Consider the following 57,935-nt stretch of genomic DNA (forward strand, 5'->3'; position numbering starts at 1 on the left):
CTTTGGTAGTAGCTCTAGCGAGAGTCAGTGAGACTACAGCAAGATAGGGTAAATTATTCACGGAAATTTGGAAGTGACAAGCACGTGGAGACATAGTAAACAGAAAAGTTATGGTGTGTTTCAATTTTTATCGCCCTATAATATTTGTAGAAATATACTTCAATTTCATCTAAATTCATTCAATAAGTATAAATTATATTCTCGATGATTTTGTTTTTCTGCATTCAGGCATTAATTTCTTTTTGGACAATTTCATGTATTTGAAACCGGGACTATATTTTTTGACGTCAGCTTATTAAATGAGGCTCAAACATGGCTTTCACTGACAAATCAGATGAATGAGAATTGCATCATGGTTTACTACGGGTTATACAGGAATTTTACACTTGAAAAATAAAAAACAAAAGGAACATTTTTCCATCCATTTCGTAAAGCAATTCCAATTGTTTCTTTTGTCCTATTTTTTCCTTGCTAACAATGACATGCAATTCATTTATTGAATAAACGCTAAATTCAAGGTCATACTACAAGGCGATTTGAGTTTGCATTGATTCTTTGTTGTACTATCGGTGAAGGTGGATTTCCTGTCCAAAACACGTGTGATCACGGGTATTGTCCGTTTAAATGCTCAAAAGATGCTGCTCGGTTTCCTTACCCTTGAAGCTCTGGTGTTCTGAACTTGAATCAAACTACATGTACATATTAATATTTATTTTCATATCTATTATTATTTAAGAAATAAATAACAAGTTTATAAACTTCAATGAGAATTGAAGTGGGTCGGTCACGTGATCAAATCCTGTGAAGGCCGAAGGCCTTCTCAGAAGATTTGATCACGTACGACCCACTTCAATTCCCATTGAAGTTTATAAACTTGTTATTTATTACTTATATATACATTGGAGACAGAGAATTGAATATTTTCGAATTTAATTATTGCACTAACCGTCCGTCGTACATTTTGAAAAATGACGCAAGGTGTAAATCTGCTCGCATTGCTACGGAAGCGTATTAGTGCCACTTGGACACTTCACTTTTTTTTTAATTTCTACACTTTAATCTGTAAATTTTACACTTTAAAGTGTAAATTTTATACTTTAATCTGTAAATTTTACACTTTAAAGTGTAAATTTTACACATTAATCTGTAAATTTTACACTTTAAAGTGTAAATTTTACACTTAAATCTGTAAATTCTACACTTTAAAGTGTAAACTTTACACTTTAAAGTGTACAATTTACAGATTAATGTGTAAAATTTACACTTAAAGTGTAAAATTTACAGATTAAAGTGTAAATTTTACACTTTAAAGTGTAGAAATTAAAAAAAAAAGTGAAGTGTCCAAGTGGCACTAATACGCTTCCGTACATTATGGTTACACTTCGAATTTATTAGGCTAAGGAATTTTGAAGGGAATACTTTGTGAAAGGCTACTTGTGATCAGTAAAAGTGAACAGATTGTTGTTTGGGAATATAATTATTCGTGAAAATTGATAATCGATGCTGAAAATTCACAAGAAACACGTCCGAGGTTTGATGATAAAAAGTTGGAGGAATTTCGGTCGCCGAAAAGGGATGGATGGATCCGATGGATTGAGACACTTGTCTGAGCCACTTAATTTTCAATTTGATCCAAAACATTCTACGATTTCAGTAACTAAAGACATACTTATCGTAAAACACTTATAAACATGGACACTAGCGACAACTTAAAATTGAACTACGAAAACGCCGAGGTGTTTGGCAGCTGTTCATGGCATGATTGCAATGATATTTTCCAACAGATTTACACTTTTATCGTGAGTAGAATTTAAAGATAAAATAATAGTTTATCAAGAAAATTTAACGAAAGGTCTACCCAAAAAATAAGGATGAACGTTAGAGACTGTGCAGCTGACAAAAGTGACGAAAAACGTAAACAAACGCTAGGCTTCTATTTTTCTCTTTGTACACAGGTTGAATCGTTAGCCAACAAACTGTATGAAATACTAGTTTACATTGTAAATTAAATAATTATCATTTTACTTGCTTATTTTGTTTATTTTTATACATGAAAAGCAAGTAGAGCAGGTCTATTTATAATTTTTGTACCGGTAGATATTATTAGGCCGTGTGATTAGGTCACGTATTGACCTCTGACCTCTGACAAACTTCATACAGAATTGAAGATATTTTCTCTCTGTATGTTTATATAATGGAGAAGATACCACAAATGTATATATTTTAAAGTTAACAACAAATTAAAAGCGTCGGTGACATCTTTTATAGTTTCTAATCTTTGTATTTTTTCATATGAACATTTTTGCTGCCCATTTAATATCGATCAGAGACTGACCTGAACCACGTGTTCGAAGTAAAATAAAAACAGCGTAAACTTTGCTATGCATTTATTGATTGGTCAGTTGGTGCGTGGTAAGATCTGCGGTGCGCATTGATAACAATAGCCATATAAGGCATACAAAGGTTTGTCAGTGTAAATGATATTGTAAACACATTTTTTTAACTACCATGGTATCGGACTATTTTGAAGAGACTGTCTCTAGTGAGCTCTAATTTATGCCATAAATTATCACAAAAGCAAAAATAAAGTACATTGTATTGACCCATTAGCTCCTTTATCTACCAAAACATGAAAGTCTCTCAGAAAGATCTGGAAACACATTTTTGCAAGACATGTTTTCAAAAGAGACAGAATATAGCAGTTTCCAGTTTATTGCCAATTCTATTTATAAAACCGGTTCTACCCTGTAACCTTTGAATGAGTCAACCTAAACCACTAGGCTTGAATTTAATTAAATTATAAGAACATAAGAAGGGGTGATTTGACTCAATGATAAATTATACTTGCTGACAAGGTCATTGTATCGACTATAGAATTTACGAAATGAAGACTTGATGACTTTAAACGAGACTGCTGATATCCTTGTTTCATCAAATTATTTATCATAATTATTCACAGTTCCCTCTATACATACTCTAAAAATGACGTCATGTTTACGGAGAGCCCTGTCAAGTCGCCATGCTGTATTTAACCATTGAAGAAGATACAAGTCAAAGGTAAGTAACTTAGCCAAACGTACTTAATTTAGTATTAGATACGATAGTTTACTTATATTATAAACATTTTTTTTGTTTTAACTCTAGGAAATATACATATCTACCAGAAATGACGAGGACAGGTTTGTCGTGCTAGAATGAATGGCCAATTTATTACCTAAACAAATCTGCATGGAGTTTGGGACTAGCACCTGATGAGAGTTCCCTCTCAAAATTACTGGCATTTAAGCCGACATCTTTTGACCTATTGGCATCTTTTAAAATTATTAGTATGCTATAGCACAAACAAAAAATTTTAAATTTAATTTAGCTTAACTCCTTTCTGGTCATTTTCTTTATTAATTTTTTTCATTATTGTTCACATATACCCACACACAAATGCATAAAATCTGTTGATATTCAAACAATGTATGTACTCATCTGTCTGCTAATTATTATGTCTAATGCTTAGGTTAGTATTCCTATATGCTCATACCTTTGTACAGTATTATTGCTAATTTTAAAACATTATCTAAAATTCAATTTTAATCGGCGTAAGCAGAAAATTGTTTTACGATATTTCAAACTAAATAAAAACAATAAAGCAAAACTAAATTATTTCACTCACACCCCTTTTTTCAATTTAAAACTAAATTTTAATACACATACACACCTTCCAAATATGTGTTTAAACCCCTTTTCTCATTTTAATTTATATTAAATCTATAATTCATATTCAGCAATTATTGAACAAAATAACCCTCCTTTTTTTTTTTTACTTTTTGCAATTTTCCAAACCTCATCTTTATTTTCTCTTCATATTATGTTGACATTTAACTCCATGTATGGTCGGCAACCAAAAAATGATTGTAGTAACACGGTGGTTATTCATTTATTTATTCATTATTTATTTATTTTTAGAAAATAATTAGTAGATGTACTACATATCTCTACACAGAGGCCTGTTCTTTTATTAGAGCAGAGATTTTGAGGCTGGAAGTCAGAAATGAGAACGTTTGTATCCCGTTTCAATGGCAACCAAGGTTATATTTCAAAAATACTTATAGATTTCACAATCAATCACACATTTGTTTAGAATTATGATAGAAAAAATCCAAATCTGTAACTATGCGTTGCCAACCAATTTTGATAATTACGGAGAACTGGTTTTAAAATGCTTATGTACTGAGACTTTAGAGAATTAATTAAGCTCTTTGTAATGTATAACTTTATTAACGTTCTAAGCTCAGTAATATTGCTATGCATTAATTAAGAACAAAAATTACAATTGTTAAAGTTCACCACTATTTTTTATATTTACTAAGTCATCATTTCTAGACAAAAATAATTCAATCTGTAAATGAGTGCATGTCAGAAGGGGATTCATTTCCTTTGTTGCTATGGGGAATTTTTCTGTTGCTATGTCGATTAGTTTTTGTAAAATATTCCTGGAATCATAAAGAAGTCTCAAAAATATGTTTTACTTTAAAATTTGATTTTGGTATTAACCGATAAGATTTAATTCCATAAATAACTCCCACATTAGTCAATATGTCTCTTTCTCTTAATCAAATCATCCATTTTTGTTGCTTGCTAATATTAAAAAACACACGTTTTTTAATTCAAATTCCACCTATGACGTTATGTAAAATATACCATACTCCTGTTTTATGCCAGAAGTTTGAGATATTTGCCCAAATTAACAAAAATGCAAAATGTGCATATCTTCCATTGCCCGTTAAATAAATATCTTAAAATAAAAATTATATTTATTACATGGTTTTATCACTTGAAATGTTTATCTTTATGATAACATTGTTCAAGAACCCCTCTGGTAATATTAACATTTTCAAGCCTCTAAGTTTAGTGATATATTTGTCCATCCACATGGAAAATTGACTGGCTGCTAGGGAAAAAATATTGGATCATGTTTCCATAGTAGCCAGGACCCAAAATGTTTTCATTTTACAGACGTTGTTAATAGTGCAAGAGAAGCCTATGTGTGAAAAATCGTCGAATTCTGAGAACCGTCATGATTCACCTTTTGCCTGATTCTTCCAGAGACCTGTACTTAAATATTGGGCGGTTAAGCGCTTTTTAGATGATTTTTCAGGTGTTTGTCTTTTTCATTCTAAGACAAATACACACTTAAACGTGACATTTAGCTGTGTCGCGGCGACACCCCCTGTGTCCTAGGTTTTAAACATCTTTAAAATAAATTCAATTAAACATTAGCAAATAAAAAAAATTAATGTTCAATAGATTTACATATGTGTATCTTTTGGTATATTATATATGAAAATTTGACACCAAATATAAAAGATATGGACACTGTGACATTACTTTTGGATCAAACCTCGTACATGCAACATATGAAGATAAACTTATGGCATATAGTGTTATTTAGCCTGCAACGAAAGAAAGCAGGAATACTTTCTTAAATCGTGGCCATAATGCATCAGATATTGAAATAGAATGTGGCCACAAATAAAACATGATTATCCACAGAAATATAGGAAAATGACAAAACTTTAAGCATACAAAAAATAAAGACATAACGATACATTATATCAATGATGAAGCTTATAATTACTTGTTTTGTATTAAAAGTCACGATAATTCGAAGCATTAATATTACTCCACAGGAATTGCTTGCTCCTCTATGGCAGCTGATCCCACCTCTGATGTTTCAGAGGTCCATGTTTGTTCTGCTAAAAAGTGCTTCGACAGAAAAGAATTTTATAAACATAAAATATTTTAAACTTAGTTTAAGAAGTATTTTATTCATTATATACAAAGAGTACAATATGAATATGGATTGAACAGCAGGCCAAGGGCCTATTTTAGTTCTTTCCATTTGAGATCAAGGTACACATGGTACAATTAAATTACTGTACATATTTTAAGTTCCACAAAACATGTATTATAAATTAATATTAAGAGAATTATAAAGAATACATGGTTGAAGAAAAATTGAGTAGAAAATATGCATAAAGAAAACAATAACATAATTTTAAAAGAAAATAAAAAAATGATGGAAAAAACAAACAAACAAAAAATTAAGTAATAAGAATATGGAGAGGAGGCTCAGACTAAAATCTTTTAGTGTTTTTTATAAAATTATGAACTTGGTCAAAGAATAACATATTTTCTCTAAGAGATAGACAATCATAACCTGATAATACAATATTGATATCTCTTGGTATGTCATGGTCACTCATGTATGTAATTAAAATGTTCCTGGCAAAATCATAACATTGGCATTGAAAGAAAAAATGAACAGAGTCTTCAAAACAATATCCACATTTTAAGCATTTAGGTGAATCAACTAAATTATGATTTTAAACTTAATACCTATTCATTTTCTTACTTTAAATGTAAATATTTTCATTTGGTACAATCAACAATGTAAGAAGAAAAGCCTTGTTTGTAGATAAAATTATATCAAACCGATAATACATATGTAATTTATTCTGATTTTAATTTGCACGAAATATACGTCATTTCATACGGCTCAAATTTATTCATTCGTTATTCATTTATTTCTTAAAGTGAAAAATATCTCAATGGCACCCAACGCCGGAAACCCACAGGTGATCTTGTCTTCACTTATTACCCGTGGACAAACTCGTCGAAAAATCGTCAATGTAAGTAAATATGCGTGGATCATTTGATTGGCTGCTGCAAAGAGTCGCGATGGCAAAGAAGGAATCACAGTTCACGTTACGTATGTGTATTCAACAATGTCAAAAATGCATTTTGTAGTTATCACAGCTAATAATCCCACTCACCGGCGCATTCCGCAGTTAGAAAGAGGTACTCATATATAATAGCAGACTGATATTTACGTCAGTGAACTGTATGAATTGACTTTAATTGTTCTAAATCTAGCTTCGCAAGTTTTAAAGAGTGTCAAAATATGTACCAAAAATAGTAAACTATAATAAACGGCTTATCAAAATTGAAAAGTTCCATTGCCCTGATCGGTTGACTATAAACAACAAATTAGCATAATTTACGGCAATATCTTAGCTAGTTTGCCCATGGGTGATAAGTAAAGACGAGATCAATCGTGGGTTTCCGACGATGAATGGCATCTACTTCCACCTCAGATTTTTGGTGGTCTGTGTTTGCCCTGCTCCAATTTTTTTATTACTATTTGAGCTTGAATGCTGTTCGTTATCTCCATTTATTTCATAATAACAAACATAAAAGGCCATTAAAATACAAATCAGTAGCGGAGCAAATGCAGGCCTCTCAAAAATCAGAGGTGGGATCAGGTGTCATAGAACAGTGAGCATCCCCAGTCGACTGCTCACATCCGCAGCGTGCTCTTTGTCACAGCCAATCACAATCGACAATTCAATGTTTAGATAATTGGCTAACAATTAGTTTGAAAAACGTCACTCAGCAATTGACTTAATGATAAACACATTGTATGACATTGTATTCACTGTTAAAATGAATCGTTAATGCTTAAAATGAAAAAATCTAAAACTTATAAGCTTTTTAAACAAACAAAAAAAATTGCACAATTTTTTCAACAAATATCTTTCTTAATTAATGAATGCATTTAACATCTTATTTTCGGGCCCTAAATTTTCTTTTTTAAGGTTTAGGTCCATACATAATATGCCTACATAACAAAGGGAGATCACTGCAGATTATTATTGACAAAACAGAAGTAATCAATCCCACTCCTAATGCCATCCCGACTCCCTGCGCTGACCTCCTTTCATCCGCGGCTGATGTTTTCTTCCGAATTGTTGATGAAAGTTCATTTTTTTCACTTCCAGCATTTTCTTTCTTTTTTCAATCACTTTGCCAAGAACGTTATGGTCTTTGATGTAGTTGTGAGATTTAATCATCTTGCAGGGGCACTGGCATTCTGTAAGAAATGTCACATTCTTCAGAAATTTAATTTAATAAAGCCTCCCATATTGCTTATTACAGGAATAGGAAAACACCAATTCTTGCAACAATGATATTGTTTTAAACAAGCTTGAAATAAGAAAGATTTTTTTTTTTAAATAAAATACATTTAAAAATTTTATAAAAACAAAATGACATTGCTTACTCCAACAAATTGGTTGAGAACCTGTCCATGTACTGTCATTCAAACATAGACGTGTCAGATCGCCACTCACCAGCCGATGGTTTGTCTTACACTTGTAGGTAATGTTCTGGTCCACAAGAACATCAGGATTTTGTTGAATAACCAGTGTTGTGCTGTCATTGAATGTTGCATTCGGGCAAAATCCTCCAACAAAATAAGGATATTAAAGAAAAAGTCTCGTACAAAATGTTCTAATCTAAACGACACACATGTACCCACTGTTGTTTTACCTTTAAAAATTTGTTCCATACAAATCTATACGGAAAAAAAGTCTAACATTTTTAATGATTTGCTGAGCGGGCACAAAAAAATCGAAGTTGGACCGCTGAGTGAGATGTTGGACCGCTCGGAGAGATGTTGGACCGCTTACGTCACAGAATGGGCAGAGCTAAATCATATTTTCATTTGTTGGTATTGAAAAGTGACAGACCTGATGTTACATCACTGAATATAGTACAAAATACATGTATGTCAAAAAAAAATGAAATGAAAGGTATAACAAAACATTTATTAACAGAGTTCTCGGGTAAAATGCGTTTTGTCGGACCCTCGAACCAAACTATCTGCCTTCGGCCTAACGGCCTCAGGCAGACAGTTTGGTTCTTGGGTACGACAAAACACGTTGCCCTCGAAATCAGTCTATAGATGTATATTACTTACATGTTATACCTGCAGACAATACATAACACAAATTCCGTATTTATATTAAGACAGCTTTGGTCAGTAATTTAATTTGAGCGGTGTCAGTTTAGTCATTTTAGGCGGCATGTATTATTTTAATTGAGTGTGGACAAGATTTCAGAAATTTTTCATTGAGTATGTTCATGATGTTTATAAACTTACGCTAATGGGTGTAAATCATGTTTAATTCATAACAAAAATTAAAAAAAATTCTGAAATATTCAAACAAGTGCTATGAAAATAACATTTATTTTGTTAGTCTGAACCACACATGAAAAAAGAAGCCTTTGACACGTTGTCATAACGGATGAAATTTATCAGATGTATGTTAAAATCTCAAATTAAAACGATTGAGAGGTTGAATGAAAACCAACTATCTCTCTTTGTTCAATCATTCAGGAGTGAAAAACGAATAGATGGATTACACGGTCAGTACGCACTGGTAACAACATCGTCTTTGTACGGCTCATTGTTTAAAATGTATTTGAGAGGAACCGGAATGCTACATCTGGTAATCTAACTTATACTCAGATTTTCCCTTCTAAGGAGGATTTCTTCCAATTTATGTAAGTTTTTATTACTTTTTTATATTTCATCACCCAATATGAATTTAAATGACCATATTTTGTATAAACATGTACTTTGATGTTGATAGGAAAAAGATGCTTACGTTTCTGATTGACAATATCAAATTAATTACAAAATCACTTATTATTCATATACGCCCCGTACATTCCGCCCCTTAAATTCGTATTCTATGCATGAACAGGTACATGTTATATCAAATGTTGTCTTATTGTGATTGTTTTCGAAAATAATTCGCTATTTCTTGTCTTCGAGAAGAATTCGCTTTTCTTTATCTTCACCTTTTTAAATGAGAATAAAAAATCTACGAAAGAAATCCGTTCGAAGGGATTCATATATATGTACAGTATATGTATGTATGTTCATGAATTAAATATTACTCTGATGCTTTATAACTGATCAAGTATTCCCGCATCTGAAAGTAATAACTTAGAATCAAACATAAAGAAACGGTGATTTTTACTACAGATCTTTAAAAAAAAAAAAAAAAAAAAAACTTACTTTTGCAAACAGTCTTTTCACCATTCCATGACTCATTACCTTTACACATCCTCTTCGGATCACCACTAATGAGCGTATGGTTTTCTTTACATCGGAGTGTGATAATTTCATCCTCTAGGTAGTACCCTTTTGAATTGTGTTCAATTTCAGTTGTCAACTCATCATATGTGATATTAAGGCAGAATTCTGTAAAGACAAAAACTATAATTATGATCACCAGTTTACCATGTTTTCAGAATATCATCAGTATCGTGAGATCTATATATTTTTTAGATAGACGGGTTATTAGTATCATATTTAAACTACTACCTAAGAATTGGGAAAGGATATGTCAATCAAAATATAAACCAGTCATAGGGTACAATTTGAAATTCATGCTGATTTTTAGGTCACTTGAGTAAACTCAGGTGACCTATTGCTATTTGTTTTCGTACCCGTTCGTCGTAAACCTTTGAATAATTTCAGCTTCTTCTCTGGAACCTCTGAGCCAATTTCAACCAATTTTGGCATATAGCATCTATGGGTGAAGGGGAACAAAAATTGTGAATTTCATGGTCCCTGCCCCCCTGGGACCTGGGGGGTGGGGCCAAAACAACTAAAATTAGTGCAATCTTTGAAAATCTTCTTCTTTACTCCTGGACATCAAGCAGTCAAACTGTTTGCATGATTGTAATCAGCATTGAGTCCTCTTCCAAAATTGTGAAATTCATGGCCCCAGGCTGAGGAAGTCTAGTGCTAGGGCGGGGCTATAAAGATTATATAGTGAAAATGCATTATTTCTTTAAAAATCTTCTTCTCTGCTCCTGAGTATTAAATAAACTAACGAAGTACATAGTTTTGATAAGCAAGAGTGCTTCTTTAAAAATTGTGAATTTTTTTCCCCAGGGTCAGGGGTTCTGGTGTTAGGGCGGGGCTCTATAATGATTATATAGTGAAAATATATTACATCTATGAAAATCTTTTTCTTTACTCCTGGGTAATAAGCAGATGAACTACCTATATAGTTATGATGTGCAAAGGGTTTTTCTTCCAGAATTGTGAACTTCTAGGCTCCTGGGTCAGGGATACCATTGGGGGGGGGGTGTAGGGCTCTACTTAATACTGAAAATGAATTGTTTGAAATCTGCTCCATGGTATTAATCAAACATTTTTAATAAGCAAGTGTGCCTTTTCAAAAATTGTGCGATGTGTTGACCTAGGGTCAGGGGTTCATGTGTGCTTTTTGTTCCCCTATATCCAGTCCATGGGTATTAAGGATGCTTGGGGTCAACAAATTAACAACAAATTAACCACCAGATATAACTTAAATGATATGATATCTTTAGCTGTCAACTATCATTTGACAAAGAAAAATTTCATACATATATAGCCTACATATTAGTTTTTAAATTTGATTATTTTTGTCTATCTTTATATGGAGCTCTTCTTCTAAAGGAGATAAAAATAGTCTAAAAATGGCCACGACCACCCAGCCCCTTTAAGTAACCAAACTAAGCAGTTGCAAAGTTCATAGTTATGATTAGCAATGGTGCCAGACTGCCAGCCTCTTTCAAAATTGTAAATGCCATAACATCTACCTTACAACTTGAGCCAAATTCTATCATTAGACAGTTGTTGCATGATTCTCAGGTGACCTATAAGGCCCATGGGCCTCTTGTTAACTTCCTTGTCGAAATTCGTGTAATCTCTTCTCATTTTACAGTAGTCTGCCTCCGTTGTAAACTTCACCTGACTCGAGTGTTGAGTATCGAATAATTTTTGAGCGATAAACAATACATGTATGTGAATGTGGAATATTATTTTAAAAATCAACATGTTAATAAGAGCAAAGATTGCATGTGATATAAAATTTGAGTTTTCTTTGTTCAACCGGTAGATTTCTATACGTAGTTTTCTTATATTTTTGAAAACTTAGTTTGTTCTTTAATAATCGGTTACAGTAGCTCAGTGTGTAGAGCTCTACGTTTGTTATCATATAAACCAGGTTCAAACATCGGTCGCGACTGCCCTAAGTGAACGAAATAGACAGCAGCTGTAACTTCAATAAAAACCCAGCTGTATGAGTGAATGATGTGAGTTTCTTTTTTCGTATAAGACATTAAAACCGAGGCCCACTTCCTCAACAAAACGAGTTACCCCGATCAAGATCCCCTATTTCTCAAGTGTCTTAGTGTCAAATATCGAGTAAAAGTCTAAATTTAAAACCCTTTACCAGTATACGATGACTATAATATAGGAGTAACATTTCTAAATCAGCATATAATACAGAATATACTATAAAAGAGGAAATATTGATTCTAGTTTAAAATTCTTTCCCGATTTATGGGCATTTAAAAGCGCAAGAATTGAAATATACGGGAATAACAAACAGTTTTCAGAAGTTCAGTTAATGAAGATCAGAAGCAGAACAAACACAGACCTCAAAACATCAGAAATACCGTGGAGGAATGAGCATCCCCTGCCGACTCGTCATATCTGCAGTGTGTTCTCTGTTATGCTCGGGAAATAACGGAACAATTCGTCGACGTGCAATTCATTCAGTTTGTAAATAGTTGCTTAACAATGACTATCAAAAATAGACAGTCAGCATTTGACTCATGAATTCATAATTGTAGAACATCACCTCCGATAAAGATGACCATACGTTATTTCTATCAATTAATTTCTTAAATATGAAGTTAACCATTCTTAATAGTCCCGACATACTCACCAGAACATTGGAAAAATATAGTATGGTCGATATCTATAGTATTTTTTGTGCATTTCCTTTTAAAGTTACATTCCTCTTGAAGACTTGATACATTTAGTATAACGATATATTTCGAGTAGCACTGAATAGTGATAGAGTTGTTTTTGTTGCGAAAAGCGATCTCCGTCTTCAAAGCATCTGGACAAAAAATAACATATATCATTTTTTTTAAAATTGTTACTGCTAAGATTGCTGTATTCGTGAATTTCTGAAAAAATAATTTTAATTAGCATGCTATTTTATTCAAAAAATAACTTCTGGAGAATAAAGCTCCACGCTAAAAATTCTTCAGGGGCGACTCACCAGCTGGATATTCCTCCTGCTCCGGGCATGCGCATCCTATTTCTTGGTAACCTTTACTTTCTTTGTTTACACAACCTATACTCAATTATATTTTAAGAATACAAGTTATTGCATAGCGCCAGAATTGACAGTGCAATAAATACATACATTAATCATGTTAATAGTGTATTTAATGTAGTTTAATGTACAATAATTATGCAAAATGTAGAAAAGACCCCACCATATAAACATATGTGTAATAAGTAAGAAATGAGGTGTAATTTTAAAACATTTATCACTCTAGGAATACGAGTTGGTCACGAGATCCATTCCATAAAGCCCAAATGGTAAAGGGTATAAACACGAAGCCCTGAAAACCTCAGAGCAAGGATTAGATACCTAAGAGGAGAGAAAATCCCATGTCAAAGGGTCACAACTGCCGTAAACACATTGTACTGGTCAGGTGGACGGACGACTATGTTGTAAATTTTAAATTCTAGTAATAACCCAACAATGTTGTAAACATGTCTGTCAAAATTGATCAAATAAAAGGATCCTATATATTACCAAATAATAGGTCTTAAGGGGGCCGACTATAGTTTTATTGTGTGAAAACTACAATGGCAAAACTCATTTTTATACCATATATAACTTACATTAACTTCAGTGTACATGCAAAGTTTGGAGGAAATCGACCGTCCAGGTATTTTTGAGGGACCGTCTCAAAATAAAGGTACATTTACTATAGGATGATAGGAAAATGACAATTTTTAGCACTTTAAAGCAAATTTTAAAAATACCACAATGGAGATTTTGTTCAAACTATAATATTTGATGAGTAATACTATATAATACAATATATGTAAGAAACACAAAATTCTACCGTCTTGTTACCAGAGGGGGCATCTCAAAATGCAAAAAATTAGCAAATTGTACCATTTTTATAGAGTATTACAAAATATGACGTTCACAATGGATTAAAATGAAAACATATAATAAACAAGGGGCCCAGGGGCCACAGCGCTCACCTGAGCACATCAGCTAGGAAAAAAACACATATCAGATCAGAACTGAAAGTTAATTTAAGTTGGGGGGGCTTGAATTTTAACCCCCAAGGGGATCATGATTTGAACGAACTAGAATCTACATTACCTGAGGATGATTCATACAAATATTACTAATCCTGGCTTTGAAGTACTTGAAAAGAAGATTTAAAAATGTTTCCCTATATATTTCTATGTGAAACTTTGGTCGGCCATTTTGGCCACACCCTTACCCCGGGGTCATGACTTGAACAAACTTGAATCTACACTACCTGAGGATAATTTCACATGAGTTTTATCTTTCCTGTTTCAGTGGTTCTTGAGAAAAAGATTTTTCTTATATATTCCTATGTAAAATTTTGATCGGCCATTTTGGTCCCGCCCTACCCTCGGGGGTCATGACTTGAACAAACTTGAATCTACACTACCTGAGGATGATTCCACATGAGTTTCATCTTTCCTGTTTCAATGGTTCTTGAGAAGAAGATTTTTTAAGTTTTTTCCTATATATTCCTATGTAGAAATTTGATCGGCCATTTTGGCCCCGCCCTACCCCCGGGGGTCATGACTTGAACAAACTTGAATCTACTCTACCTGAGGATGATGCCACATGAGTTTCATTTTTTCTGGCCCAGTGGTTCTTGAGAAGAAGATTTTTAAAGATTTTTCCTATATATTCCTATGTGAAACTTTAATCGGCCATTTTGGCCCCGCCCTACCCCAGGGGTCATGATTTGAACAAACCTGAATCTACTCTACCTGAGGATGATTCCACATGAGTTTCATTTTTTCTGGCCCAGTGGTTCTTCAGAAGAAGATTTTTAAAGATTTTTCCTATATATTCCTATGTAAAAATTTGATCGGCCATTTTGGCCCCGCCCTACCCCCGGGGATCATGACTTGAACAAACTTGAATCTATTCTACCTGAGGATGATTCCACATGAGTTTCATTTTTTCTGGCCCAGTGGTTCTTGAGAAGAAGATTTTTAAAGATTTTTCCTATATATTCCTATGTAAAATTTTGATCGGCCATTTTGGCCCCGCCCTACCCCCAGGGGTCATGACTTGAACAAACTTGAATCCATTTTACCTGAGGATGATTCCACATGAGTTTCATCTTTCCTGGCCCAGTGGTTCTTGAGAAGAAGATTTTTAAAGATTTTTCCTATATATTCCTATGTAAAACTTTGATCGGCCATTTTGGCCCCGCCCTACCCCCGGGGGTCATGACTTGAACAAACTTGAATCTACACTACCGGAGGATGATTCCACATGAGTTTCATCTTTCCTGTTTCAATGGTTCTTGAGAAGAAGATTTTTAAAGATTTTTCCTATATATTCCTATGTAAAACTTTGATCGGCCATTTTGGCCTCGCCCTACCCCCGGGGGTCATGACTTGAACAAACTTGAATCTACACTACCTGAGGATGATTCCACATGAGTTTCATCTTTCCTAGCCCAGTGGTTCTTGAGGAGAAGATTTTTTTAAAATGCCAATAATTTTTCTCTAAATCATAATTATCTCCCCTTGGAAAAGGGCGTGGCCCTTCATTTGAACAAACTCGAATCCCCTTTACCCAAGGATACTTTGTGCCAAGTTTGGTTGAAATTGGCCCAGTGGTTCTTGAGAAGAAGATGAAAATGTGAAAAGTTTACGACGACAACGACAACGACGACAACAGACAACGGACAAATTTTGATCAGAAAAGCTCACTTGAGCCTTCGGCTCAGGTGAGCTACAAATATGGAAGATATTCTCAAATTTCTATGTTTTAAATTTCAAGAGCATATGTTTATTACTTTTTCTTTAGTAATATTTTATTGCCCCTTTCTTTAAAAGCTACAGATTATTATAACGTCAAAAACACACTGCAATGACGTCAACCTACCTATCAATTGCAAAATCGGTTAAAAATCAGTTATATATCAAACTGTAATACATTTTTATACCTATATTTTCTTAATTTTGTTTAATTTTAATAATTAAGTGAAAAAAGTTGCGTTAAAACAGTAAATACGCTTCATTTTACTATGATGCGCGAAATATTGCGCAATGGAAGCTATAGTCGGCCCCCTTAAATTAATCTCCTTATAGAGGTCGTAGAGAATGGCAAAAGTTGACTTAATGGAGCTGTTAAAATTCTTTTTTGCATAAAATATTTGTCAGTAGTTTGCCTGGTTTTAAACATGAATTGCATTAAGTGCATGAACATCGTATAGAATCAGTTTAAAGTAATAAACACCATGTTCAGAGGATGTTTGGCTATTTCTCCATAAATATAGAAATTATTTGAGGATGAAAAATCAGAACTTATTCTGATTGTTATATACTCAAGAATGATGTAGTTAAGTTATAGGCTTACCACTATCTTCTTTGATAAATAAAATACTTAGGTATTTAAATATGAAATAATTGTGGAAAGTCGTTCCACTGTATAGTTTCGATTTCGAGTTTATTATTTCGAATGCTGGTATATATCGACAGACAAACAATTTAATTAATCAAGGATTTAAAAAGTCTCCATTATTTCGCCCGTTCTATGGTCGATGCAATGATGTTGTTAGAAAATACAAGCCATCAGTAAGTCGAATACTGACTGACTATTTTCATACTTATTGTAAGGATATTTAGACACTGAATTTTCTACGGATATTTCTGTTTTCCCGATCATGACAAGGGGCGCAAGGAGGGAACGATTAATCTACATGGGAGCTTACCCTTTCATGCCGCCTAATCTTAGTTCTCGTTGCCTTTAGAGTCTGCATTTTCTCGACCCCAATTTGTATCTTTTTAATGGACTCTTTATCTTGATTGCTCTTCGTTTTCTCCATATTTCATTTTACCCAGACTTGAAAAGCGGGAGGGTATATAGTAATAGGTATGTCCGTCCGTCTGTTACCTTTTGGGGTACCCGTCTCTTATCCACAACTACTCTTTTACCACGGAATAAAATTTGATAAAACTTTCAAAGAATCTCTATTACTTGTTGCCATTGTGCACCTCCCATTTTACTTTTTGATCCGATACATATTTTTAGGTTTTCCATATCAAAAGATGGACATTGCCATTCTATCCATATGGGAGGCACGGGGAATCATTTAGTGAGCTCATTGCTCACAGTGCCTCTAGTTTTTAATACTGATAATGAGATAAAGAGAGGGATTTCAAAAAAAGATTGTGTACCTAGTATTTCTACTTCACAGACATCAAGGACGTTGTTATCTTCATCACCGTCGGTATCTTCAGGTTTAGATTTGTTTAGATAAATGTACATCTGCTCCCCTTGGTGTCCTTCCGGGAAGAGGATGACGTTCTGTGTACTGGGGTGTTCCGTTTGTCCACGATACACGGCAGGTAGACTGGCAAGACCACTGATATCAACAGGTTCCTTATTGAGGTATACGTAGTAACCATAATGTCGAGTGTCTAAATATATTAAAAATAAATAGTTTATCAATTGGAGGACTATCAAAGTTTTTCCTTTGTTCCTTTAAGGGGACATGGCCACGGTTTCAGTTAAAAATTTCAAATTTATTATTCCATTTTTCATGTTTACAGATATTTAAGGTTTTTCTTATGATTATCAAAAATTTGAATTTTAGTTCTTGAGATATATAAAGACAGATTTAGAGCTTCAAACTTTTGTTATGTAGACAGGGCAAGTGCCATTTTGTTAATTAGTATGTTAATTAGTAAATGTTTGTTCAAAGCAGATTTTTTTCAATAAAGAAATTAGCTCAAAAAGTTTCTAGTGATTTGATTGATTAATTGATTGATTGTTGATAAACGTCCCTCTCGAGAATTTTTCACTCATATGGAGACGCCACCACTTGCCGGTGGAGAGCTGCAAATTTTGTCCTATGTTCAGCACTCAGGGCCATTGAGCAGGGAGGGATGTTTTTTGTGCCAACGCCTACAGCGACACGGGGTCTTGGTTTATAGGGTCTCATCCGATGGACCAGTCTCCACGTCCCACAGTGGGATTCGAACCCACGACGAAGGATTAACCTCTACTTCGCGACTCTTGAGCAGACGCTCTAACCACTGCGTAACGCGGGCGACTCGAGTGATTTGATGAATCTCTTTATGTTTACAATATTATATCTTTTTCTATGTTTTTTATATAATAAACAAGGCGAAGTCTTGTTTATATTATGAAGGATATTTCTGTTTGAAATCTCCTTTGTAAACCAACAAATGATGTTCAAATGTTTGCTATAAATCATTAGAATTGTATTAGCTAGGAATTATAAAACAATAAAATTGATTTTTTTTTTTAATTTCAGTTGAACCTGTGTCCATGTCCCTTTAATCCATTTTTGTTTTCTATTCTTATTTCATGTTATTATCCTTCAGAATTATACAGACAATCTGATTGGTTAGAGCAGGCCACGTTCGGGGAGACAACTCGTGATGTCTCCCTCACGCACAGGGTGACAACTGTAATCTCCCTTCAGATAACAATGAAATAGCGTAAGCGAGCATGCAGGGTTACAACTGTGTTGTCGCTCTTTGAATAAAACTACAGTGGTTTCATACTCCCATAGTCCTCTGGGTCTTCGCACACAAAGAGTTGGTACAAACGAACTCTGGCGGAAGTTTGTAGTGGTTTAAGCGAGATAACTCCTATTTATAAGTATAATGGCTAAATATGCGGGATCGGTAAACAATAAATTCTAACGGTGACGTCAAAGTTGACTGTTGACATATTTTGAAAGTTTGGATCGGAGCAGCGTAGAAGAAAATAAGAGGTTTGATTACTATTTTCTACTCTATCTAATTGAAAGTTGTATATTCTTCAGGATAATAAAACTATTATGGACTGTTTAGAAGGGAGACATCACCAATTATCAGGTCTGAGTAGGGTTGTCACCCACGAGTGCAAGCGCCCTCGGGTGATAACCCTACTCAGACCTGATAATTGGTGATATCTCCCTTCTAAACAGTCCATAATTGTATATTGGCGTCTCCATATAAGTGAAAAGTTCTCGAGAGGAGCGTTAAACAACAAACAATTATGCAAACAAAATCCATTTCAAGTCAGAATGAACAGAATAAATTATTTAGACATAAAATATAAAAAGAGTGCCATTTTTTATTCTCTGAGTGATTTTGACACTTAAAAGTTATTTGTTAATGTATTTCATATTCCTTTTGTCTTATTTTCAAAACAAATCAAAAAGTCTATAGCATGAAATTTTTTTACTAACAAATGTGTGATTGCTTTTTGACATATTTCAAAAGAATGCAATATGTCTCAAACAACATGTTTTTATAAAGGTGTGCATCACATATGTGTAATACGAGCGGGTAGCAAAATATTTCAAAGGACGTACATGTAAACATTTTTACTACATTAATATGCTTTAAATTTTAGCATATCCCTTTTAAAACATTGTTTTTTAACGAAAATACTTACAGTTTTCTCTGAAAATGATGTTTATTTTGTGAATTATACTCATAGGTGGCAGCATTATATTCCACCATGCATGGTCATAACGTTCTACCACATTTGTACCAGCACAATCACCATTTCTATGGTCACGGAACTTCCCATTTAATGCCTTCGCAGCAATCAAAGCAATATCGTCATACGAATATACAGATGACATTGATGCAGTTTCTTTTTGTAGTTTTCCTAGATTACAGATGCCTAGAAACATATAAGTTTTCAGTTATATAAGTGTAAAACACTACATCATCGCATACTTAAAAATTCTATACTGAAAAATTTATTTTACCTTTCATTTAGGGATGATTTTTTTTTTTTTTTTTTTTGTTATACATATTGACATCAAAAGTGTAGCTCCAAACAACATTATGAAAGAAGTGAAGATAACAATAAAAAAAATTCTACCAACAAAACTGGGCAAAAATGCTGACCCCTGAAAATTCAAGGGATTGGACCAGCTTGCAGGTACCTAGGAGGAGTAAGCATCCCCTGCAGACCGGTTACACTAAATGTACTCTCTATGTTTGATCAGGCATATTATCGTAAATAGTGTTTTGAGGATCCATGTTTGCTCCGCTCCTATTTTGTGATGTTTAATGGACTCTTAGCTCGAATAATGTTCAGTATCTCTGTATATTTCACCTAAAGGCATGTTATTCCATCGGTATGGCTTTTGTAAAAAAAAAATCCGAAAAAACCTTGGCAAAGTCATCAGTTATAATTAAATCTTATGATGCATTTAAATGACAAAGTGAAAATTACTAGTAAATTAAGCAATTTGAGCACAGTTCCTTTTTTCGGGGAAGTATTACTATAATAGGGGATTATTACTCCTTCTAGTAATAAATATATTACTGTACTTGGGAATTTTCATTCCTTTAACTTCTGTTCTCGTGTTTGCTCTGAATAAAAGATAAAATGCAAGAATATTTTCACATCCTTTTAAGATTTATTGTCTATTAAGGGTATGTTTGCTCAAAACTGCAATATTTATTGCTGCAAAAAGCTGAAAAAGAGTTATGAAATATTTCTATGATATAGATTTCTTACGGAAGCTTACCTGCGATAAAATTGTGAGATTGATTACGTTCAGCACTTGCTAACTCGTCCATGTAATTATATATTCGTTCTAATTTGATTTTATACTATTTCTTTAAATAGCATCGACAAATTTGAATTTCAAATCTACTGATGAGCCCGCATGGGGCGAAAGCGCTTTAGATAAAAGATCGAGTTTATCATTTGAATTTGGATTTATATATATATATATATATATATATATATATATATATATATATATATATATATATATATATATATATCCTTGTAAAAGTTAATTTCTCTTTGCTTTCTATATTAATATTCCTTCACTTAGGGCAGTTATATTAGTTTCAAAGTTGTTGTAATTTGTGCTTTATAAATAAAATTAATTTCATCACAACATGTATTGGTAACAATCCTCTAAAAACTAATGTCCAAATAACTGTATCTCACTTCCATTCTCAATGACCGTGTAGTGTAGGACAGCGTTGTGAGAATTCCATCGGCATCGAAAGCAAGTTTTTTAACTTGCCTAGATAGCCGAGCGGTCTAACGCGCTGTTCCTGTACTGCTAGGAGACAGATTCCGTAGGTCGAGAGTTCAACCCCGGGCTGGAGCGGAAGTGAGTATCTTTTTCGGACCCACTCTCTGGACACTGTTAACATGAAGATAGATGGAAAGTCCCGAAAGATCATATTGAATATCAGATTGTATACCAAATATAGTTTTCTAATAAATATAACGTAATAATGAATTTTCAAACAATTCGTGTCACTAAATGAAAACTGTTGTACCTATCAAAACCGTTTATCAGTGGATAAAGCATTTCAAACTTGGCAGGGATGCAGATGAAAATATTAAACATTCAGGAAGGCGGAAATCAGTTATCAATGTAAAATCAGCAGCAGCAGTAAAAGTATTATCGACAGAGAGGGCAGGGTAACCGCCAACCAGATCGCCAAGAAACTGAACATTTCATCGGGTAACTTTTGTAAAATTTTTAGAGAAATTTAAGAAGTCAGGAAAGTATCTTCGAGGTGGATCCCACATATTTCAAATGACAGGCAAAAAAGGATGCTATTGCACAATTCTCAAAACTTTTGAAAATTAACGGAAAATGGGATAAAATACGTCGACATGAAATTGTTACTGGAGTTAAAACTTTGCTACATTTCTATGAACCTGAGCGGAAAACAGAAAACAAAAATATGGCTGACAAACAATGAAATCAACCCACCATTGCTGAACGCAGCAAAACAGCAAGGAAGGCTGTTATGCAATCCTTTTCTATTTTAACGGGATATTCGCTCAGATTCCATTAAAAATAGGCAAAATTGTAACTAAAGCTGTTTATGCGAAAAAAAAAAAAAACCGAGATACAAAATCGTTTCAAAAACAGAAGACCAAACACTTGAATGAGGGTGGATCCATCTCTTGCATTATAATGTTCCAGCACACACTACATATACACTCAAGATTTCTCTTGTAAAAATTGAAAACAGCAGCTGAATCGCCTGCCTCATACATTAGATTTATCACCAAGGGACTTTTCTTAGTCCCTTAATAAAAAAAATGCTATGTGGACGGAGTTTCCATTTTCATTCTCCATAAGGTTCAGCTGTGTATCAGTGTTTAAAGAGTATACCTCTTTCGGAGTAAAGAAGCGTGTACCAAAGCTTGATAAAACGACTTCAAAGATGTTTTTTTTTTTTAAAAAGGGAATTATTTTGAAGGAATGTTACTAAAATAAAAAGAATAATAGGCTATTTCTGATTTTACTGAAAAAGTCTCACTATTTAATGAAAAGCCCTTGTATGCCCTTGCGATATTGAAATTTGTTAATGACTTAAATTCAGTACACGAACTAAGCATTCATCACGTGGCTGTCCATCGATGGGACCAAACTTCATACAGTATAGAGTGGGTTGTACTATGCTATTTCCATAAGTATTTAAGCTCTGTGATAATAAAACAGCTTAATTAAAATAAATTCAGTTTTTAAAAAAATCCCCCTTTTTTGCAGGTCTATTTTCCGTTGATATCTCATAGTAGACCTTAACCAGTTAACAGTGCTGCGTACTCGTGATCAAGTGTTTTGGCCAGAGAATCCACCTGACAATTGTTTTCATCGTTAGTACAACAATTGAAATTAATATAGAGTAGATAGCTTTGCTGTATAACTTTAAAATCCCCGGACTTCCACTTTTATTCAACAAAGTATGGTTTGTCATTGTGAGCATGAAAATAGCAGAATTTAAAAAATGATTTTCACATATGAAATGGATGGGAAAATGGTCTTTGTGCCTTTTCTGATCGCCATCAAGTTTCCCTTTTTTTCAAGCGTAAAATTCCTGTAGATCGATTGAAGTACATTTCTACAGAAATTATAGGGTGAGGTCAACAGAAACGCAACATAACGTTTCTGTTTACCATATCCCCAGGTGCTAGTCACTTCCCGCTGTAGTCTCGATATCTCTCGCCAGAGCCACTGCCAGAGCTACTCTGATCTCTTCGGGTCTTGTAATTGAAAGAACACCGAAAAACAAAAGGTTCCAAACACATTAGTAGGGGTTCAAGGGGCCGTCGAAGATGAGTTGCACATGTTGTTGGAATGCTTTCCAGCTATCGACTGAATTTGTCTATGTCCAGTGCATGCATGGCGTATGGATGCCTTTAAGATCCATATTTACGAGCCTTCTGTCAGTTCTGACACCATATTATGTTTTGTGAATGCAAAGGTTCATTGGAATGATCATAAAAAGACGAGCAGGTTTTTTAACTCTGTAATTTTGTGTAGTGGAAATCACAACTGGCGCCTTCGAATAGTCAAACATAGTGCGTGTAAAAAATTCAATCAATCTCATGGCCCCAGAGTCAGGGGTTCTAGTGCTAGGGCGGGGCTATAAAGATTATATAGTACAAAATGAATTATTTCTTTGAAAGTCTTCTTCTTTGCTCCTGAGTATTAAAACTAACAAAGTACATCGTTATGTTGAATAAAGCTGCCTCTTCCAAAATTGTAAATTGTGACGAAGAACGCTGCTTCTTCCAAAAATGCTTAATTTCCTGGCCCCTGGGACAGAGGTACTTTGGGGGAGGGCGGTCTGAAAATGATTTAATGCTTTGAAATCTGTAATTTTGTTTTAATCAACAACATGATGAAATAAAATTTATAAAATTTCCAAAATTTTGAAAGATGTGGCCCCAGGGTCAGTGGTTCCTGTGGGATTGGGTGCACAAATGATAATGATAAAATGGAAACGCATTTTCTCATTGTTACTGTGATCTACATGTACCTCTGGGTATATCTAACCAATGTTAGCATACTGAATGCATAATTATGTTAAACAATGGTACCTCTTTCAAAATTGTGAATTTCATTGCCTCTGGATTAAAACATGAATCAAAATCAATTGTTGGAAAGTTGTTGCATGATACACAGGTGACCTATTAGGCCCATGGGCCTCTTGTTATTCTACGCCTCTCTGAGGCTCATCTCATTGCACGGGAATTAACACAATTTACTTGTTTGTTTTTTTTCAGAGATGTATTTTTTATTTTACGCCTCCCTGTGGCTCATCTCATTGCACGGGAATTAACACAATTTACTTGTGTTTTTTTTCAGAGATGTATTTTTTATTTTACGCCTCCCTGTGGCTCATCTCATTGCACGGGAATTGTCACAATTCACTTGTGTTGTGTTTTTTCGAGATATATTACATATTTTTTTTATGCCTCTCTGAAGCTCGTCTCATTGTTCGGAATTAATTACATTGTAGCATTATTCACTTGTTTTATTACGGAAATACGTTATTGTACGCCTTCCCCGACGCTTATTTAATTTCAACAGAATTGACACATTATATAAGTTACTGGGGTTTTTCTCGGATATTTTGATTAATTTTAATTTTGTATGCCTTTCTGGGGCTTATTGGGCTTCTGGGGCATATCCTATTGTATTTACATCAATGCAATTTATATAAGATCATAAAGAATAAAAATACTGAAAAAGAATATAATAAATATGAAAATATGTAAAGAAATAATACTAATATTTTAAAAAAATTATTAATGATAGATACTTAATAAATAAATAAATAAATAAATAAACAAATATAATTTAAAACCCGTGTATACTGTTCTCGCAGGATCATAATAAATGTATATTAGTTACAGATCAACATTCCAAAATTTTTAATGCTTGCTCATTTCATTTGCTGGTTTATAGTCACCGGATGTTTACATACTTACCCTTCTATTTAAAGTGGTCAATAGAAGGGAACTATATATATTGGTTGTACAACAGTATTGATTTCTGCTATGTATTCTTACTGAAAATTTGCAAGTTTGAGTAGATGTATAATTCAGAACAAATTTCTGAGACGTTTCTATTTGAGATCTTGTAAAACGATTCTTTATAAAGATTTTAGTACCACAAAATATATAGCCATTCCGCAAGGCACGCAAGTTTGTTTCGGTCGAAGTCGAGCAGGTGATTGAAAATCTAGTCCAGGACCTTATCACTCCCCACACATGACAGTATCAGAAAAATCAGCACGCCCTAATTTTTAATAAATCTGGTCGATACAGGAAGTTTACATGTTGTTTTTCATCTCATAAAAAAGTCAGCTCCAGTCTCGTATCAAAATGCCCGAATCGGAAGGGAATTTTCCGGGATTATTTTGCGTCAGCAATGATTTGACGTGAACCCAAGTGAAAGACTTTTACGACAACTATATACACTTACCAAAGGCAATTTATTTGTATTTCAGTAACCTATCCACCAATTATATTCATGCCACCAAAGAGAAAATCAACCAAAGATAGAGCAGTACCCAATCCCTGTCTCCCGACACAACAAAAGACGAAGGGTACATGTATCAAATACGGAACCAGTTGCGACAGCTACACCTCTATCCCTGACGACCTGGAAACGATCACTAGACAAGTAACACAGTGGGTCACTGCGACAATCAGAAAGGAGTTGACAACGCTCATTAGCAATGTGACCAGCAGCACCACAGCAAAAAGTCAGGGGAGAATTAGTAAAAATACTATGGGGGCCCCGTCATTAATAATCCAAACCTAACTTATTCTGTTAATTGTGGTTAAGATTCGGCTGCTGTATGTGCATCCAATGACCAAGCAATTGAACAGTCGGTTGAAGCCTTGGTCATTACCTATACTGAAAAAATAGCAGGTAAGAGTCCCAGTCTCAGTACGGCAGTTCCAATGGATGCTAGGGTGTCTGATAAACTGAAGTCCAAAATTTTGTCAAACCAGTACGTTGACTTCATAAAACTGCTGTCTAAGGACAATCAAAAGAAAGGTAAGTTTTCTCTACAAGTTGAAGATGGTGACAGTCCCGGTACGTTGACAATCCACCAGGTGGACAACGATTCATTATATGACACATCTGTCTCTTCCATGCATGACTAGCTTACAGCATGAAACAGATTTTCAGCAATTTATTGCATGAAATATACTGGTCAACAAGCCAAATTGGCAAAGCATTTAGAAGCCGGCAGGGAAATAGCAGATGCAAAGGCTACATGGAAAGATTATGATAGCAACTTTAGAACACTAGTCGCTCAGGGACAAGTTGCCTGGGGGGATGTCCACATGGAGTTGTATGTCAACGCCAGACTGATAACAAGCCAGACAACAAAACTAAGTAAAAGGTAGTAAGGACGTACAGTATAGATCAATTCCCAAAGGTGACTGCTTCCAATATCATTCAGGTACACACTGTCAGGCAGGAATGTCCTGTCGTTTTCAACATAGATGCTATAACTGTTCCGGGGCTCACCCATTTGTTCACTGCACAAAACCAATTAAGCATCCCTTTCGTGTCATGCAAAAATACCAAAACCAAACAAGCAATACAAATAAACAATCTACCCAAACAAAAGCAAACATATCTTCCAAACAAGGGCCCTACTCCAATCAAGAAAACATAGTCTTGCTCACTGGTTATCTGGTTATGATGAATATGAAACTAAATATTTAATTGATGGTTTTGCAAATGTGTTTTATTTAGGATTCGAAGGAGAATGTCTGGAGATAGGGTCTAAGAATTTGAATTCTACACTCGCAAAACCTGAAATTATTGATCCTTTATGTATGCCCATTCTTGATACAAGAAAAACTAAAGAGATGTCAAATCGTAACAATCAAATGTACAGTTGTCAGTCAGGCGGAACAAACCTCAGTATAAGCACACTTTCTCCGAGGACAAGAATAACTCACTCTGTGTTATTTGATACAGGTATTCTTGGCAGCATTGAGCTTCGACAAATTTCAATTGTATATATTCCTTAGAATTTAATCATATTGATTTTGGCAACATGTACATATAAAAGTAACTGTACTCCCTTGGATTTCATTTAGGGCTATATAATTTGCACACATTAATTTTTAATGACATGTTTTATTATATCCACGGATAAATAGCCTATACATAAAGAATCGAATTTAAAAGACAGTAGACATTACCATTATGCACATGAGAAGTAAAGACAAATATCAATTATTACATTTGGAGATAACAAACTCAAAAATCAATGAAAATGTTTCTTCTACCTCTGCTCACTGAAATAAAGATTTAGTAAAAAACAAATTTCCTGGTCCAGTGGTTCTTGAGAAGAAGATTTTTAAAGAGTTTTCCTATATATTCCTATGTAAAACTTGGCCATTTTGGCCCCACCCTAGCTCAGGGGGTCATGATTTGAACAAACTTGAATCTGCACTACCTGAGGATGATTCCACATGAGTTTCATCTTTCCTGTCCTAGTGGTTCTTGAGAAGAAGATTTTTAAAGATTTTTCTTATATATTCCTTTGTAAAACTAGGGTCGGCCATTTTGGCCTCACCCTTGCCCCGGGGGTCATGATTTGAACAAACTTGAATATACACTACCTGAGGATGCTTCCACATGAGTTTCATCTTTCCTGTCCTAGTGGTTCTTGAGAAGAAGATTTTTAAAGATTTTTCCTATTTATTCCTATGTAAAACTTGGGTCGGCCATTTTGGCCCCACCCTTGCCCTGGGGGTCATGATTTGAACAAACTTGAATCTACACTACCTGAGGATGCTTCCACATGAGTTTCATCTTTCCTGGCCCAGCGGTTCTGGAGAAAAAGATTTTTTTTTTAAATGCCATTAATTTTTAACAAATTCATGATTATCTCCCCTTGGAAAAGGGCGTGGCCCTTCATTTGAACAAACTTGAATCCCCTTCACTCAAGGATACTTTGTGCCAAGTTTGGTTGAAATTGGCCCAGTGGTTCTTGAGAACAAGATGAAAATGTGAAAAGTTTATGACAACGAGGACGACAACGACAGACGACGGACAAATTTTGAGCAGAAAAGCTCACTTGAGACTTCTGCTCAGGTGAGCTAAAAATTGATGTTTTATTTAGTATGTATTGAATAAACATTAATTACTACACGTAGCAAATAATATACAATAAGAGATGGGACGCAAATGAACCGAAGAAAAAGCTAAAAATGTCTTTGGACTTCATAAATGAGGGACACCTGATTTTGCTGGTATTATCTTATACATGTATATTACAAATTTATATGTACTTGCATACATAAATTATCAATCAAAAATATTTTTGACATTTAAAACATGCAAGTACCTGATAAAAGGTGGGCATATATTTATGTCTATTTGGAAGAAAAGAGACCAATTTTTTTGAGACTGTTTCTTGAAGAAAACAAAATATTTGAATGGAATATACAACGGGGATAAAAATAATGCGCACTATGAATAAATACCAGCTTCAGCTGACATACAAAAACGGATACCAATAGGTCATCTGAGTGACTTAGGTGACCTAAAAAATTAATAGAACATAAACTGCTCCTTACAAGTTTACGCTAAATATGGGCATTGGATGATACCATATGAAATGCATAAGAGTAGTTTTGTTTTTTTTTTTGACGTCTTAGTCTTGATGTTCTATCAACGTTACATGGTCGTCAAGTGTGTTCCATAGATACAAAACATGTTGATTTTAAAATGAAGTAATTGAATTCAATTAAATGGAATCACTGATTCGTCGAATGGAATGAACTTCACACATCGACAAAACAAATAATTTTATTACATATTACATTGTGCTTACTTTAAAATTTTAAGGAAACATGGAGATAACGAATAGTATTCAAGATGAAAGGTCCATAAAACAATACAAATTGGAGCAGAGCAAACACCTCGGAAACATTTTAGGTGGAATCTGGTGCCATTGAGAAGTAAATATCCCCTGCCTACCGGTCACACCCGCGGTTTGCTCCTTGTCATGTTCGGGAAATAACAGGGAAACCAAACGTCAATTCGGTGTATAAATAATCATGGACTAACAATAAGTATGAAAAAAACGTCAGTTAACATTTTTACTCAATGATAAATTCTATTGCTTTCAAGGTCATTGTATCAACCATAGAACTTACGAAATGTTGACTTTAAGCGAGACAGCTGATATTTTTGTTTCATCAACTTCTTTGTCAATAATTTACCTCGTTTCAGAAATTATTCATACGTAGAGCATGCTCTTGTTCATCGAATCAATTAAGATATACATGTATATCCTAAATACTTTTAATTTTTTACATTCTTTTACTTTTTAATATCGATATTTTAAAAGAAACATGATTTTGACTTATTATATGTGACTTTAACATTTAACCTTGTCTCCACATGTTGAAGAAGTTGTTAAGAAAGTTCAGTTTGCCTCAATGCAAAATTCACTTGTTTACCCTCTTCACGTTTCATACTTTTTACTGCATTTCTTTATCTTTAATACGTTAACCTATCGTAAAGATACTATATCGAAAGTAGACTTGTGTAATATTACATTGTTGATTTTGTTTAACAAGGAGAAGGTAGCCGGCATCGACATTTCTTTTGTAAGTTTGTACATTTTACTCTTTAAAGAAAGATGTTACAAACAAAAATGTGTATGCCTTGATTGGTATATATATTTTCATTTATTTAAAAATATGTGATAAGAATAACATTTTAAAAAAGAAATTGTCCAGTTTCTACGATGTTCATTTCTATATTATACTGGCATCAACCTGATCAAAACGCACGTGGGTGTGACAGGTCAACAGGGCATTCTTACTCCTCCTTGGTACCTAATTACCACTTCCGAAATTTCCAGATGTCCATGTTTAATACTCTCTCCTAACATATATGTATTGTTCATAATAGAGTTTTGAGATGGATCACTGCTAATCATATTACTTTTAAATTAATTGAAATTAATAACGTGTTGATCTACATATTGTGTGATTTCTACGACAATTTTAGGCTAGTACATGCATGAAATAATAAATGGTTATTTAATTTTCTGAGAGCATCGGTCAACCGAAACAGCACAGGTATAAACATGTCTCAAGGACATAATGCATTTAAATTCTTCATGCACCCATACTAGGTAAATTTAAACTAATTCGTTTAGGTAATATATAATGTATGGTGGTATATTTCTGCCTCTACTTGCAAGATAAATTATGTTAACATGCAATTAAGTAGACATGCAACATATTTATGTCAACATTCAAGTTAATTATGTTGTCATGCAAGTTACCTATCTTAATAGAAAACATAATTTAAATATGGGTAATTAGTACAGGCATTAGTACACTTACTAATGCCTGTATATGACATATTAGATGCAATATGATTATGTAGACATGCGACTTTTTTTATGTCAACATGCAACATAAATATGTCAACATGCGACTTATTTATGTTAGCATGCAAGATAATTATGTCAACATGCAACTTATTTATGTCAACATGCAAGATCATTATGTTAATATGCAAGATATGTAAGTTGATATGCAAGTAATTATCTTGCATGTTGACATAAATAAGTTGCATGGTACATAAATATCCTGCATGTGTACATAATATCTTGCATGTTAACATAAGTATGTTGCATGTTGACAAAAATAAGTTGCATGTCTAATAATTAACTCGCATGTTGACATAAATATCGTGCATGTCAAAATAATTTTCTGACATGTTATTATAATTAAATCGCATTTTCTCGTAATTATATTGCATCTTGCATCTACGATGTCAGATACGGGCGTCAGCACGGAATTTTACCCATATTTAAATCAGATTACCTTAAAAGATTTGTAACTTGCATGTCAACTTAATTACCTTGCATGTATACATAATTATTTTGCATGTATACATAATTTTCTTGCATGTTAACATAATTTATCTTGCATGAAGGGGGCAGAAATATGCCACCATAATAATGGCATATTACTTGCACTTGTATAATACGACACTGCTAGATCTTTAGAAATGATTAAAGCACGCACCGCACCGCTTGAAGGAATTAGAAATTCGTTTAAAAGAATAAGATAATTTATTACATAATTAATACATAGTCTATAATAAACAGAACTACAAAAAATCCAGAAAAATTTAGCGTTCAATTTATTGAACGCTTACTTTGTAAAACATATATGAGTATGTAAGCATGAAGCATTCCAAATACGGGCGTTCAATATCGAATGCCCCGTTGTAAACAATAAATGTCGTCTGATGAACATCTCGGAGGCAGATTTATAATAGATAGTAGCTTTTAGGTAAGAAGTAGAAGTGTTTATTTTCACGCAAAATTGAATTTGTTATTTCATAATTTAGTACATATAAACCTTAACAATAGCTCAAAAAGTAGATCATAACGTTAGGCAGGGTCTTTGAAATGATGCAAGATTGAACACTTGCAGGACAGACGTGAATCTAAATACCGATACTGAAAATTCTTATTTATTTGAGGTTTTTGGTTCCCATTTTTTTTTAATAAAACGATATTTAAGCTACATAATAAAGGATTTATTGAACTTGTATCGGTGAAAATTGGCAAAAGTTGACTGTACAAATACACACGCAAGCTCGTGCATTTGTACGGCCAATTTTTGCAATATTCATCAATACAAATTCAATATCCTTGTAATTTTTCTTTCGACGATTTAGATACTTGTTGGGACAAATATGATATTTGCACAGATTATCTTATCTGGAGAAATTTATACCTGCGTTTATAGCAGGATCCATCCTCTGTTCTATTACAGATGATTAAATTTGCATTAAAAAAAAATTTCCAAACATATTTAAGATTTAAAATGACATATGATATTAAAATCGGATAAGTTGATTTTGATTATTCGGAAATGCTTATAATATGTAAATCTCTTTAATGTCTAAAGTCTGCCATTTAAAATGTATTCTGTTATCAGAAAGTTCGTGGATTGATGTGATAAAATTTATGCTATATGGTCTGTGCTTACAAAATTTATAAGGACCATAAAACAAAAACAGTTTAAGAAATGTTGAAAACTTAAGCTTGATACGTTGATAATTTGCCAAAAGATTATTTATAAAAAGATATTAAATAATCGTTCGATCAGGTCGAAACAATGAACTTGTCAGCAAATACAGTCAATTATTAAGTCAAATGCTTGCTGACATTTTCTTTTTATGTTATTTCCCGATCATGACAAGGAATACACGGCGGAAATGACCGGTCGATACTCAATCCTACATGGCATCTTATCCCTCCTCCGATGTTTAAAAGGTCTGTTTTTGCTCTGATTTATTATATGTATTGTGTAATTATATGTTGGGGTTAAATACTTTAATTAAGGTCTTCCGTCTTCAGCGGAAGACCTTCTTGTTATTCTTAGGTTTCTTTTCCACTATTTTTATTATTTTTATTGTTTTTTTTCTTACCGATTTTGTGTACACGATTTCTCAGAAACGGCTCGCTCGATTTTCATGAAACTTTCAGGACTGATAAAGCATCAAACAAAGCTGATATATATTTTTTTGTTTTGATGACGTCACTTCCGGTTTTGAGATTTTTGCGATTTAGTGATTTTCAGGGGGTCAGTTTGTCTGCGAGTTTTCTCAAAAACGGCTTAAGATAGAAACTTGAGTTTATTGAGCAATGATAGAAATCTTAGATGTGACAAAAAAATTTCCAAACATTTTTACCGGAAGTGCTTAAAATGACATATGTATGGTCCAAAAATGGGCATGTCGAGAATTTTAAAATTTATAACACCTTAAATTCTTCGATATCTTTTCACATAAAATATTTTGTTAAGACATATAGAACAAAAGAAGTGTAGAATTACATGATGATAAAATGATATGCTATATAGGGCTGGCCCAAAATAAAGGGCCTAGAAACAAAAACAGTTATATCTCAAAAAGTATTGAGAATTTGTTATACGTCTTAAAAGCAAAGTTGTTCAAAAGTCAAGTTTAATCTGTTAAAAAGTCGTCAAAATCGTCCGGCGACGTCACTTCCGGTCATACAATGAACTTGTCAGCAAATACAGTCATATTTTTGCCGTTCTTGACATATTTTTGTGTAACATATGTATCTGGAAGCATAAAACTTCATTTTCTGTCCGTTGACATCACTTCCGGAATCAAACCGGAAGTGACCGGAAGTAGCCAAAAATAGCTTATTTTTGAAGGTTTAAATACAAAATCAAAATTATAAAAAGGACCACTTAGCTCATTTGCTTTCATTTGTTATACGTCACTTGTGGAAAGATATCGTTGCTTTGCAACGAGCTTTGCTCTAGTTTTCTCTTTATATTTCTTAGACAACTGTTTCCTCAATCAAAATGGAAGTCGGAACTTTTCAATACATATAACAATAGCGTTTGGAAACCAGGTCTTTAAATAAACAAACCAAACTATTTAAAGCTATATATGCCGTATAAGTGTTTTATTTGAAAAGTAATAGATATCTGTGGTGTCTCATCAAGTTATATAAGTTATATACTTTCTGCAAATAAGACAATTCCCCTCGACCACTTTTAAAAGTTATGAAATATTATTTGGTAAAAATTATTTTCTCTCCGTGTCGGATAAGAAACCGCCTCTTATTGAAATATTCATGATCACGTTGTCTCGCATGTTTACAGCAAACAATTGTCCAATCTCGTCAATGAACCGAAAAGCATGATGGTCTACTACGTTTTTACTACAAATACGTGAGTTAGGGATTGTCAATTTTGAGAGCACCTTAGAGTTGTGCTTTTTGTACCGAGGAATAATCACGTGCAATTGTCTTTCAATGGACATTTTCGGTTGGGTGAACTTCTACAGCTGTCAGCGACTATGGATAAAGAAGTGTGGAAACCATGTTGCGCCAAAATGAAATAACCAACACAAACAAATGATATAATTTGAACAATCAAAATGGTTATTAGATACATTCAAAACAACAAAAAGTTTTCCACAGAATATCATGTATAAATCTGCACAATATACCGAATGCCAAAACCAGAATACTACTAAATAATATAATTATATTCTTTACATATGAACCACAGTATTTCTGACCCCTTGAAAATAATATAAAAAATCTTGCAAGTAGGTTATCAGCATTGGCTCGGGCTAATTAGAAAGTGAAATTTGGAGTTGGGCAGTAAATGTAGTAAATGAATAAAATTTAGTAGTGAAAGATATTGGAACCTATTTCACTTGTCAGATTTCTTTGAGCTAGTTGATTTTTATTCTAACTGTTCTATCCCCCCTCCCACTTTAAAAAAAATCCGATGCTACCTACCTGAATTAATTTTTCTTAATGGTGTTCATTGAAATGCTTGGTTGTGCCTCCAAACTGGAATAGTTTTTAGAGGCCTGGAATTCCTTGACCAATTTTATTTTATTAGCCAAACTATATTTCTGAGAAGGCAAGATTTATGGTATGTACGTTTCATCTACATATGTTATGTAGTTCATATTAAAAATTCTAAAAGGGATAATTGACGATATCCCATTCAGGGTGAAAACATAGCAGTTTAAATTACTTTCCATACATTGTATTTGACATAAAATATCTTTTGCGCATAATGCGCTCCATACTGAAGATCCATAAATGTTCACCCAACCGAAAATGTCCAATGGAGTTTTATGAAGAGACTTACTTTTACATTCGACAGCTTACTTGGACATTTAAACCTGCGTCATGTACGGAGGTACGGAATTGAAAAAAGAAAATAGAAAACATCTCAAGAGGTGAAAGTTATTTTATTCGGGGCTTAGAAATAATTTACCAAACAAAAATTATAATTGATGGTAAAATAAAATTTATTTTCGAAACTTTATTCACGAGAATTAAATATATCCTTTTAATTTAAATAACTTTAGAAATGAAATAACTGAATAAAGAAGAAGACACATTTCGGTAGGAAAACTCGGCAGAAGTTAGTCAAGACTTGAAGGGAGGGTGTTGAGGGTAGGAATATTGCAGTTTTCGTCCTAGACAACGTAATATGATCTTTGAAATAGCCCGTTATTATCTTTTTGTTAAATATTAAAATCAATATTTTTTCACAAAAGAGCTCCCGTATATTTTCCTGTTGTAAAAGTAAGCCGTCAACTGTAAAAGTCAGTGTCTTCGCAAACGTCCACTAGCAGTACAGCACGGGGAAACTCTAAACAACGGACCTGTACAATGGAGTGGGGAAAACTTTAATTTTCATAATTGTTAATAACTTGTATGCAAATATGAGCATGGGATTAGTAGATAATAATGTACATAATGCATCAAGTCTTTCTGAGAGCGATATAAAAAACTAGCTTTTTTGAAAAACACATGTAGTATTTTATGTAGTAACCCATAAATGCATTAAATGCAGTTCACTGAGCTGATTGGTCTATTTGTGTCCCTCACTGAACAGACGTCACAAAAAATATTTTCCTCGACCTGATGATTCTCGCGATGCTTTTCCCGCGCACATGCGCAGATCCAGGATAAACGTCAGTCCTTTATAAATATGCATGAGAATATCGTGTTCTTTTCCTGACCAGTACTTTGTTAAAACCGAATAAAATTTCGTCGAATTTGCAAGAATGTTTCATTTTTGGTAGCTTATCATACTCCAGAAATTTTTGTTCGGTTTCAGCTGTGCAAAAATACTGTTTAACACGGCATACATATCTTTAAAACTGACATATGAGTTTGAAAAATTTCATACCTAGAAAGAGAGCTATAATAGATAAATGTTAGATTAAAACTCGCAAAATTGAATTTTTAAAATAAATAAATTAAGTTATACTTGGTCCAGTTTATGTCATAAACTAAAAACAACAATTAGTTTACATGTAAAACAGAGTCGAACAGATTTAGTAATTAAATAACTAATGTTATGTTTTATGTTTTCCTGGCCGTTATCCAAGCCTAGCTTCGAACACATTCAGAGGTCAGACGTCAGACTTCTTTCCATTGACGGCACCTGCCTGTAGAGCATACGTTAAACGTATATAACACTTACGTTTATTCAACCTACACGTTAAACGCACGTTATGAAAAACGCATTTTGTCAAATGCACGTTATCCTTACGTTGTACCATATACATGAGACGTGTGGTTGGAAAACACGATTGTGTAACATATGGCAAGAACTATCACACGTTACATGTACGATGCAAAATTGGCTGAGTAATTATTAATTCATTAACATATACATTTCGAACTATTTTCTCTGCTATAAAAATTCTAAAAGTTCAGTTTGTTGTTGATAATGATAACATGTAAATTGCTTATAAAATGCAAAATGTTAGTCAGTGAGTAAATGTGAGTAAATGCAATAATCGACAACAAACTCAGAACTTTCCATCTGATTTTGAAACGAATTTTTTATTTTATTTGCTATTTTATCATCTAAAAAAAGGTTTCCCACAAATTCTTGTATGTAAACTGACAAGAAAGCGCCCGTGACGTGAAACACGTGTGTATGCAATTACTTGAAAATAATTGCTTTTTTAAGTTCTTTGGCTTTTTTATACCACCGCTTGAAAAGCGGGAGGGTATATAGTTATCGGTATTTCAGTCCATCCAGCCATCTGTCCGTCCGTCTGTACGTCTGTCCGTGCGTCTTTTACGTTTTGGTGTACCCATCTTTTATCCGCAAATCCTCTTGTACCACTGAACAAAATTTAATTTATTGAGGCTTTCACCGAATCTATATGTTACATAATGCCAGTATGCACCTTCCATTTTACTTTTTCATCGGACACATATTTTGGTTTCCCAGAGCAAAACATGGACACGGCCATTTTATTCATATGGGAAGCAGGGGGTATCATTTAGGGAGCTCATTGCTCACAGTACCTCTAGTTTTATTTTCAAATGATAATAAATCTATTATTTTATTAAGACAATTTAGTTACTATACATTTCCAAATTCTATATAAATTTAAATCTAAAATAACGGCATTAAACGAGTACTTATAGCAGTAGCTTAGAGATATATGAAATATAATACAACACAAGTTTATTGTTTCGAATATTCGAATAATCTTTAAGGAATAAAGCTTATTTCAAATTATGTTATCCGATATAACATAACTTGGGGCAGTTTAAGAATTATAAACCGCTAAGCGGTTTATAGAAAAGTTTAAGTGTCCAAAGTTATGCTATATCGGATAACATAGGTTGAAATAAGCTCTATTCATTATAATTTAATTTCAGTGAAGACAATGAGAAAATTTTCCTCCAAAAAAGGCTTCAAATTCAGCAAATTTTAAAAATAACGTCAAGCGGAGTAATTGAGAAGTCGAAAATAAATTCAATGCATGCTTGGTGTTGTTTTCATGTATTTTTATACTGCTGTCTTCCCAGACACTGCATGGAAATACCTTTTTATTTACTTGTAGATATTTATAAATCTATGTTGGGTTAATTCCTTTATAACTTGAAGTTTCCACAAGAGATTTATTTTACTGTGGCTTCATCAGTCCTAGAAAAAAAAATCATCAGTACACATGTACAATGGATTAAGCTGTTTTATATCTTCGGAGTACAGGTGTTTCGGGTCAAGACCCTCCCCTCAGTATGTAGTTTACTTACATCACAAAAATTCAAAAAGATCATTTCCAACAATGAAAGCCTCTCCATCAAAAAAGAAGAAACAGATTTATGACATGGAAAATTTCTAAATAATATCAACTTTTTTTTATTAGAAAAAGGGAAATCTGTGAAGCATCAGTCCCGCCCCTTGACTTTCTTTGGGGGGTGGGGGGGGGTGGGGGGGTTAGAATATGCTATCAATTTGGTCCACAGATAACATTCATAATTTATTTATTTATTGATCATATAGAGTAACTCATCTTCAGGCAAAAACGAATTAGTATGTTAAATGAAAATATTTGGGATAATCTGGGGTTAATACACATACATGTGTATATGTTAAGATACAAGAAGAGTGCTAATGACGGGTCTGAATTGCATATTTCCCCACGCTTGAAATGCATGTCTACTGTACGATAAATATAAAAGGCGAAGCTCCTTGTCCAGAAGCGATTTATTTGCCCCTTCAGAAAAACAGTAAATAGGTATACATGTATCTACATTTAAGCATAGTTTTTTACGACAACAATATATCAAAAGTATGACCCCCCCCCCCCCCCCCCCCCCCCCCAAAAAAAAAGAACTATAAACAACATACCTGAAAACATTTGACCAAAAAATGAGATGGTTGAAGAAGGTTACAACAGAGTTTTTCAACCAAATTTTATTAACACATTAGCAAATATAACTACGATTTAACTATTCTGCAACAAAAAGTTGGAAGGCTACTTCATATTACGTGCCTGTTTCGTGAAATATATTTCAAAAGTGTTATTCCATGTAAGAACAGGTCTGAAGTTCTAATTATAATTAAGAACTATAAAAAATTCACAAAGAAAAATATTCAAATACCATGCCCTCATCCCGCAATATATTCTTTGGAAGAGTTTTTTTATGTTATGTGTGAAGAAAAGTGGCAAAGCTGAAATTCCCTCCCACTTTATATTTGTAGTTATTTTTTTCTTCCGATCGACATTAGCTGCCTAATGGTATTTTATATAAAATGCTGAAATTTTTGGAATATACCATTGCTCATTCGTGCAGAAACGATATCAAATGTACATGAAATAATGTTTTTGAAGTGCTAGTATATACTCATGTACCTCACAATAGGTACGATAAATACATGATTTTTTTACTTGTACATATTGCTTTTATTGATTATTATTTATGTTATATTTTACTATAATTATAAAATTATTAAAATAATTGTAAAAAAGCATTAAGCAAAGAAGCGTCGAAATTTAAAATGATAGAACTATTCAATTGTGCGACTCCTCCATACGTTGCGTTTTTCCAGAAACAACTCCCCCCTGTGTTACCCTTACTGTCTGAAGAGAAAATGTCTTAATTATTATTTTATTAGGTCTAGACAAGTTTTAATTGTTGCATTTGAAAGATTAACGTTTGCTTTTGCTGTTTTAACTGTCATAATCCCCACACAAGCCGTAGATTGTGCAAATCATGCATGTTTTAACCACTCGATCAACGTTAGTAGGAAATCTCTCGAATAGCTTCGAAGTGTTTGAGAAAACTAGACGTATATGCTAGCCGGACAAATGACCAAGACAAAGCTCGACTATTGCTACCTTTCGTGGGCTATATATTTTCATGAATACATCTTACATATACCGAAATAAGATGTAACACGCATTTCTTCCGACTTCGAAGCGGTGAAAATCTACTCCCCCAGACGTTGAAAACAACTCCCCCATATATTTTAGCGACTCCCTCGCGTTATCCGTTGTATACGGTGAAATGAAAGTTTACAGAAAACTTGCACGTATTTTGTGTGTCTTTGACTCCGCCCCCGGCCAATAAGCTTTAAATAAAATCAGCCAATGAAACGAGATGTTTGTTTACACCGATGAGAATGTTTGATCCAAATAAAGAGGGAAAAGAAACACCTTGGTGCTATACATCCTTTTTAGATATTGATTTCAAATTTTAGTTCAAATATAAGAAATTTAAGAAATTGATGTCTAGTTTGTTGGAAATGCCAGGGATATCAACAGAAGTTGGAAACGTGAGATATCGTATCTTTTTATACCCTCGTAAACAGAGTTTAGGAGTATATAGTTTTTGTAATATCTGTCTTTCTTTCTGGCGGTCTGTCTGTCCGCAAAAACTTTAACCTTGTCAACAACTTTTGACTGGGTGGGACTAGGGCTTTCATATTACACGTGTATTTCTTGTGAAAAAACCTTTGTTTGGTTACCACCAAAATTGACCTCTTGACCGTGGATTTTTACACACTTTTACACCAAAATTCCAAACTTTAACCTTGATCATAACTTTTGAACAGTGGGGGTTAGAGCTTTGAAACTTCACATATGTAATTCTTGTGATAAGACATTTCACTGGATACCAACAACTTTGACTTTCGACATTTACCTTTACCTTGGAGAATTACCTATTTTTCAAAAAAAAAACAAAACATTGGCCATAACTTTGGAATCGCTAGGTTATTAGATTGAATCTTTCATTGGATACCGAAAACTTTGACCTTTTGACCTTGGAGATAGTCCTACTTTTGACAAAACTATATTATGGGTTATATACTGAAAGGAAAAAGAAACGCAGGGTAGCATAATATTCGAAAACTTTTTGACCGCATGACTGAAAATTACGAAAATTGGTCAGATGAAAAATTTAGTTACTATGCACCAAAATCAGTGTTCAGAATTACTCACCTTAAAATGCATGACGTCATGTAGGGAAAACGGTAAAAAGCCCAAAACACGTGCAATTTGATAACGATGAGTTTGTCAACAAATCTTGTTGCACCATTTGATGCACCTGAGGTATACACATTGTTTTTCAATATTTAGAGACGATATAAATTTCTTGCAATCTTAGTACAGTTTACGAAAGTTCAGTGGGGTCTGATTTTCGAATTGCCCAATTATTGAAAAAGGCAACAATGGGTAACTAAGCAGTTTCTTGTTAATTTTCCCCCATAAAACTTGTTACCCGTTGTCAGAGAGGGTCTAGAATGGTTTTCAATTCACCGTGACGATGACGTTAACGCGAAACAGAGCCATGTTACGAGCGGGTTATTCGTTCTGCCACATCTTAAATCGCAATCCTACTACCACAAAAACCGCCTTTTATACAGTAGACTATTCTAGTTATTACATTCACACAAAAAATTAAAGAGAACAATTCTGCAATTTGGTTTTTAGAGCAAGTCAACTTACTGTTGTGTTCCTCTCACTCACGCATGCGCGCGTTGCATGACTAATTTTTTGCCTGGTTACCGATGCCCAATATAGCCAGGGTTAAAAAGATAATCACTATGATGAATTCCATGCAAAGGAGAAATAACGCTCATGACAGATATGCAGGAGAGTCATTGTAGATAATGACAGTTTTCGATTTTCACTTTTGGGGGGTATCGTCATATGAGCTTCAATAACTCAAGAATTATTAGACAAAATCAAATGAAATTTTTGTTATATCTTTTTGAAAGATGATTTTAAAAGTTAGATAGGAGTACTGAAAAAAATTGAAAGAAAATAAATTTAATTCACCTCAAAAGTTTACCCTGCGTTTCTTTTCCTTTCAGTATATTTTTCAGATATGTATTATTTGTGACAAGTCCTCCCATTGGATACAAGCAAGCATGGCCCTTTGACCTTGACCCTGGAGTCTGACCTATTTTTCAAAAACTTTAACCTTGCCAATAACTTTTGAACAGATAGAGATACAGCTTTTCATATATGTAATCCTTGTATATGTAATATAATCTTTTTTACAAGGTCTTTCTTAAGAAACCAACATTTACCCTTTGACCTTGACCCAAGACTTTGACCTACCTTTAAAAATTGTCAACTTTGGCAATAACTTTTTAACAGTAGGGCAAGGGTTTCATATTTCATAATTGTATTTCCTGTGAGAAAGCCCTACATCGGATATCAACGTTAGATTTGCATTTGAAAAAAAACATGTTCTCTTTGTTGACATACGGGGACGGCTGTGTTTTACAAACACATCTTTTTCCTATTAATTGTAAGTCCACTATTTTTACACTAAATGACGAGGGATTTTCCCGTTATTTCCCGATCGTGACAAGGAGTAAACGGCAGGTAGACCTGTCGGCAGGGGATGCTCACTCCACCATGGCAACTGATCCCACATTTGATGTTTGCAGGTCCATGTTTGCTCAGGTCCTTTTTTGTATTTTTTTTTTACTTTTTGATCTTGAATACTGTTTGTTTTATTCATATGGTTTATACATAACGGCTTTCGCCTTAATTGGTGTAAAAGGTAAAGATAATTTAGGTCTTAACTTTTTTCTTCACAAACTTCATTGATATTGAAACATTTTCTTTTTTAGTGCAACATGATGCTGAAGAAGACCTTATCCAAAGTTCAAACTAGTCTCGACAGGCATCCAAAGACTTGTTTGCAAACATACATTCCAAACAAGAATGTGGACATTGAATGGATAATAAATGATCTAAAAAAACATTTTGGAATAGAATGTGAAATGGAATTCTTATCGTCCTTACCGACTTATTCTTCCTCACCAGATATGAGGTCTGAATTGATCAATATTTTCTGTGGAAATAAAAGACAATTGATTTTTCTTGACCCTGAACAACTAGAGGAAGTCACGCTGAGCATACTGGAATCAGTCATTTTGTTTTCATTCGGTTCTTATGGAAATATACGTCCAATAATAATTGTTTTATTGAAACCAATTCTTCCAGAATTAGAAGTTTTGCATCCAATTCTGAGTGTGATCAAAGCCGTGGGAAATTGCATTGAATTCAATCGGAATAAGGATATTGCTTGTAGCATATCAAATTCTTTTAAATGTGATATAACGACAGAGGAAACAGGTATTTTTTTTAAATACATTCCCGTCTTAAATAACTTTCTAGTCTACTCTGTTTTTCCTTTCTTGATCATTGTAAAATTATTAGTTGCAAATCTAGAAGAGATTATATTTAATTTAAAAAAAAGAAACTATAAAAAGAAATATAGTTCTTTGTGATAGAGATAAGACATTTCAGAGTGTATTTAAAGTCAATGTTGAAGAAAAAACAAAAAATTTAACCAATATTCATTCGTTATATTACGGAATATAGCAAATAATTGATCGTAAATAAAAATTAAACAATGATGCACCTTCGTACATCTCACAGGTGTAAATGTCAGAGCTTCTCGCATAAGTCCATTAGCTGACCTGCGCTGAAAAATCAAGGAGTTATTTTATCACCTTCTGTCCGCCGTCCGTTTTTCTATTCGTCCGTCTGTCTAACTGTCTGTCCAACCACTGGGCTAACTTTAACCAAAACTTTAAAGCAGCTTTAACTTTTCTATCGTCACTTTCCTTACTTATGTAGCAATATATCTTAATCACCTGCATACGGAGTATATATATCTCAGTTGATTCGACACGCAAGAGCAAGCTGTACGTATGAACAATTTCCAAAACGAGGTAAATTATTGATAAGCAAGTTGATGAAACAAGAATAACAGCAATCTCGTTTAAAGTCATCATTCCTTAAGTTCTATAATCGATACAATGACCTTGTAAGCAAATACAATTTATCATTGAGTCAAAAGCTGACTGACGTTTTTCATACTAATACTGGTGTGAACGGTCGTCAGGGGAGGTCCTTGTTTGCTCTACTCATATTTGTATTGTGTTATGGACTTTGATATTGAAAACTTTTCGTAATCTCCATATCCTTCCTTTGAGTTAAGGGGGTTCACAATTGTAAAAATGAAACATCACACCCTCTGTTCATGGGGAAATAATTAAGAAAAAGTGAAAAACCTTTGGGGTCTTTTTAAAAAAGATTCTCAAAAACCACATACCCTTAAATAATTAACTTATTTGAAACAACACCATGGGTCGGTTGGATTTATAATTTGGTTTCTTTTTTACGTATGGATATATGGAAATGTTTTTAAAATATTCCTCTCAAGAACAGTATAAAGCTGTCATTTGTCATATTGATGTCCTCAGGCAGTGAAATTTTAGTTTGTTCCAATCATGTACTTCGGTGTTAGTGTACGATGATAGACCAAAGATTTACATCGGATTGCGCGCTAAGTATGGTAATCAAGCAAAAAGACTACTTCAGAAAAACAGCCCACTTACAATCATGCAATATAAGTTCCACGGTACATGAAAACATAATATAATAAGTAACAGCTCTACTGTAAATGCTGAACGTAAATAATTTGATATAAGAGACCCAAGGGCCTGAGCAGTGACATAAGCAAAATACATGTAAAACAAACAAAATACCGGCGAGTGTAATCTGGTTCCCATTGTAAAATTTAAAAAGCTGTAATTTTACTCAAAATCATGGAAGTGAAACAAAATGAAACTTGATATGCATCTCATCAAGATATACTCATGTACAAAAAAATTATGTTAACATGCAAGATAATTATGTAAACATGCGACTTATCTATGTTTACATGCAAAATAATTATGTTAACATGCAAAATATGCATGCTGATATGCAACCTATGATCTTGCATGTTGACATAAATATGATCTTTTTATTTAAAAATATACATTGTAACTCGTAGGTTCAGATGTATATGTCGCATAAATAAGTAGCATGTTAACAGAATTATCTTGCATGTCTACATAATTATTTCAGCATGTTAACATAAGTATCTTGCATGTAAACATACTAGTGAATATATTGCATGTCTACATAATTATTTCGCTTGTCAATATAAGTAACCCTCATTTTTTTCATAATTATTTTGCATCTTGCATCTAAGATGTCAGATACGAGCGTCAGTACGGGATTTTACCCATTTTAAAATCAGATTCTTGAAAGATTTGTAAGTTGCGTGTCAAAATAATTATCTTGCTTGTTGACATAATATTCTTACATGTACATGTTAACATAATTTATCTTGCATGTATGGGGCAAAAAATGCCACCATAGTGAACAGTACTTATAATTATAAAATCCATGCAGCTAGTACTCCATTGAAATATCGTTTGCATCAATAATCATACCTTGCGTATTCATTCAATTAATCTTTTTCATATGAGTAATAAATTATGTTAGAAAGTCACAGCTCGAACTTTATTCCATTAGAAACAATTAAACTCATTTGTCATGTCCATTCATCGTTTAACCGAACTATTTCGTACCAAAAATGCATTGTGACGTTGTCATCTCGTTTATTTTTTACTAGAGAAACTGTTCATCGTGACATCATGTTATTTAGCATGATTCAGCATGGTGAACAAGAAGGATATGGAGATAACGAACAGTATTCAGTCTCAAAGTCCATAAAACAATACAAAATAAGAGCAGAGCAAATACGGACTCCTTAAACATCCCTTAACATCAGAGGTTGGATCAGGTGCCATGGAGGAGTGAGCATCCCCTGCCTACCGATCGTCAATTCAGTGTACAAATAATGGACTAACAATTGGTATGAAAAACGTCAGTCAGCAGTTGACTCAATGATAAGTTGTATTTGCTGACAATGTCATTGTATCGACCATAGAACTTACATGTACGAAATTATGACTTTAAACGAGACTGCTGATATTCTTGTTTCATTAACTTGCTTGTCAATAAAATACAAAAATAAAATCCTGATAACGAATTTTAAGAAATTATTCAAAGAATTAAATTCGTGAAAAGAAAATCGACAATTCGTTATATATTATTATCGAATTAAAAAAAATTAAAGGGTCCTAAATGGGCTTCCATAGAAATCAGAAGCTCATACATCTTTTTAATATCAATTTAAGAGTAACTGAGGTTACAATCAGAATGTTGTGAAGAAAAACAAAATAACTTTGCAAATGACAAGTGAAAAGATAAAAATATTTACGAGTTCAATGATGAAATAACGCCTGAACTTTAATTTGAATTATTTTGTCATGTGGAATGGTTGTATAGAGTGCTGAAAAGTCACACATTTTGATGCAAAGCCATATCATTCTAAATTAGATAAAATGAATACATGTAACTAAGTATTAATTTTCCTTAATACATTCCAAAGAAATATTCTCTCGCATGTTCCAGTCTTACGATGGCTTGTATATGAAAATGAAATTTTTGAAATATGATATGAATTTTTTTTTTAATTCGTTGCCATGAAATAAAAATTTGTGGGAATGAAATAAAATTCGTGGCCACGAAATAAAATTTGTGGGAACGAAATAAAAAGTCAGGGCCACGAAATAAAATTCGTGGACATGAAATAAAATTTGTGGCCACGAATAAAAATTAGTGGGAACGAAGTAAAATTCGTGGCTACGAAATAAATCTAAAGAATCTAGTGTTTTGACAGATAGGGTTCGTAATTTAAACGCCAATGTGTGCATTGGAAACACATCTCCTGTAGCGAGATCATTTCGCTAAAGCGCGATTATCCCTCTTTAGCGGAAGAAAAAGCATTACCATAAACGGGTATTTTGTTTCCTTATAAAATAATCAAAAATTTCGTGCGTATCGAAAATCCTGGAGAAAGCTGAATTGAAGCGTGAATTACTACACAAAAACTGACAATATTGGCTAGAAATTTAAGACAATCACTGTTGCGTGAGAGAATAGAAGGCTGAAATCCACGTGTAAATCGTGACTTTTTAGCAAAGGTTTCAAGATTTACAGTCATATATATTTATGAAGCATATAAAATATTTATAGATATCCAAATTCTGTTTGTTAGGGTCTTAGCTTTCCATTCTTGTACAAAAGTTTAAAATAATGTTCTTCAGAAACCCATGCTATTTGCTTAAATATTTGATCTTTGGTTGACGCTTAGAAGTATGGAAGCGCAACAGAGTTGTGACATTTGTGGAAAGGTCATTTGAAAAAAAAAACAAGTATAAATTGAGACCAGGCAAAAGCTAGCAGCCAATAAGAGCAGCCACTTAGCCCGTAGAAGCTAGCAGTCGATAAGGAAATTTATCAAAGAACTGAGAGTACTCAGACGCAGTACTGTTTTTAATTCGTGATTTTAGATAATTAATGGTTAATGATCAATTGAGATGTGTAATGAATATGGATAAACCATAATTAATTTAATAGAATATTGAAAACAAATTCATAAAAAAGGTCTATATTGAGTCTTACCGATATTGACATAGTACTAATGTTGTTATGAACTTGTAAATTCAGGAAAGCATGATTCAACGGCGTCGGAAAATTGGAAAAATAGGCAAGAGGGGTGCGAATTGAAAGAGAAAAAAATTCAATCTGCAAAAAATTGACAAAAAATAAGAGAATTTGACCATTGTCCAAACCTGAAAATCCTAGTTTTTGCGGGTAGAGGAATGGGGGTGTAGGTTCGAACTTTTTTTCAGTTACCACTTACCCTTCTTTTCATTAACACTAAAACGTGTCTGTTGAAAGTGAAAAGCATGTTACCTTGAATTACTCTTTATAACTAAACGAAATAGTAGCGAAAAAACGCGAAATTTTAATTATAATTTAAAGAAGTATGCCCTAAGAATTCGTATTTTAATGACATCAATTCTAAACGTTTTTACCCGGTGGCAATGAACGGTTCTTCGTTTGAGGACACTTTAATTGCGTTTGAAACATATGTTTGGATCCTGCATAAGTTTACACAGCTAATTGTGCCACGTACGTGTTACATATGGTTGCACATAACACATGTATCACGTATGTGAAATGTACGTATCACATACGTATATTACAAACATATGTTTCACGTATGTGGTACAACGTACGTATAACATATGTGTGACTACATACGTTTCACATAACGTACGTTAAACGTATGTTTGGAATACACGTATGTGAAACGTACGTGTAACATATGTTATGTGCAACAATACGTTACACGTACATTGATAAACTTACGGTTTACATGTGTATTGTCAACCACATGTTACACGTACGTTAATTAACATATGGTTTACATGTGTATAGTCAACAACATGTTACAGGTACGTTAATGAACACATGGTTTACATGTGTATAGTCAACCACATGTTACACGTACATTAATGAACTCATGGTTTACATGTGTTTTATAAAGCATAAATGTCATGTATATATATGTAGTTTATGTGCATTATAAACCACACATAAATATACTAATGTACATAAATAAATTATGGTTAACTTGTACTCTAAAGCTCTCATTACATATGTTGATGAATATAGTATGTGTATTATCAGGCACATGTTACATATACAATTAAAAAGGTGTTTTATATGTGTGTGAAAACCGAAGGCTGTATATTTTGTAAATTCATACTATTACATACATGTATGATAAATGTAGGTTGACTATAAATCTAATCCCTTTTATTTTATTTCAAATTAAATTTATTTATCAAATTATCATTTAGTTTTTGCTATAAAGAGAAAAAAAAACAATGCGTTCAACATTTATTGTTGCTAGGGACTACATAACTTCACTTAAAATACAGGAACTTTTTGTATAAAAGTATGGCTGACTTCCACAACCAACTGTTTTACCTTAATAGCGAGCGCAGCGAGCGTCGCGAAGCGACGCTCGTCACTGCGAGCTCTTAAAGCAACGCCTGTGCGAAGAGAAAATTCGGACTACTGCACATTCATTCGATAGAATTTTTTGATGCCGTAATTTCGACCCACAATGCATCACTTGTTTTAGCTACGTTCTCGCGAGAATATAACGACAAATTTCAACAAAAAGTTTACCCGCCTTGATTTAATGGATATATATTGAAGATAAATAGAAAACGAAACGTTCTTCATTAACTTTCAGCACTGTTCAGGCTTTTTCTTGGAATTGAAACTCACATACGACGTCATGTGACGTCAGAGTCTAGACGCACCAAATGTCACGTGCGGTTTGACGAGCCCGATCTCAATTAAAACAATAGAAGTGTTTGCGCTCGCTCTAACGGTCGCACCGTCAACATATTAGTTTAAGTGATTTTGGAGAACTAATCAAGATATTATTTAACATAACAATCAATAGGCACTTAGGGCTTAACCTGTTATTCAGGAAGAAGAGCAATCATAGTGATATGACCATCCATAAAATCCTTCTTATAACAGGTTCCATGTTCGTTCGCCCTAAAAATTGTTCGCCCGATATCCCGTTCGCCCGATTTTTCGTTCCCCGATTTCTCGTTCGCACAGGGTCCGTTCGCCCAGATTTTATATAGAATATAATATAATGAATTTCTTTTTACATTTTTGGTGCTTTCGAAATAATACTGACTGATTGTGCATATGTCACATAGGGTCATACTAAATACATGCTCTATCATTCAAAGACCTGACAGGCCTGTTGAATTTTCATCTTCCATCTTCTTATAAATCATTTTTTGAGATCAAAGGGAGATTCTTTAAAGGTAAAACCCTCAGGATCCGCTGCTCAGTTCTATAAGGGATCTATTAACGTCTCAGGCCCTTGGTTGTTGTCAAAACATAGCCCAATTCGTAAAAACAACACAGGTGTATCCCCCCAATTAACATTCATTTAATGTCGTCGTTTGAAATTTTTCTACATAAAATTCATATGTCCATTATCCTAAAATCAAGGAAAAGTATCTCTTATTTGCCTTTTATCTACTGCCCCTCCCCCCCCCCCCCCCGTTACGAAATTCCTGGATCCGCCACTGGTCTGTACGTTGTATATTTTATTTTCTATCAACAAATGCATGCTACCTGGAAACAGCGTTTACCACTCACAGGGACAGACTTTTTTGAGTAGTTTTAATGAATAAAAATTAATATAAAATGACGACCGATATAAATGCAGGAACGTAATTTTAATCAATTATGCTGTAGAGGAAAAGGGGGGTCCGAACATAACCATTTACTGTTGAAATTGTTCACTGGAAGGACACCCCTTATATCTTAAAGTATACCGTGTATTCATTCAAATTGGCATGGTTATATTAACGAAATTAAATTTGTTTGCGTGAAAAGTTTGAACAACAAATTTTTTTTGTAGTCAATTTTTTTATCGGCACGCGGAGGGAGCTACTCTCTCTCTCTCTCTCTCTCTCTCTCTCTCTCTCTCTCTCTCTTGGGGGTGTATTGTAAAAAAAATCTGGATGACATATGGCTGATCAACCTTTTTAGATATATAACGGTATTACGTTCATGACAGTACTCGAATATTGTCCGTCGTTGGCTACTTGGTACAATAGCCTGCAAGCGTATGGTCTTTCCATCTTCCTCCTCAAATTTTCTGAATAGAATGTCATTTTCTATACAGAGATTGTTCCACTGTGACCATAAAGATCTTAGCACATAGCCTTGACCACTAACCATACTATACTCAGGTCTTGGCCACTGACCCAACGTTTGACAAGGGATATATCTTTGTCTTTGTCTTGCATGTCTTTTATAGACAGCAATGGATCACCATCATCGTCCTTTGATTCACTAGCTTGGGATAAAGCTCTCACTTCTTCCGGCTTCTCACATTGAAATCCTTTCTCCCAGTTTGGATCGAAACCACACTGACGACATGGCATACGACTCAATGCATCTGCATTGCTGTGTTGTGTACCTGGTCGGTGTTGAATCTCAAAATCGTATGTACTGAGGATTTCCAACCACCGTGCCAACTGTCCTTCTGGATTCTTGAATTTGAAAAGCCACCTTAAAGAGCTATGGTCTGTGCGGACTATGAACTTTTTACCATAGAGGTAATGCCTAAAGTGTTTGACAAAGTGGACCACCGCGAGCAATTCCTTTCGTGTAACGCAATATCTGCGCTCACACTTTGTCAAAGTCCGACTTGCATAAGCAACAACCCTCTCTTGACCAACAATCTTTTGAGATAAGACTGCCCCTATAGACACATTGCTGGCATCAGTGTCTAAAATGAAGGGATGAGAAAAATCCGGATGCCTTAATATTGGAGTGTTGGTCAGCTTATTTCTTAGAGTGTCAAATGCCTTTTGACATTCTTTAGAACAAACAAAGGCACGACCTTTCTCCGTCAGCGTGTGTAGGCATTTTGCAATGCTTGAGAAATCTTTGATGAACCTCCTGTAATAGCTGCATAGCCCAAGAAATGAGCGTACCTCAGTGGCATTAGTAGGTACTGGCCATTGTTTTACTGCAGCTGTTTTGTCTGGGTCAGTCGCTACACCTTCCTCTGACACAACATGTCCAAGGTAGGTTACCTTTTTGGCAAACAAGCAGCATTTCTTTGCTTTGAGTTTAAGGCCTGCATTCTGCAGTCTGTTGAATACTTTTCTAAGGTTTGCCAACATTTCCTCAAAGGTTTTGCCTGTCACTATCACGTCGTCCAGGTAAACAAGACAGATATCCCAGTGAAGGCCTGCCAAAACACCTTCCATTAGGCGCTCAAATGTTGCTGGAGCACAACATAAGCCGAATGGCATGACCTTAAACTGGAATAGTCCACGACGTGTGGCAAATGCTGTCTTTTGTTTGTCGTCTGGCTCCATCTCTACCTGCCAATATCCTGAGCAGAGATCTAGAGTAGAGAACCACGAGCTACCGCTTAATTGATCCAGTGACTCGTCTATTCTGGGAAGGGGGTATGCGTCCTTGATTGTACAGCTATTTAACTTGCGGTAATCAATGCAAAAGTGGAATGTACCGTCCTTCTTTTTCGCTAGCACAATAGGCGCTGACCACGGGCTGTTTGATGGCTCGATCACACCTCTCTCAAGCATATCATTCAGCTGTTGGTCAACCTCCTCTGTTAGATGAGCTGGTACTCTCCTTGGTGGTATCTTGATAAGGTGACTGTCCCCAGTATCAATCCTGTGTTTGACAATACCTGTGCGCCCCAAATCTTTATCAGATTTTGCAAAAAGATTGGTATATTCATACAAAAATTTGTTAGCTTCCCTTTTCTGTTTCCGTGTCAAGTAGTTCGAAGTTTTCTTCAGCATATCAACCAAATCAGGTCTTAACCTCTTAGGTTTGCTTGACGTATTCTCCTCTTGTGACTCAACCACTCTGACTTCACTGAGTTGTCCAATAACCGTACCTGCGTAAATGACTTTGGATTCCTCGCCAACATTGAGGAAACGGACTGGTACCATCTCCCTTGGTATGACCAGTGTTCTGGCTGTGATGTAGCCTTCTCTTGGCATATCAGATACAAATGGTTCTACCAAACACGTATTCCTTGGAACATGTTTGCAGTCCTTCAAGACTTGTCCCTGCGTGATGATCTCACTTCTAGGAGGTATGCTGACTATCTTTGTTGCGGTTATTCTGTTGCAGCCAATATAACCCTCAACAAATATTGGTATTATCTTATCTCTTATGTGAAGTACCTTTTGGCTCATGTCAACCATGCATGCATTTGATAGTAGAAAGTCAAGCCCCAGTATTTCATCTGCCTGAATCTCCGCAATGACAGCAGTAGTGTGCTCTACCACACCCTCAATATTAAGTGTTAAGTCCGTCTTACCCTTGACAGAGAGCTCACATCCATTGGCAGCTAAAATACTCTGGTTAACCTTCCGCAGCTTTGGTCTGATGACCTCTGCAATTTTCTCGTATATTGCTGAGGACAACAATGTCAGTGTTGCCTCTGTGTCAATCAGGAATTTAGCTTGGACACCTTGCACAGAGATGTCTATGTACATGCCTGCTTCCTCTAGGGATGATCCAACTCCAATTGATCCACTTGGACAGGCTGACGTCTGTTTACTTCGTACTGGCCTGCCTAATCCCATTTTGTCTTTTGATTCCTTATGTTCACTTTCACAAGGTTGTCTCTTTAGCCTTGGGCAATTGCGTTTTATGTGGCCTTCCTTGTTACACTCATAACAACGCAATGGTTTGCCTCTTGCTTGTTTGTCATTAGCTCTATTGACTGACCGTTTCAGCTTTAGTTTGTGAATCTCGTTGGTTAAGGTACTCATGTTAGCCTCCATGGACTTCATCCATGTCTCAAGATTCTTCTGGCTAACCTCAGCAGATGAGTGCTCTGGTGCCGATAATCGTAAATGGCCTTTTCCTTCAAGGTTTCTGCTCTCTGCTCGATTATAAGCCTTGAGTTCAACGGCTAGCCGGATGGCTTCATTCAGGTTTTGAGGACGAGATTGTTTTATGCGAATTCTCATCTCTGAATCTACCAAGGCATCAATGAAGCATCTTTGGCCAGAGTTTCTCGCACATCACCAGGTGCTGATGCGTAGGCCAAATTGGTTAGTCGTCTAATGGCCTGACCTAACTCTGGTATTGACTCAGATGCTCTTTGCCTTCGCTCTTTTAGCTGAACACGATACAGATCTGTTTGATTAGGAGGGGAAAACCTCTCCTCAATGGATCTGACGAGGGTCTTATAGTGCTGTCCAATATCGCTTGGCAAGTCACCTAACACTGATTGTGCTTGGCCACGCAGTGATACAGCTAAGTAAAGACCTTTCTTTTCTTCTGCCCAGCCATTTACAACAGCGCAAGCCTCAAAATGTGACTTGTAGTCAAGCCAGGAACTGGTTCCATCATACGTGGCTGGCTTGATAATTTGGCCTGTCTTCGCATTGTCTGTCCCTATTGCCTGCCTCCGTGGTTTTGGCGTGTCAAACAGATGTCCCGTCACAACGTCGTCAACCCCAGCATTTGGTGTGTAGCTTTGTTTGCCTTCGTCTGGAAATCTAACTTTAGGCAGTGCGCCGTACTCGTCAAATGACACATTTCCTGACATACCGGCCGGTTGATTGTCAGTTCTGTGTGTTGCATATCCAGACTCTTGGCTTGACGCATTTGTCTGACCATCGTTGCTGGTTGGCGTTCTCATCTTTGATAAGAGCTTCTCCATTCGCTCTATAGTTTCTGACAATTTCTTGGACGAATCCAAAATCCCGACGCTTGTCACCAAATAATGTAACGTGCAACGCGGCCGAGCTTGTGTGTGTTTGGTGATAATATGTCTTGTATCACCGAGGCGTTACACTCAGGTTAGTTAACCTGTTAACTCAGATTTTTGTTGACCAAATAAAATCACAATCAAATATATACAAATACAATGCAAATATAAACGGGTTTCCTCTTGATTGGACAATCACTAACTGTGGTCAACGGGTGTCTCCCGTAAGTAGATTTCTTCGGTCCTGCCACTTCTTACTGTACTGACTCCTGGCACTTCCCCCACTTCTCACTGTGGTATGCCACCTCTCTCGATCTATACTACCAAGTGACTGCCTTGTTCAGGTCTTAGGCTTTTGGGTAGTCTACAACACTTAGATGTCTATCCCCCGCAACTGTCTGCCTTATTCAGGTCTTATGACCGTGTGTAAGAGGAGAAACAAGCTAAGGTTTCACAACTCCGTCACCAGAGAGGTTTCATAGGTCCTGCAATACAATTAGTATTATCCCAATGCAGTCTCTGTATAGTGGCAGATTCATACTACTTGTGTGATCGTGAAATTAATATTTTTTAGTGTTGAAGACTTTGAAAGATAACGTAGGTCTAACGTTAATACGAAACTAAACAATGAAAATCAACTTCTGTTTCACATGCATAGGTTGTACTGTACACGCATATGTGGCTTGTCAACGAAATAGGCAATGTAGCGGTAATGTATACTTTTTTTATGTAGCGGAAATGTAAGGTTTTTTGTAGCGGTAATGACTATGTAGTGGTAATGAAAATTTTGAAAATGTAGCGGTAATGATACGCACCCTTTATAAGATGTTGATCGGGACGATATTTTTACGTTCAAAAAAGATTTTTTTTTTATGAATTATAAAAACAGAGGGTGAAAATAATTTCGCTTAAATTGTGATAATTTACGGTGAAGTGCAAAAATAACTTCGGTGAATTTTAGAGCTCAATAGCATGAATAGGGAGTATTGCGCCTCAGATGACTCTATGTTTATCCCAAATTTATCTATTTGTATGTTTCAATTCAAGCAGAACGCTTCCTTCTGTTTTGTTTAATTGTATGCTGTTGTTCTATCCCTTGCCTGCGATCGACATTCAATACAAAAACATGTAGGTCAAGATCTCTGCTGCAGCCAGTTGTTTACATTTTACCCTCGCTAAAATAGTTCAGATCGTAAGGATATTATTTGTATCTTATTCCACTCAGGAACTTGTATTTAGTATTTGTAAATCCATAAAACACTACTTATTGCTTGGAAATTAAATTGAATACATTGTAGATCTTGTTTTGTGACTGAAATTGTAATTTCAATTTATGCATAATCAGAGGACTACATGTATATTTCTTAGAGAACTGATAAAAATTATCGTTAATATTTCCAATCATTCTTGCAAGTGCTATTGTTTACATATTAGCAACCTATCTCTGATATGATTCTTGCCTTCTAGGGTGTCATATTTTTACAGCAAGATTACTGAATTGTCCCAAAGAGCTAAGATCAAGAAGGAAATGCAAATGGTAGTGATCACAGGGGTCCGCCATTAAACCATAGAATATATTAATAGCTATCGAGGCCAACTTACGTCACCTCGACAAAATAACATTCTATAGTATAATTTTATTTCTTGGCCACGAATTTTATTTCATTCCCACGCATTTTTTTCATGGCCACAAATTTTATTTCGTTTCCACGAATTTTTATTTCGAGGCCACGAATTTTTATTTCTCATACCATGTCCTATACCTGCCACCGTAAAGTCCTCCTTGTGATGTAAATATTTTCTGGATATATTACCTTTTGTTCGATTCTTTTGCGAATACTTTCAAGACCTGGTATTAGGTATTGTCGTGCTTCATCTGAGCTTAAAGAAGAGTTTTTGATGTGTGGTATGAAGATTGGTCGCTTTGAATATTGTTTCTCGCTAAAACAAAAGACAAAAGCGTTTTCGAGGACTTTGTAAATACGGATTGATAATGCATCTAAAATTTAAGCGATGAATTCAAAAGTCCCTTTTTATTTTAAAACAACTAATATTACCACCTCATTTTATTCAACATTTATGATTATACAGTCTACTAAATATAAAAAAAATCTTCTTAAAATAAGTTTAAATGGTTGTGTTTTATACATTGCAACATATAGACAGCTAGAATGTACAATTTGTATTAACAATATTTCCTTGATATTCAGAACTAAAAAGATATTCATTTAATTTTTTCAGTTCCACCCGAGGTAGTGGGCAAGGGTATTGAAGCTGTCTGTCGATACCTTGGATACAAAGAAAAGGGATCATTGAAGATTTTTCAAGCGAGAGGAATGATTGTGGGATGTGCAGGTGCCGGTAAAACAACACTTCTTCGCCGCATGATAGGCCAAGACGTTAAAAAAATCAAAGATGAAGTAACATCAACTAGAGGTCTTCAGATTTACAGAAGTGTGTTTGTATTGGACAACCATTCTCTTATCAGTTTGAACAAAAGTAAGTAAAAGAAATAACAAACAAAAAAAATTGAAGACATCGAATAATAACGTAAAACATTTTCACAAAGTCCAATAATAATATCATTTGTGAGCAGATGAAACATTGACTTCTGAAAACAGAAATGGATAAGGTGCCATGGAGGAGTACGAATCTCCCTATCGACCGATCATATCCGCCGTGTTGACTTATAAATGGTTCTTAATATCTCTGTATCATCAATGTATGTGTCGATAGCTTAACTCTGTTCAAAATTAATATAACGTAGCTCTTTCGTATTCAATTAGGTGGAGCACAATAATTTTATAGAGTTAATTCTCTATAAGCTGCTTTTCTAACTCCTTACAAAAATATTAACTGCTTAAAAGGAGAAACTTCAGGCATACTATGCTACTGCCTATTCCCAAAAGTATGTTAATGATATGTGAATGATTAAACGCTGGCTGTTTTGCTCTATTTCAGCTTAATTCAAATGACACTCCACTACATCTTATGCTCTTCCACTGAACGAATGTATGTCGTGTTACCGAATATAAGTTCACACTTTCCCTTTTTGGTTTGATTTGTTACTGTATATACATGTATATGCGTCCAGAATGTATGTTTTTCTTCCTTTTTTAACTGCTTCTTATAGTACCCGGTATTATGATCATTTCTACAGTCGGGGATTTCACAGGATGAAACTGACATTTTAGTTAACTGAATGGCAGGGTTTTATCCTGTGTTTGAATTTCTTTTTAATAGAAAAATTCTTGTTTTATGTAGGCGAGAAAACCTTATTAAGTAAGAACGGACAGCTAACATGGAAAATCCGGGAAGAGGGAGGGGAGGGGCTGTTTATCAAGGCTAAACTATACTTTTGGTAAATTATTGACAAGCAAGTTGATGAAACAAGAATATCAGCCGTCTCGTTTATAGTCAACCTATCGTAAGTTCTATAGTCGATACCATGACCTTGTCAGCAAATACAATTTATCATTAAGTCAAATGCTGACGACGTGTTTCATAGTAATTGTTATTCCAGTAATTATAGACTGAATTGACGACGGATTTTTTGTTGTTTCCTGGTCATGACAAGGAGCACACGGCGAGTGTGACCGGTCAGCAGGGGATGCTTACTCCTCCATGGCACCTGATCCCACCTCTGATGTTTCGGAGGTCCGTGTTTGCTCTGCTCTTGTTTTGTGGACTTTGAGATAGAATACTGTTCGTTATCTCCATATCCTTCTTCTGTCAACTTCCTTTTTTAATGCAGGGAAATCCCCAATATCCCCTTCTTTCACTTTTCAACCTCAAGTTTTTTGTTACTTGAAAAAATCCGTCTCAAATTAAAGTAATTTTTTTAGTCGCGCGTAACACAACTTAGATTTATGATCTCAGTGACGCCATAAAGGGTCGACGCGTTTCGGATTTATGGAATTTGATTTCGTAACGAACCAGTATATATTTTCCTGATTTAATCGATGCTCAAAAATGCTACCTTATTTCTTAAATCAGTAATCTTGTCAGTACGTACAGTTATCATTGAGATAAATGCTGACTGACGTTTTTCATACCAATTGAAATTCTATTATGTATACACTGAATTGCCGACGGATTTTTCCGTTATTTCCCGATATGAGCGCAAGGCGGGCGCGGCCATTCGGCAGGGTATGCTAACTCCTCCATGACACCTGATCCCACTTCTGATGTTCTGGAGGTCCGTGTTTGCTCTGCTCATATTTTGTATTGTTTTATAATTTAAGTTTGTTTGTATTCTCGCCTCTCATTGGTTGATTTAAAAAAAGGAACGCAAATTATTTGTATAATCTGGTTTGGTATGGGGACACAATCCCTTCACGACCAGCTTAAATATCTTAACCATGCAATTCCCTCATTTCCAGTTCTCGGAATCCATCGAAAACTCCAGATTTAACAAATGTACCTTTAACTTCAAACAGTTACTGATCTTACCTCATGTAAACAAACATCATGGCTGCTAGATCTATGCATCAGTTATTACATGTAGCTCCCCTTGCTTCCCATGACTTCTGTTACTACGGTTGTATTATTGTGCGGTAAATTTGAACTCATAAAATGCAACACAATTTTGCATCCAAAGTTGTTTAATCATTTTAACATTAAATCACAAGGAAGACTCAAATTCTTGGCAAAATTACAATTTCAAGGTATTTGAAACTTTTGTCTTTGAAGTTATGTCAAGCAAACACATGTTTGTGAGACTGTATATACAAACGCAAAC

General features: G+C 34.5%; 2 protein-coding genes across 2 annotated transcripts; one reads left to right on the forward strand and one right to left on the reverse strand.

Moving 5' to 3' along the window:
- Nucleotides 1-17,090: 17,090 nt before the first annotated feature.
- On the reverse strand, nucleotides 17,091-20,560 carry LOC134239447 (uncharacterized). The gene is made up of 3 exons (XM_062721628.1): nucleotides 20,509-20,560; nucleotides 19,416-19,649; nucleotides 17,091-17,422 (listed from the first exon to the last, which is right to left on the reverse strand). The coding sequence occupies exons 1-3, from the start codon at nucleotides 20,558-20,560 to the stop codon at nucleotides 17,091-17,093; spliced, it is 618 nt and encodes a 205-aa protein (XP_062577612.1).
- An 8,811-nt stretch (nucleotides 20,561-29,371) lies between these two features.
- On the forward strand, nucleotides 29,372-56,555 carry LOC134239446 (uncharacterized; the record flags this gene model as incomplete). The annotated part of the gene is made up of 4 exons (XM_062721627.1): nucleotides 29,372-29,405; nucleotides 41,745-42,252; nucleotides 55,436-55,693; nucleotides 56,459-56,555. Coding segments are annotated over exons 2-4 (857 nt in total), but the record flags the coding sequence as incomplete, so codon positions are not given.
- Between the last annotated feature and the right edge of the window lie 1,380 nt (nucleotides 56,556-57,935).

This window comes from Saccostrea cucullata, unplaced genomic scaffold (assembly GCF_032062105.1).
Source record: "Saccostrea cucullata isolate Sc308-1 unplaced genomic scaffold, CSIRO_AGI_Scuc_v1 ctg7602, whole genome shotgun sequence".
Classification (NCBI taxonomy): domain Eukaryota; kingdom Metazoa; phylum Mollusca; class Bivalvia; order Ostreida; family Ostreidae; genus Saccostrea; species Saccostrea cuccullata.

Bases quoted from the DNA above. Each gene is read 5' to 3' on its own strand.
- LOC134239447 (XM_062721628.1), bottom strand. From the start codon at position 20,560: ATGGACGAGTTAGCAAGTGCTGAACGTAATCAATCTCACAATTTTATC. The intron at 19,650-20,508 runs GTAAGCTTCCGT...ATATGTTTCTAG, and splicing joins ATCTCACAATTTTATCGCAG to GCATCTGTAATCTAGGAAAA. The intron at 17,423-19,415 runs GTAAGTATTTTC...TAATATATTTAG, and splicing joins CATCATTTTCAGAGAAAACT to ACACTCGACATTATGGTTAC.